Source organism: Miscanthus floridulus, chromosome 8, assembly GCF_019320115.1.
Source record: "Miscanthus floridulus cultivar M001 chromosome 8, ASM1932011v1, whole genome shotgun sequence".
Lineage (NCBI taxonomy): Eukaryota > Viridiplantae > Streptophyta > Magnoliopsida > Poales > Poaceae > Miscanthus > Miscanthus floridulus.
In genome coordinates, this window is record NC_089587.1 from 37,963,344 (window position 1) to 38,024,291 (window position 60,948).

The 60,948-nt window shown below is 49.3% G+C and overlaps 4 protein-coding genes across 5 annotated transcripts; 1 reads left to right on the forward strand and 3 right to left on the reverse strand.

Moving 5' to 3' along the window:
- Positions 1-3,266: 3,266 nt before the first annotated feature.
- LOC136471664 (sodium/calcium exchanger NCL2-like) lies at positions 3,267-7,892 on the reverse strand. Its single transcript, XM_066469408.1, has 7 exons — positions 7,139-7,892; positions 6,254-6,442; positions 5,780-5,961; positions 4,564-4,709; positions 4,209-4,476; positions 3,818-4,120; positions 3,267-3,683 (listed from the first exon to the last, which is right to left on the reverse strand). The coding sequence occupies exons 1-7, from the start codon at positions 7,776-7,778 to the stop codon at positions 3,435-3,437; spliced, it is 1,977 nt and encodes a 658-aa protein (XP_066325505.1). The 5' UTR covers positions 7,779-7,892; the 3' UTR covers positions 3,267-3,434.
- Positions 7,893-13,300: 5,408 nt separating this feature from the next.
- On the forward strand, positions 13,301-13,864 carry LOC136478543 (uncharacterized). Its single transcript, XM_066477003.1, has one exon. The coding sequence runs from the start codon at positions 13,301-13,303 to the stop codon at positions 13,862-13,864; it is 564 nt and encodes a 187-aa protein (XP_066333100.1).
- A 14,135-nt stretch (positions 13,865-27,999) lies between these two features.
- LOC136471665 (basic leucine zipper 19-like) lies at positions 28,000-30,195 on the reverse strand. Its single transcript, XM_066469409.1, has 4 exons — positions 29,649-30,195; positions 28,884-28,974; positions 28,637-28,763; positions 28,000-28,509 (listed from the first exon to the last, which is right to left on the reverse strand). The coding sequence occupies exons 1-4, from the start codon at positions 30,041-30,043 to the stop codon at positions 28,349-28,351; spliced, it is 774 nt and encodes a 257-aa protein (XP_066325506.1). The 5' UTR covers positions 30,044-30,195; the 3' UTR covers positions 28,000-28,348.
- A 2,860-nt stretch (positions 30,196-33,055) lies between these two features.
- On the reverse strand, positions 33,056-59,942 carry LOC136476189 (putative callose synthase 8). Of its 2 annotated transcripts, XM_066473936.1 has the most exons (42): positions 59,482-59,942; positions 53,137-53,237; positions 52,541-52,611; positions 52,349-52,430; positions 52,176-52,274; positions 51,503-51,619; positions 51,313-51,405; positions 51,151-51,242; positions 50,924-51,050; positions 49,242-49,379; positions 49,075-49,151; positions 48,902-48,986; positions 47,018-47,197; positions 46,477-46,602; positions 46,260-46,377; positions 45,795-46,123; positions 45,521-45,573; positions 45,381-45,441; positions 45,175-45,256; positions 45,012-45,061; positions 44,839-44,925; positions 44,622-44,756; positions 44,430-44,527; positions 44,275-44,359; positions 43,606-43,766; positions 43,372-43,495; positions 42,184-42,278; positions 41,972-42,113; positions 41,739-41,890; positions 40,668-40,774; positions 40,200-40,298; positions 40,042-40,110; positions 39,667-39,853; positions 39,458-39,569; positions 39,087-39,206; positions 37,831-37,946; positions 37,675-37,758; positions 35,839-35,951; positions 35,488-35,717; positions 34,467-35,315; positions 34,172-34,357; positions 33,056-34,085 (listed from the first exon to the last, which is right to left on the reverse strand). In XM_066473936.1, exons 1-42 carry the CDS (start codon positions 59,759-59,761, stop codon positions 33,855-33,857), a joined length of 5,943 nt encoding a protein of 1,980 aa, XP_066330033.1. In that variant the 5' UTR covers positions 59,762-59,942; the 3' UTR covers positions 33,056-33,854. The 2 variants fall into 2 exon arrangements, with proteins under 2 accessions (XP_066330033.1, XP_066330034.1); XM_066473937.1 differs by lacking the exons at positions 50,924-51,050; positions 51,151-51,242; positions 51,313-51,405; ... (4 more) ...; positions 53,137-53,237; positions 59,482-59,942 and adding exons at positions 49,584-49,641; positions 49,745-50,849 and having other exon boundaries at positions 33,060-34,085.
- Between the last annotated feature and the right edge of the window lie 1,006 nt (positions 59,943-60,948).

The window sequence follows — 60,948 nt, forward strand, 5'->3', positions numbered from 1 at the left end:
GCATGTGAACCTCGAGAGAAAAATTGATTGTCTCTTTGCATTGGACTTCTCCTGGTGACTGTCTTGGTATTCATTTATTGGTTCATCTCACTTGCCACGACGGTATAATCACCCTACATACTCTCTTGTATTTACATTGTTTACATTCTTGCCTAGTCAAGCTCTTTAGTGTAGTTAGTTTTTGAGAGCTTGTTAGTTTGGTTAGTGAGGCTCTTTAGTTAGTCTTTGAGAGCTTACTAACTTAGAGAGTAGTGACTTAGGCTTGTGTATACTTAGAGATCATAACAACTGGAATTGTTGGTATAGGTGGCTTGCAACACTTGTAGAGTTAGAACAAAATTGCATTACACCATTTAGTGTACTAATCAATTGCTCTAGTGATTTTGTAGAGATTTATTATAGGCTATTCACCCCCTTTTAGCCATTTAGGACCTTTTAGCTTCCTGCGGGGCCACCACGCGAACATCAGACCCGCCGTCAGCCCACCCCGGCCCACCACTTCCTCGCGCTCGTCGGGCTCACCATATCCGCGGGCATCGCGCTTGTCGGGCATCCACGTCATCGTGCTCGCTAAGCTCGAACTGCCGCGTCGAGATGGAGGGAAGGAAGGGAAGGGAGGGAAGGGAATGGAGGGCAAGGAGAGGAGAGGGCGAGGTGCGCCGCACGAGAAAGGAGCCAAAGCCTTGCGGTAGGCCGCTGTCCGCCAGCCACCAGCGCCATTACAACATGTGCAATACTCGATCTACTTTTGAAACATACAGAAGGAACATTTGCAACATACGTCTGAGACAGATGAAACACTTAAAACATGCATCTGAAATATTTGCAAAAAACCTAAAGACACTTGAAAAGCTATTACAAAAACATATGCAACATCTAGATAAAACACTTGCAGCATATGTTTGAAGATATGCAACACCTAGATAAACATATTTGCAACATACTTCTAAAAAAACAGATAAAACATTTGGAACAGACACTTGCAACATACGTGTATAGCCATTGCAATATATGCAATATCCTGATCTACTTTTGCAACATCCATATGAAACACTTGCAACATACCTCTGAAACATCTGAAACACTTAAAACATACACTTGCAACATGCGCTTTTCAGTAAACCCTTGCAGGCGAGTGGGCTGGCGGAGCATTGCACAATGGGATCTGGCGCTAGGTTGCGGTGGAGAAGGAGGATGGAGCCATGACGCTACGGAGAAAGTGGGGCTCGAGACAGAGATACCGACGAAGAGCGCTCAGGGCCCGCCGCATGGGCGTGGGAGGGAGGCATGGTGGGAGAAGGGCGTGGGGGAGGCGGAGAATGCGGCACCGAGGAGTGGCATGGAGAGGATCGGGGACGGGACGTAGAGGAAGGCCGCCGGGAGCGCTAGCTCCGCGATCGGTGAGGGCATCGCGGCTGTGGTAACGAGAACCGCGCAACGAGCAATTGGGTGAGGAGGAAGAGAAATGCGTCTGTTCCATTTTTTAGATGGACCGTGAGGGGGAGCAAGCCGGGGTGGTTCGTAGGCCAAGGGAGGTGTGTCCGGATGGACGGACGCCCTCAACAGATCATTATTGTTATATTTATCAAGAACTTCTAATTTTCTTAATTATATCACATAAGATTTTAGTCGTTCCCAAAGTTTACCCACCAATGAATTTCGGACACTTAGGGCGTGTTTGATTGCTTGGACGGTCTTTTGGGATAGGCTCATGAGCTACAACCGGATGTGTTTGTTTCCTGAACAAGCTATGGGCCTGGCTCGCACGCGTCTTAAAGCAGGTTTGGGCTAGGCTGGCGAGAAACGGAAATGGACTTCGTTTCCTCCGGACCTGGCTCTTTCCTGGCTCTCTCATTCGCAACGGCTAGGTTTTATCACCACCTAAGCCTCGTTCGGCACCTCAGGCTTGAATCTGACCCACTTTTCATTCATGGACCCAGATTCCAGAGGGATTTGTTTCTATGGGTCATAGGTGGGGATTGGTTCTAGGCTGTAGATGGGGTCGAATTGTCGAAACGGGCTGAATTATAATCTAGCCTAGCCTTAACCGAACCTCTGTTCTATGCTGGACTGGTATTCATTCCGTGCTGGCCCCGATCCGGGTGGAATGGACCTCTTTGATCTTTCCGGGCCGATCCGATAGAAACGAACGAGGCCTTAGCGTTTCTCTCACCCGCCTCCTCTTCTCCACGGTACGGACGCAAAGCTCGGAGGCCGCCGCGGAGCCGCTCCTCCCGTCCTCCTCCACGCCGTGGCTCCCGAGCGATGCCGTCCGCCTGGTGCGACTCCGGCGGTGCTGCCTCCGCCACCGCGTCACCTCCTCCTGCAGCTGTCTCGGCGCCACCGCACCCGCCGCGTACAGGGATGAGGGCTCCTCCGCCGGTGCCGCCGGAGAAGGTGCTGCAGCCGTCAAACGAGCCACCACGTCAGCCATCACCGCGGCGTGATCGCTATCGTCGATCTCGCGCGCCAACGGCTCCAGCGATGCCAACGAGGATGGCGCCGGCGTGGGCCGCTTGAAGCTCCAGCGCTTCTTCTCCTGGGGGCTGCTCGCGGCTAGCGGCGGTGTGGCGCCGCCTCCCTGCTAATGCCATAGCACCTTCTATGCACCGCTGGTGCCACAGCGCCTTGGGTCCACGCTCGAGCTCCGCGGCACGGCCGGCATGGGCACCGCGTCCATGGCGGAGATGGCGGACAGGGTGCTGGGGATCCACGGCGAGATGGAGGTGGTGGTCCCTACGGGTAGAGTGGGTCATTCCGGCGCTCCGACCTCCGCTAGTATAGCTGTAGAGCAGGTGCTCGATGGAATGCCCAAATGGTGAGAGCAGGGGTAACTCTACCCCCATGTTGCTGCAAGGTGACTATATCTCATCGTGCAACTAAACAAACACTGTAACTAGCCTGGCTGTGTAGGGAAAAACAACCGAACACAGAAAGTTGCACCTGCTGGACTAGCCTCTACCTATGAACCAGGTAAAAACGTCCAGCCAATCAAACACACCCTTACGTAGGTCGAGAGCAGCGATCGGATCGCTGGTTGGTTTCTGGGCTGGTCGAGAGCAGCGATCGGGTCGCTGGTTGGTTTCTAGGCTAGTTTGGGCTGGCTGGTGCTGGTTTGTTGTGAGAGGAAAACACTGTTGGCTGGCTGGTTTGAGCTGGCTAAAACCAACCAGCAAACATGTTGAATATTGAGCCCCAAGTCTATCCACGGACACCTACGTTTTTAAGCTTTTGAATACTTATTACGTTTTCTATTTAAATAAAGTTCTAAAAAAGCACATACACGAGCGGAGTATAGTACTACGTAACAAAGACGTAATTCGCATGGAGAATCTGATGTTTTGCCCATCGTATAACGTTAAACAATGTACGTGTAGGTTATATCAACATATGTGTAATGTGTTACAAGCTAAGCTCCAGACGGTCATGCAGGTCTATGACCAGCCGAACTTAAAGTCAAGGACGTAGACGATGACGAGGGACAGCGGATACAGCAGATAGGCCACGAAACACGTCCAGAGTGGGAAGTTTGTCCGGAAGCTGGTGAAGAGGCCCATTATGGTGCAGACGAGGAAGATGATGAGGACCTCTGACGAGAAATCCCACGTCAAACCCCGCACGTAGATGAGGCCCAAGAACACGGCCAGGCAGAGCGTGTTGTTCATGGTCACCCCACCGTAGACCTGCGGTTGTTAAAAGGATGGCATCACAATCCACAATCACATGGGAATATCTGAAACTTATGACAGAGATGCAAAAGGTATTCACAAAGATGCAATTCCACTCCAACGGGAAGGTATTCAGCAGACATACACACCTCAGAGAATGTAAGTGACAGAGTCCGCTGCTTCTTCCGGCTAGCAAATATGATTGCTGAGACAGCCTCACTGGAATTGGTAGCCAGGGGCATTGCAATGAAAGAGATGAAAAACGAAGGGATACTCGTAGCGTTTGAAAAATTGTGCACGGCGTCAACAAGTGGGTCTGCAAATGCCGCTGCCATTGCAGTTCCCAGGAGCAAAAGTAGAATGGCCTTAAAGCTGGTCCAGGTTGGGTTTTCAATAGCTTCGCCATCGTTATCGTCCTTTCCAAGCAGCAGATTATGCTCATCCCTAGTTCTCTGCAAAAATACAGGACGTTGATTGATGCAGATTAATTATTGCCCATGAAGAACAAACTTGATAACACATGCGCACCGAAAAACGTACTGTGTGAAAATCTTGCAGAAACTTTTTCGAGTAGGAACCGGAGGTAACAACCGAGCGTTTCGCTTCTTCTAGCCACCTCAAGATTCCGTCGATAAACTCCCCCTTTTCAATGACAAAATTATGTGATCTATCGAAGTCTGCCATGACTTGATCTACAGCCAGGTTACTATCCAAGTCAACATCTTCGAACTTAACACCAATGATGAAAGCTTGTAGTTCGCCGCGTTCAAGTTTTCCATCATTGTCCAGATCAATCTTATGAAACAACCTGCAAATTTTTTTTATTGGATCTCGGTTCTGAAAGATTTACAATTGCAAAAACAGCTAAAAAGATGAGGTGGGTGCCAAGGCATACTTCTCGATCACAGGTATATTTGGTGTTCCATCTTCATGAAGAAGACGACCAAAAACGTGCATCTGAGCATGTCTTAGAAGTCCAGACATTACGTGCTTTAGTCCTGCATATTCTAACCTCCTTCTCTGGATCCATGGCTGAAAGATCTGTTTGAGAAAGATTCAGACAGTGATGAAAAATTGCATGCAGATAAAAAAAGGACACTTCAGCAAAGGAATATCGACATCTATTGAGAAGGGCGTAACCAGTGCAGAGAGCTCCCGCTCTGTGCGGGGTCTAGGGAAGGGTGTCAGTGGCAAGCCTTACCCTCGCCTGTGCAATGCGAGGAGACCGCAACTCGAACCCGGGACCTTCCGGTCACAGGCAGTAAGACTCTACCGTTTGCACCATGCCCGCCCTTCTATTGAGAAGACAAAAAACAAAATAGATTCTAATACAGAAAGCACATTTCTCCATAATGCAGTAACAGGGACAGAAGTTCAGAATAGCGCAGAAATTTAGCAGTAAAAGAATTCCTGACAAAAAGTCAGCGACAGAACTCCAGAAGTGCAGAAATTTAGCAGTAAATGAATTCCTAATAAAAAGTTGCATGAAGGATCTAGAGAAAAACTAGCCGGATTTGGATGGTACGGAGTCACATTTTTCTTGGTTCAAATTGAAGATTTCTAGATTTTATCAAGTGTCTTGTTCAATAAACCCTTTTTTCTCGAATACGCAAAAGATTTGCGTATCATTGTATTAAGAAGAAGAGTTTAAATAAACATACAACGCGCTTCTATCGAGCGCCGAAGGAGGTCGACCTAACACAGTCAAAGCTGGACCATCCTAACAAAAGACCTCATGTTTCGATATTACATAAAAGGAAACAACCAATATCAACGCAGTTTTGTGGCCTAGGTGGCCTTGCGTTTTCGCGGCTGTTCAATAAACCTTTTCAATGTTTTCCGAATAAAACTCCATACAACAATTATATCAATTGATGGGGACAATTTCTCAGCTTATTCAAAAAAACTTAATTTTCAGCCAAATCCTAGTCAAAAGCCAAACTTCATATGGTTTGAGGCAGTTGATGCAGTTCCAAGGGCATAGGACAGTGTGAAAATGAGCTGTTTTTTCAGCCACTTGAAAAATAGTCACCCTAATTCTATATGAAAATGTTGAATTAAATAAGTTTCCAAGATGTAGAGTTCAAAGTTTCCTGAGGTCAGCACAATACCTGATATAGGCAATAGGCGAGCACAAGTAGAGCTGCAACAATAAGTCCAAGCAGGACAGTCAAACGATGACCAGAATGGAGCTTAAGAATTTGGGGTATCTGAACAATAATAAAGGGAAGCACAGATAACGCCATGATTCTTGCAACATAGCTGGTCTGCGCATCAGTAGAAACACCAGATCCTGCAAAAATGCACAAGTTATTTAGCAAATGTTATAAGGACAAATGCAAAAAAAAATTCTTAAATGTTGACAGACAGGCAGTTGTAGTATAGTTGTAGAAACTGAACTAAATTTCTTGTTTCCTGGTTAGATTTAGACCATGAGTAGCCTTGCCTTCTGCGGTTGCCTGATTAATACACGGTTTCTGTCTTGCGCTAAAACAACGATGTTCCTTAAATATGGATCTATAATGGGTGATGCCCGAATTGAATAGAACGGAAATGAGGAAGAACACAGCAAATATTCAGCATACCAAAAAGACTGAAGCCTTTTGTATCTCGAGAATCAGTTGCAGTTGAGTTCGACGACAAATCACATTTGCCAACAACAACACAAGATCCCCAGAGAAGGGTCAAAAGCATGACTGTTGAACCTGCAAGCAGGCCCATTCCAATCAAAACCTGGCTTTCCGCAACCTCTTTAGTGCCGGAGAGCCCAGAGACTGAAACATAAAAACAACAGGTCATGGATCTGCATCATGTAGAATGCAATCAAGTGGATGTACAATTGTGATGGATAAACAGATGAACTGTGTGTTTATAAGAACTCAAATCAGATGAAGAACATGGTAATGAATCGATAGCTTGCTAGTTGAGTAATTTTGCATGTTATAGCACCTCAAAAGAAGCATACTATGTTGGTGAGTACACACAAACCTTGATCATACTGAACCTTCAAAGAAGTGTACTACTGGTAAACAGGCCATGACCATACTGAACTTTGAAACAAGTGTACTAAACAGTGAACAGTGTTGCATGCTCCCGTTGTTATCATAAATAAATATATATGACTACGTATTTTTTTTCATGAAGAACAGAGCACGCATTTGTCGGACGCTAACGGAGCTTGTGCTCACTGGCAATGCATGCATACTCCAATAACGTCCATGGTTTCACTTTACCCCTATTTGACGACCTTTCGGGTTTTCGAAACCGACAAACATGAACTTTTTGTTTATGAGCAGAAGAGTAAGTTACATGCAAGGCAACTACGAAGCGCCAAATAGTAACTAGCTAGTGAAGCGTTGATGACGGCGGTGCCGGCGTGGATCTCATTCACATGGAGCGGACGCGACGGAATCACGGCCGCTAGTAGAATGACCACAAGAAGGTGAAACGAAAGCAGAGACGGTACGCACCGAGGATGAGCATTGCGTCGGGTAGCGCGCCGAGGATGGGGAGGAAGAGGCCACCGACGATGCCCGGGCCGAGGATCTGGAGCAGCAGCTCGCTGCCGGCGGAGAGGTAGGTGGCGGCCTTGAACATGAGGAAGCCGTAGGCGAGGACGAGGAAGAGGTTGCCGGGCACGGTGTCGGTGCAGGGCAGGAAGCCGTACGTCATCTCGCAGGCGGCGGCTTCCGGCGGATCCTTCTCCTCCCCCGCCGACGGGAGCCGGAGGACCGTCGTCGTCGCGCCGGCACCATCATCACTGCTGCCGGCGGGGAGGAGGAGCAGGCCGCCGCCGCCGGGGGAGGAGGAGGAAGAGATACCGCGGCGGCCATACGCGGCGCCGGCGACAGCAAGGAGGAGGAGGAGTGGGAGAGGGAGAGGGAGACGCGTGGGCATTGTCACGCACGGCCACGGGCTGCGAGTGGAAGAGCAAGCGGGCAGGACGCCAACAGCCAAGAGTGGGATATGATCGGGTATACTAGTGCTGTAGTTTAGTGCAGGGATGGGCGCTGATGCCATGAATGGAGGGGGAGACCGGAGACCGGAGACCTGGCTCGGGGGAGACGCTGCAGGCAGGCCGAAATTTTTTTTTCCAGCATTGCCCCACATCTCGGGCTCTCGGCCGGCCGCCAGCGCAACACGGCTACACGAGGAAAGGAGGAGGCGCCAAAAGCGGCAAGGAACCCGCCGGTGACGGTGGTACAGCTTTGCAAATCCGGCCGATTTGGGAACTGGCACATGTCAAGGCGCACAGATTATACATAGTGAAAAAAAAGGAAAAGAAAAGGTAAGGAACTGGTGTGTGTGTGTGATTTCTCTGGACAGGTGTATCACACGTAACACGTGTAACGCCCGGATAACGACGCGTATCCGCATGTGCACGTCGCTGCCAGCCAGCGAACCAGTCGTCTCTCGTTGACTCTTCTGCCCACTTGCTAACGGTGGGTAAGGGCTTCTCGATCGTCGGCTCGGAATGGCCGCCGCCGCGCGACATGCAGAGTCCGATCCTCTGGGTGCCAACACAACATGGGCCGTTTATTTATTTATTTACATAGAGAGAGCCCACCGCGTGGCCCGTGATGCGACTTTCGTCAACGCGACCATCCCTCTAAATCAAAGCCCACGCGGCGGTCGGAATTAGGATTGCAATCCAAATGTTTCATAGCGCTCCCTCCGCTCCGCTAAGAATCGGTCGAGCGCTACCGAACACTGCCGCTCCGAGCAGCTATAACCAAGAAGTATTTTGTTGGCAGCGGGGAAAAAAGATGAGAGATTTAAAGATAGATCGGAAAAATGCGTGTCAACAAGAAAAGAACAAAAAGATTCAAATTTGGAGTAACTAGAGGAACGGCAGTGCTATCGCCCCACGCGGGGCCCGCGCCGCTCGAACGTCACCGGCATCGAGAAGAGGGAGAGGGGACGGCGCCCGCCCGCGCCTCTGGTTCGGAAGGACCAACGGTGTGCCCCGTCCGCGGCGTCATATCGAATGCCCATCCGGCGCCTGAAGGAGGAGGAGACACCAAGGCGAGTCAACAGAAGGCGATGAGGTAGATGCAGCGCATGATCTACTTCTGAAACATCTTGTCGGATACCGCGAGAAGGGGTACCCTAAGCAAGAACCAAAAAACGATTGCTTAGACTTCGTAAAAGATCGAAACCAGTTAAACACTGCTGGCCTCAGCCAATTCTCCGACTCGCCCGAGGCCCCCTCACCGCTGACCTCGGGCGATCCCCCACCGAAGACCTCGGCCGCCCCCTCGTCACAGGCCTTGGCCGGGCCGCCGACCCTCCGTCTCGCGCGAGGCAGGCTCGGCGGCACTATGCTGCCGTCCCTCTGACAAAACGTCGTGTCACATTACCTCAGCCAACTGCAGCCTCTGGCGTCGGCCGCATGCTCAACACAGAACAGAGGAATGGCCGACGGGACAGGAGACAGGACTGGGCAGGGGTTACCCGCCACTATGCCAACCACTATGCACATGGTTGACGCCCATGCCTCACTGTGCTGCCAACTCCTGCTCCGAGAACAACGCAGCATGGGGAGCCATGTCTGGGATACTGTGGCCTCGGAATCAGTCACAAGGACCAATAAGACAAACGAGGTCTCAGCCAGAAATCTCCGATTCGCCCGAGGCCCCCTCGCCGAGGCCCCTTCGCCCGAGGCCCCCTCGCCGAGGCCTCAGAAGAAGTATCGATTGTCCGATTCGCCCGAGGCCTCCTCGCCAAGGTCCGCGATCCTCCTATTTCGCGCGAGGCCGACTCGCCACCAGCCCCGCGACCACCGCTTTGACCAGACTACCCCAGCTGGACATCACATCTAATCAAGGCGCTCAACCACTCCGACAATCACACGACGGCACCGTACGGCGAAGTAACAGACCAGCACGTCAGCGCCCTGCCATCCACGACGGGACTGTGCAGGGGTTACCGGCCACTGTGCTGCCAACTCCTGCACCAAGGACGAACACGACGTGGGGAGTCAGAACTGGGTTCCTGTGACCTCGGGACCAGCGAACTGACCGAGTTCCGCCTCGCCCGAGACTCCCGATAGGGCCTCAGGCGAGCTAGCCACGCTCCGCCTCGTCCGAGGCTGGGCTCGCCCCGCAACCTCGTCGCCTCCGCCTCAAAAGCCGCTTTGGCAAGCTGTCGCATCCAATCGATGCGTCCAGCTGCACCCACTACGTAAGCCACGATCGGTAATGCACCGCGACAGGAGCGACGGGACAACGGTCAAATCACCTTTTTACCATCCCTTGCTGACAATATAGGGTACCATATCCTGTAGACGCACGTTCCGCGCTGATTCCGCCTAAATCAACTACGACGATGGCCGCCAAGACCCCACATTGCCGTCTGCAAGGGCCTCGGCACAGCAAGCCTCGGCACGGCGGGTCTCGGCCTCGGCACAGCGGGTCTCGGCCTCGGCACAACCGACCACAGGAGTCCCCAGGCCTCGGCACTTCACCAAGTCAACAAATGTACAGGAGCGCAGCAGGTCGCCAGCCTGGAGGCCATACCGACTAGACATCAACGGGAGCTCCCACGACGCCACGCTGCTCCGGGGAGCAGAACACGTCAGCAAATAGTAAACTTGTCATGTACTTCTGGCTTCCTCCTTGTGGCTATAAAAGGAGGTAGCCGGTGCCATTTCTAGGGGGAGGACAACAAGGGAAGAAGACGAACGCCCCGATAGAACCACACGCTTCCACGCTGCTTGGGAACAACGTCTCAAGCAGTCCACACCACCCTCGCCGAGACCTGGGACTAGCTCCCTCTCTCACCTAGCTTGTAACCCCTACTACGAGCACTCAGGTGCAAGGAATACAAGATCGATCTCTCAGACTGGATGTAGGGCCTCGATTGCCCGAACCAGTATAAACCTTGTGTCTCTTTGCATCACCATCCGGGATTAGGGGCACGCAGCACAAATTCACTCGTTGGTTGAGGGACCCCCGGTTCCAAAACACCGACAGTTGGCGCGCCAGGTAGGGGCTTCTGCATGTCAGCTTCGTCATCCTAGCAAGTTCCGGATGGCAGACCACATACGACCATTGCGTCTCGGCACCATAGTTTGGTTCGGGAGCCTAGAGTTCATGTCTCTAGGGCATGAGTACGACATGGTGCTCCTCACTCCTTGAATCCCACCGTCCGACGACGAAGTCGCGCCCCGGCAGCCCAGGCGCAGGCGGCGCCCGGGCGGCCGCCCTCGCCACGCTCGCCAGGCACGGCGCGAGCAAGGCCACCCCGACGCTACGCGAGCCCGGGGCGGCACGCCACTCCCCGCCGATATCCTACGACCAGCTGTTGGTACAGGGTCCCTGGCTAGGGACCTGTCTGACCTGAGCCTGGACAAAGGAAAATCGCCGGTGGCTTACGGCGATGCCCAGTCGTCCAACCCCGCTCCGCCACTCCCTGAAGAGCCGACCCCGGCGGGGCAGAATCTGGAGACGGCCCCGTCCCCATACCCCTTTGGGTTGAGAAATGCCGCCACCTCTTATGCCTACGCTTACGCTGCCGCTCACGAGCACCCCTCGGAACGCCGCCAGCGCTTCGCTCTCGACCTGAGCACCCACTCCGACCCCTCGGACGAGGACGAGGCATGGCCCGGGGTGGATTTCTCCGAACGCCACAACCCTGGGGCTTTGCGCCAATTCTTGGCCGCAAGCGACTACTGCCTCGGCTATTCTGACTCCGACGATGAGGGGACTCACGATCCATCCCGTGAGTGCTTCCACGTTGGGCTCGGGATGCCAAGGGCGGGCGAAGAGGAGGAGAGGACAGGCAACCATTCCCCGCCCCGAGCAGGGGCGGGCGACGCCACACCTCCGCGTCCCGAAGCCCCGACAGCACGGAACAAGAATCCCGTTCGCGGGGAGCATCGTCGCCCAGACCTGGAGCAGCTCCGCGAGCTTCAGGCCAAGGTCGAACAGGACCGACTCCTTCTGCAACAGCTTCGGGACACTCTTGAGCAGGAACAGCGAGGGCGCAGTGAGGGCGGAGGAGCCCGAGGGAGGGCTCGCGACGTCCATCACCGCATCAACGACAACGAGGGGGGAGAGCCACCCCCAACCTTTAATCGCGCTAGCCAGAATGTCGCAGCGGCTGCGATGCTGGTCCGAGCGATGCCCGAGCCCTCCACCACCGAAGGGCGACGGGTCCGCGGAGAGCTCCGCGACCTCCTCGAGACCGCAGCGGTGCAGCAGGCCGAAAGTTCCGCCTCCCGCCGGCGCGGAGGCACTTCGGAGCAACCCACAGCGCAACCTCGCCGGGGCCAGGATGCCTCGGTCCGTCCCGAGGCCGCTCGCGCGCCGACGGTCGACAGGGCCCCCTCGGTGCGCGATCGACTTAGGGACCAACGCGAGGCACAGGGCAACCACGAAGTAGTTGGCAGGCGACGGCGCCACGATGATGGAGCCGCCCGAGGCTACCACCCGCACCGAGGCGGTCGCTACGACAGTGGTGAGGACCGCAGTCCTTCCCCTGAGCCGCCAGGACCTCGGGTCTTTAGTAGGGCCATCCGCGTTGCTCCTTTCCCCGCCCGGTTCCGACAGCCGGCCAACCTCACAAAGTATAGCGGCGAGACGAACCCTGAGCTATGGCTAGCCGATTATCGCCTGGCTTGTCAGCTAGGTGGTGCGGACGACGACCTGCTCATCATCCGCAACCTCCCTTAGTTCTTGTCAGACTCAGCGCGGGCCTGGCTCGAACACCTTCCCCCCGCACAAATCCACGACTGGCACGACTTGGTGAGGGTCTTCGTCGGGAATTTCCAGGGCACCTATGTGCGCCCCGGGAACTCCTGGGACCTCAAAGGTTGCCGCCAGAAGCCGGACGAGTCTCTTCGAGATTTCATCCGGCGCTTCTCCAAGAAATGCACCGAGTTGCCCCGCGTCGGCGACTCGGAGATCGTCCAAGCATTCCTCTCTGGCACCTCCTGCCGAGACCTGGTCCGAGAATTGGGCCGGAACGTACCAACCATAGCGGCCGCACTCCTCGACATCGCCACCAACTTCGCCTCGGGCGAAGAGGCGGTTGGGGCCATCTTCCCCAACAACGACGCCAAGGGGAAGCAGAAGGACGAGGCCCCCCAGGCCTCGCCCACCCGCGTCCCCAAGAGAAAGAAGAAGGGTCGCCCAGGGAAGCAGGAGGTCCTCGAGGCCGTCCATGCCGCCACAACAGATCGCAGGAATCCCCGAGGCCCCCGCGGCCCCGGGTTATTTGACGACATGCTGAAGAAGCCCTGTCCTTACCATCAAGGTCCGGTGAAGCATGCTCTCGAGGAATGCACCATGCTCCGGCGTTACTACGCCAGGCTTGGGATCCCCGACGACGAGGACGCCAGGAAAAGGGGCGCCGGCGAGAGGGACGGCGATAAAGATGATGGGTTCCCCGTGGTACGCAATGCCTTCATGATCTTTGGCGGACCCTCGGCATGCCTCACGGCGCGCCAGCGAAAGAGGGAACGCCGGGAGGTCTTCTCGGTCAAGGTAGCCACCCCCCGGTACCTCGATTGGTCTCGGGAAGCGGTCACCTTTGATCGGGATGACCACCCCGATTATGTTCCGAATCCCGGACAGTACCCACTTGTCGTCGACCCGATCATTGGCAACACCCGGCTCACCAAAGTGCTCATGGACGGAGGCAGCGGCCTCAATATCCTCTACGTCAACACTCTGGAGCTCCTGGAGCTCGACCAGTCACGGCTTCGAGGCGGTTCCGCGCCCTTCCACGGCATCGTGCCAGGAAAGCGCACACGACCCCTCGGGCGCATCGACTTACCCGTCTGCTTTGGCACTCCCTCCAACTACCGCAAGGAGGTCCTCACCTTCGAGGTGGTTGGATTCAAGGGGGCTTACCACGCCATCTTGGGGCGTCCGTGCTACGCCAAGTTCATGGCGGTCCCCAACTACACCTACCTCAAGCTCAAGATGCCAGGCCCCAACGGCATCATCACCGTCGAGTCCACGTACGAACATGCATACGACTGCGACGTCGAGTGCATCGAGTACGCCGAGGCCCTCGCGGAGGCCGAGGCCCTCATCGCCGATCTCGACCAGCTTGCTAACGAGGTTCCCGACGCCAAGCGGCGCGTCGGGACCTTCGAGCCTGTGGAGGACGTCAAGCTCGTCCCCGTCGATCCCACCGTCCCCGACGGCCGAGGACTGAAGGTCAGCGCCACCCTCGACAGCAAATAGGAGGCCGTGCTCGTCGACTTTCTCCGTGCGAACGTCGATATGTTCGCATGGAGCCCCTTGGACATGCCGGGCATACCAAGGGAGGTCGCCGAGCACGCCTTAGATATCCGGGCGGGCTCCAGACCAGCAAGACAGCGCCTGCGCCGGTTCGACGAGGAGAAGCGCAGGGCTATCGGCGAAGAAGTGCAGAAGCTCGTAGCAGCCGGGTTCATCAAGGAAGTATTCCATCCAGAGTGGTTGGCTAACCCCGTATTAGTCAGAAAAAAAAGTGGCAAGTGGAGGATGTGCGTGGACTACACTGGTCTAAATAAAGCGTGCCCGAAGGTCCCGTTCCCACTACCACGAATTGACCAAATCGTCGACTCCACTGCAGGAAACGCAGGGGCTACTTACCAGCGGTGCATGATCCAAGTCTTTGGCGAACACATCGGGCGAACCATCGAGGCCTACGTGGATGACATCGTAGTCAAGTCCAGGAAGGCCGGTGATCTCGTTGGCGACTTGGAAACTGCCTTCACATGTCTCAGAGAGAAGGGCATCAAGCTCAACCCCGAGAAGTGCGTCTTCGGGGTTCCGCGAGGCATGCTCTTGGGATTCATAGTCTCGGAACGTGGAATCGAGGCCAACCCGGAGAAGGTCTCGGCCGTGACCAACATGGGCCCGATCCGAGACCTCAAAGGGGTGCAGAGGGTCATGGGATGCCTCGCGGCCCTAAGCCGCTTCATCTCGCGCCTCGGCGAAAAAGGCCTGCCCCTGTACCGCCTCTTGAGAAAGTCCGAGCGCTTTTCTTGGACCACCGAGGCCGAGGAAGCCCTCGCCAGGCTCAAAGCACTGCTCACCAACCCCCCCGTCCTGGTTCCGCCCACCGAGGGCGAGCACCTCTTACTCTACGTCACCGCGACAACCCAAGTGGTCAGCGCGGCCGTAGTAGTCGAGAGGCAGGAGAAGGGACATGCTCTACCCGTCCAGCGACCTGTCTACTTCATCAGCGAGGTGCTCTCCGAGACTAAGACGCGTTACCCCCACATCCAGAAGCTAGTTTACACCGTAGTCTTGGCTCGACGCAAGTTGCGTCACTACTTCGAGTCCCACCCGGTGACTGTGGTGTCGTCTTTTCCTCTGGGAGAGATAATCCAAAACCGGGAGGCCTCGGGTAGAATAGCCAAGTGGGCTGTTGAACTTATGGGGGAAACCTTGTCTTTCGCGCCTCGGAAAGCGATCAAATCACAGGTCCTGGCCGACTTTGTAGCAGAGTGGACCGACACACAGCTACCACCCGTTCAAATCCAATCAGAATGCTGGACCATGTACTTCGACGGGTCTCTGATGAAGACTGGGGCTGGCGCGGGCCTGCTCCTGGTCTCGCCCCTTGGAGTACACATGCGCTACATGATCCAGCTTCACTTCGCCGCCTCCAACAATGTGGCCGAATACGAGGCCCTCGTCAACGGCCTACAAATCGCCATTGAACTTGGTGTGCGGCGTCTCGAAGTACGGGGTGATTCGCAGCTCGTCGTCGATCAGGTGAAGAAAGAATCAAGCTGCCATGACCCCAAAATGAAGGCGTACTGCACGATAGTACGTCGCCTGGAGGACAAGTTCGACGGCCTCGAACTCAACCACGTCGCGCGAAGGTTCAACGAGGCCGCAGACGAACTAGCAAAGATGGCGTCGGCACGGACCCTGGTTCCCCCGAACGTCTTCGCCAGAGACCTCCACAAGCCATCCGTCGACTACGCCTCGGCGATAGAAGAAGGCCCATCGACCGAGCCCACCACAGGGCTCAAGGCCCCCTCTACCACCGAGACCTCGCCAGCCAAGCCCGAGGCCATGACGATTGACGCAGAGCCTCCCAAGGCCGACCAAGGAACGGACTGGCGAGTCCCTTTCCTTGATCGCCTCGTTCGAGGAGAGCTTCCTGCGGACAGATCCGAGGCCCGACGGCTTGCGCGACGCGCCAAGACTTACGTCCTCTACGACGGCGAGTTGTATAGGCGTAGCCCATCTGGTATTCTCCAACGATGCATCACCACCGAGGCTGGCCAATCCTTACTTTGGGACTTGCACGCGGGAGTCTGCGGGCACCACGCGGCGCCTCGGACGCTCGTGGGTAACGCCTTCCGCCAAGGTTTCTATTGGCCAACCGCGATGGCCGACGCCACGAAGCTAGTACGCTCCTGCGAGGGATGCCAGTACTATGCTCGACAGACGCACCTCCCGGCCCAAGCCCTCCAAACCATCCCCATCACATGGCCATTCGCTGTGTGGGGGCTGGACATGGTTGGGCCTCTGCAGAAGGCACCCGGGGGCTATACCCATCTGCTGATAGCCGTCGACAAATTCTCCAAATGGATCGAGGCTCGTCCGATCACTCAGATCAAATCCGAGCAAGCGGTGCTGTTCTTTACGGATATCATCCACAGGTTCGGGGTTCCTAACACCATCATCACTAACAATGGGACACAATTCACCGGTCGCAAGTTCCTAACGTTCTGCGACGACCACCACATCCGGGTAGCCTGGTCGGCCGTAGGACACCCAAGGACGAATGGCCAAGTAGAGCGTGCCAACAGCATGATCCTACAAGGCCTTAAGCCAAGGATATTCAACCAGTTGAAGAAGTTTGGCAAGAAATGGCTTGCCGAACTCCCGTCAGTCATCTGGAGCCTAAGAAATACCCCGAGCCGAGCCACGGGATTCACACCGTTCTTCCTGGTCTATGGAGCCGAGGCCATCCTCCCCACTGACTTAGAATACGGTTCCCCGAGGCTACAGGCGTACAACGAGCAAAGCAACCGCACTGCTCGCGAAGACGCCCTCGACCAACTGGAGGAAGCCCGAGACGTCGCGCTGCTACACTCGGCCAGGTACCAGCAAGCCCTACGACGCTACCAAGCCCGGCGCGTCCGAAGCCGAGACCTGAAGGTGGGCAACCTGGTGCTGAGACTGAGGCAGAGCAACAAGGGCCGCCACAAGCTGACCCACCCTGGGAAGGGCCGTACATCGTCGCTCAAGTGCTAAAGCCCGGGACCTACAAGTTAGCCAACGAGAAGGGCGAAATCTTCACCAACGCTTGGAACATAGAACAGCTACGTTGTTTCTACCCTTAAAAATTCCAAACGTTGTTTACATTGTTTCTCGAAATACAATAAAAAAGCGTTCTTAGTTGTTATAATTTTTCGAGAAACCCCCCTTATAGACAAGCCGATTGTATAGAACCCAAGGACCGTACGATCGTCTCAAAGGTGAAAAGACCGGCTGAGCCATGAGAACGGCCTACGCCTCCGGGCTACGGCAACTCCCTCACCACCTTTTCACCCAAAGGACAGCGTAGGCTCTGAGGAAGTTCTGTACAGAGGGCTTGCCTATCAATAGGGGCTCGACGTCACAATAGCGCTATAAGGGAGACTCGGCTCTGCCTCTGCAAAGCCGGGCCTCCCTCGGGGGCTAGAAAGGGGGAACCCCCTAAGTCCCGAACACCATTTGTTAATGGTCTTTCAAAAAAAATTCTACGCCAAACTCTCTCGCACTCCGACGGGACCTTCACAAGAAACCCAAAGACCAAAAGCTTGTCTCGAGGCCAAAGGGCCGGTCGAGTCGTGAGAACGGCCTACGCCTCTGGGCTACGGCAGCTCCCTCACCACCCTTCGCCAAAGGACGGCATAAGGTTCCGAGGAATTTCTTTACGGGTTCCCAAGATCGAGACAGAGAGCACAGGCTCGAAGTAGAACAGAAACGGTTAAAAGACCCACATACGCAAATACTTTAAGGGCCTCGACGGCCACAAAAACGTCACGATACGGCAACTAACTCGATCCGGTTACATGACCCCCTTTTGGGCCAGGTCAAAGCTCAAGGATCGGCGGCTGGCGCGGGAGGGACCACCTCTTCTTCAAAGAGACCAGCCAACGCTGTGCCAGGTGCCTCGGCCGCCTCCAACAGCCTCACGACCTCTGCATCAGCCTCCTTGTCATCTTCTGGCAACACATAGCCGTCGCTGACAGCCTCGAGGTTGATGGCGTAGTGCGAGGAGACGACGGCCAGGGCACGCTTGACACCCGTATGCAACGCCCCCCGGAGTCTCTCGCGGACGTGGCCGCTCAACGCAATCAGGCGGCTCCCAAGGGAGCTAGCCGATTGGACCTCCTCGACGTCCAAAGCCTCGCAGGCGGTCCGGACAGCGCTGCGCAGCGCCTCGTGCTCCCGGACCTCAACATCCAGCGCTGCTTGCGCTGCGACGCAGGCCTCAGCCGCCTGGGAGGCCTCTTTCCCCAGATCTACGTCGCGACGAGGGGTCAGGAGTCAAACACGAACCAGAGCAAATGGAGCGAGGAACATGGTCCAGCGGAACTTACCCTCGGCCTTGCTCTTCCAGGCTGAGACCTCGACCCGAGAGGCCTCGGCCGCCTTGGTAGCCTCTGCCAAGGCGACTTTCGTCGCCTGATGCTCGCTCTGCTCTGCACCCAGCTGCCCGGCTGTTTCCTTAGCAGAGGCCGTCGCTTCTTGGGCCCGAAGCCTGAAGGAGTCTCGCTCCTCCTCCAGTTCCTTGATCTTGGCCACCAGAGGGGCGGACTGCTCCTTAGCCGCGGCCAACTCGGCCTGAATGTCAGCACAACGAAGGCGGAGGTCCTCCACTTCCGCACTCCGCGCCGACAATAGCCCCTGGGCATCGGCAAGCAGGCCCTTTTGGCGCCGGAGCTGGTCCCAGATATCCCTCTCATTTCGCAGGAACACCGATTTCCCAAGGGATCGGGTCTCGAGCTCCTAAGAAGGCAAAACAAAAAACGCACGTCAAACACTGCGAGGGGGCTCGGAGAGAAAACAACGTGGCACGAGAGAGGAAAGTACTTACCCGCGTGACACCGGGCAAGTCCTGACCCATAATAGTCATCGCTGTCTGCAGCGACCCGCACTGCCAGTTGGCGGTACTTGCTCGAGGGTGCCCCAATGCCCCCCCCTCTGCGGTATCTTCAAGGGCGAACACGGGCTCCCCCTCGGGGTCAGCCCGGTTCCGCCAGAAAACACGCGGGAAGTTCCACCCACGAGGCTCGGGCCGTAGCCGGACAAGAGCCGAACTCCCCTCGGCGGGATCTGGGACTGGCTGCTCCACGGTACTAGCCGCCTCGACATCCGCCGCCTCCTTCCCATGGGAGGAATCATCAGACGAGATTGCCTGAACCAGGGGCGGCGCCAAAACTTGCTCCATCTCCATCTCCATCGCCTCGGTCTCGACGGACCCGGGGGCTCTGGCCTCTGCCATCTCTACCTCAATGGCCCCGGCGTCCACCGCCCGGGCGTCGGAGGTCTTGGGGGCTCCGGCCTCACCCTCAATGGCCTCGGCAATAGCAGACGCCCCAGCCTCCTTCGCCCCAAGACCCACAACATCGCGAGGCATGGGCTCCTCCTCCTCCACTCGCTCCGCGGCCCGCCTCGGCCCCCTTTTCCTGGGCAGCCGCCTCCTCCGAAACAGCTTCGCCCGACGCCGCGCCGCGTCGCACGCCAGCCTGCGCCTCCGCTGCCTGATGGGTGGAGGAGCTAACGTTCACCTTGAGCGCCTTACGGGGCGCCAAGGGAGGCTCTCCCACCAGAAGCGTCTGACTGGAAGAAAAGACACTCCCAAGGTCAGCATGCAACCAAGGGGCAAACAAGAAGTACTACGGACTCTTACCGCGAACGGGGATGCAGCCGCTTCGACACCGCCAGCCTCCTCTGCAACGGCGGCGGTGGTGGCAGTAGCGCGGCCTCGGTGTCCACCAGTGCCAGCTGGTCTCCGTTAGACCCCGGCACCTCCTTGACCCTTCGCGGAGATAATGGGGTCGCCCCCACGATCACCCGCTCCGCCTCCACCGTCGAACCCATCGGGCTGACGGCACGCTCCTCCGACACCCGCGCCTCGGGTGTGTCGGCCTCGGCCCCGGGACGGGCCGCCACTGGCCCCAGGACACCTCCTCCTCCTCCTGGGGGCGTCAGGCTCCTTGCCGGTGCCCCGGGAACCATCTCCCTGATGTCGGGGAGGTGCTCCAGGCAGGCCGTCCCCACCTCGCGCCCGCCGCTGTCGCTCGAAGAATCCGACACCGACGACGAGGGAGACGGTTCCAACGGGAGACCGTCGAGCTTCTGACGCCGGCGACGGGCGTCCAGCTTTTCGCGCGCGAGGATCTTCTTCGTGCGCTTCGCCTCCTTGGCATCTTTCTTCTTCTTCTCCTCCTCGGCACGCGCCCTGTTCACGGATCGCCGCCGGGCGTCCTCGGGAACGGGCGGCGGGGAGCCTCGCACGTCTCTTATCCCCTGCGGGAATGACGAAGTAAGACAACAGACAAGAAGGCCGCGAAAGCCTCGGCAACATCCGACTTACCAGTGAAATGTACCCCCGCGACGGGCGCATCGGGAACGGCATCAAGTCACCGAGCCTCGGCTTCCCGTCCACCGCTTCTCTCACCCGACGCAGGGTCTCGTCGTCGGTAAGGGCGAAGGCGGACATCTTGACACCGACGATCGAATCGCCCAGGGTCATCTCGAATAGCCGCCGCCGCCGGGCCATCAGCGGCAACACCCTCCGGCGGTGAAAAGCCGCCACGACCACGGCCGCCGAAAGGCCGTGGTCACGCAGCTTCCCCAAGGCCCTCAAGAGCGGTTCCAGCCTAGGCTGATCGGCCTTGACGACGCCGTACCCCCATTTCTCTGGTTGACTCTCTACAACCCGCCCGGTATAAGGGGGAAGTCCTCCGCCATCGTTGCGGAGGTAAAACCAGCCGTCATACTAACGACGATTGGACGTTGACAGCTGGGCCAGGATGTAGAGGGACTGCCGGTCTTGGCGCACGTGAAGGGTGCAGCCGCCGGCCCTCTGCGCCTTCCGAGCCCCCCTCGTTCCCCCCGACTTGGTGGTGAACGTCGCTCGGAACAAATGGAGCCACAACTCCCAGTGGGGAGCGATCCCTAGGTACCCCTCACAGACGGCGACGAAGATGGCCGCCTGCGCGATGGAGTTGGGGCTGAAATTCTGGAGCTCCACGCCATAGTAGTGTGGGAGCCCCCGCATGAAGCTATCCACCGGCGACCCGAGGCCTCGCTCGTGGAAGACGACGAAGCTCACCACGTAGCCGTCGCGCGGCCTCGGCTCCGACTCGTTCCCCGGAGCAATCCACTCCGGCTCGTCAGGGTCGGTGATCGGGCGAAGAAGACCAGCCTCCATGAGCGACTGCAGCTTCTCCTCGGTGACATCAGACCGCTCCCAGGGATCCGCCGGGAGGATGACGGGACCACCTGCCATTGCGCGGTGGGGAACGCTGCTACGGCGGTAATCTCTCTCTCTCTTTCGTTCGGTCTCTCTCTCTCTCTCGCCCTTCTCCTCCCCGCTCTATGCTCTCAACGACGGCACGGAGGCAGCAAAAGCGAACGCGGAAAAGGTAAGGAGGGGGAGGGCGAGGCTGTTTGCGTATTTATGCAGGGACAAGTCGAAACCACCGGGCGACGAAATCGGGGAAGTTTCCCCCAGAAAATCCGCTGCGGTTACCCAGATCCGATCTTACCGCCCACGCGCCCACTCCCTCATTAATTGCGGGTGCAGTTACGTCCCGTCGGCTGAAGCCACGTCGCGTCCAACCGTAGCGACAACAGGCGCCGTTTCACCTCCCCAAAAAAGCCGCCTCAAAAGGCGCGCCTGCCGTTGTTGGCCGTAGGGAGAGGGATAGCCCCCACCCGATTCCTTTCAGGCAAAGGAACTGGGCACCGAGCCCGCTACGGTCCAGGGGTTTGAAGGCTGGGCCCCTAGGGGTTTCAACAGCCGCCCCAGGGCAACAGAGTCAGGGGCGACTACGGGCGAGCCTACGCGAGGCCGAGCCCCAAGCAAGCGAAACGCTTGGGACGCCCTGTGTTGCGTCCGAGACCGGCAGGAAGGTCTCCGAATGGGATCCCACCGTAGGGAGGCACCGAGCCACCGAGGCCCAGCGAACGGCCTCGGTACCCACTAGAGAAACCCTCCGGTACTCTTGGAGCGCGTCTCCGGACCGCTAGCCGACCCCCAGCGAACGGGGTACGGGCCTCCACTCGGACTTACCCGATAATAGCTCACCGGAAATGCCGTTGCTCGCGCCCACCGAGGGTAGCATGGCATCTTCCACCCCTCCTTCCGAGCGAAAAGGAAGCGCGAGGGTCGAATAAAAAGTCAGGAGAATCCCTGACGGCCCTCCTGCTCCGCGCAGAGGCTAAGGGACTCTTTCTGCAGAACATTGCCGAGGCCCAGCGACTTAGGTTCGCACACGAGGGGGCTCGGCAAAACAAACCCTCCTTCCGAGCGAAAAGGAAGCGCGAGGGTCGTTCAAAAAGCCGGAAGAACTCCTGACGGCCCTCTTGCTCCGTGCAGAGGCTAGGGAGCTCCTTCTGCAAAAGACGCCGAGACCCCGCGACCTAGGCTCGCACCCGAGGGGGGCTCGGCGGACAAACCCTCACGCGCGAGGGGCGAACCAAAAGCCAGGGGACCTCTGACCGCTCTCTCGCTCCGTGCGAGAGACTCGGGGGCTCCTCCTGCAACTTTGCCGAGGCCCAGCGGCTCAGGCTCGCACACGAGTGGGCTCGGCAAATAGCCCCCCGTCCGAGCGAAAAGGACGTGCGGGAGACGGACAAAAAAGTCGGGAGGGCCCCTGACCACCCTCTCGCTCCGTGCGGAGGCTCGGGGGCTCTTCCTGCACCCAAGATAAAAACAAGCGACCGAGCCGTTCGAAGGCTGGGCCCCCAGGGGTTTTCGACAGCTGCCCCAGGGCAAAAGAGTCAGGGACGACTACGGGCAAGCCTGTACGAGCGCGCCCCGTGTCGTGTCCGAGACCGGCAGGGAGGTCTCCGAATGGGATCCCACCGTAGGGAGGCACCGAGCCACCGAGGCCCAGCGAACGGCCTCGGCACCCACTAGAGAAACCCTCCGGTATTCTTGGAGCGCGTCTCTGGACCGCTAGCCGACCCCCAGCGAACGGGGTACGGGCCTCCACTCGGACTTACCCGATAACAGCTCACCGGAAATGCCGTCGCACGCACCCACCGAGGGTAGCACGGCATCTTCCACCCCTCCTTCCGAGCGAAAAGGAAACACGAGGGTCGTACAAAAAGCCGGGGGAACCCCTGACGGACCTCTTGCCCTAGGCAGAGGCTAAGGGGCACTTCCCGCAGCATCGTCGAGACCCTGCGATCCGAACTCGCACTCACAGGCCCGGCAAACACAATAAAAACCCCTCACTCGAAAGGGAAAAAAGCCCCTGGAGAAGTAAAATCACTCCCCCAGGGCCTCGGGGGCTACACCCGGCGGGTGCGCTCGCGCGCACCCACCGAAACCTCGAGTACAAAACGCCATCCCGGCAGGAACTATCAAGAGCCAACTCTCGTCAGAACCTCAGGGGGAGTGCCTCCACTCCCCCCAAGGCCCGGGGGCTACTGTCGGATACCGCGAGAAGGGGTACCCTAAGCAAGAACCAAAAAACGATTGCTTAGACTTCGTAAAAGATCGAAACCAGTTAAACACTGCTGGCCTCAGCCAATTCTCCGACTCGCCCGAGGCCCCCTCACCGCTGACCTCGGGCGATCCCCCACCGAAGACCTCGGCCGCCCCCTCGTCACAGGCCTTGGCCGGGCCGCCGACCCTCCGTCTCGCGCGAGGCAGGCTCGGCGGCACTATGCTGCCGTCCCTCTGACAAAACATCGTGTCACATTACCTCAGCCAACTGCAGCCTCTGGCGTCGGCCGCATGCTCAACACAGAACAGAGGAATGGCCGACGGGACAGGAGACAGGACTGGGCAGGGGTTACCCGCCACTATGCCAACCACTATGCACATGGTTGACGCCCATGCCTCACTGTGCTGCCAACTCCTGCTCCGAGAACAACGCAGCATGGGGAGCCATGTCTGGGATACTGTGGCCTCAGAATCAGTCACAAGGACCAATAAGACAAACGAGGTCTCAGCCAGAAATCTCCGATTCGCCCGAGGCCCCCTCGCCGAGGCCCCTTCGCCCGAGGCCCCCTCGCCGAGGCCTCAGAAGAAGTATCGATTGTCCGATTCGCCCGAGGCCTCCTCGCCAAGGTCTGCGATCCTCCTATTTCGCGCGAGGCCGACTCGCCACCAGCCCCGCGACCACCGCTTTGACCAGACTACCCCAGCTGGACATCACATCTAATCAAGGCGCTCAACCACTCCGACAATCACACGACGGCACCGTACGGCGAAGTAACAGACCAGCACGTCAGCGCCCTGCCATCCACGACGGGACTGTGCAGGGGTTACCGGCCACTGTGCTGCCAACTCCTGCACCAAGGACGAACACGACGTGGGGAGTCAGAACTGGGTTCCTGTGACCTCGGGACCAGCGAACTGACCGAGTTCCGCCTCGCCCGAGACTCCCGATAGGGCCTCAGGCGAGCTAGCCACGCTCCGCCTCGTCAGAGGCTGGGCTCGCCCCGCAACCTCGTCGCCTCCGCCTCAAAAGTCGCTCTGGCAAGCTGTCGCATCCAATCAATGCGTCCAGCTGCACCCACTACGTAAGCCACGATCGGCAATGCACCGCGACAGGAGCGACGGGACAACGGTCAAATCACCTTTTTACCATCCCTTGCTGACAATATAGGGTACCATATCCTGTAGACGCACGTTCCGCGCTGATTCCGCCTAAATCAACTACGACGATGGCCGCCAAGACCCCACATTGCCGTCTGCAAGGGCCTCGGCACAGCAAGCCTCGGCACGGCGGGTCTCGGCCTCGGCACAGCGGGTCTCGGCCTCGGCACAACCGACCACAGGAGTCCCCAGGCCTCGGCACTTCACCAAGTCAACAAATGTACAGGAGCGCAGCAGGTCGCCAGCCTGGAGGCCATACCGACTAGACATCGACGGGAGCTCCCACGACGCCGCGCTGCTCCGGGGAGCAGAACACGTCAGCAAATAGTAAACTTGTCATGTACTTCTGGCTTCCTCCTTGTGGCTATAAAAGGAGGTAGCCGGTGCCATTTCTAGGGGGGAGGACAACAAGGGAAGAAGACGAACGCCCCGATAGAACCACACGCTTCCACGCTGCTTGGGAACAACGTCTCAAGCAGTCCACACCACCCTCGCCGAGACCTGGGACTAGCTCCCTCTCTCACCTAGCTTGTAACCCCTACTACGAGCACTCAGGTGCAAGGAATACAAGATCGATCTCTCAGACTGGATGTAGGGCCTCGATTGCCCGAACCAGTATAAACCTTATGTCTCTTTGCATCACCATCCGGGATTAGGGGCACGCAGCACAAATTCACTCGTTGGTTGAGGGACCCCCGGTTCCAAAACACCGACACATCTAGATGAAACACTTGAAACATTTATCTGAAATACTTGCAAAAACACATGAAAAATACTTCAAACCATCGTAAACATACGCAACATTCAGATAAAACACTTGCAACATATACGTAAAACATAAGCAACATCCCGATAAACACACTTGCAACATACGTCTGAAAAAACAGATGAAACATTAGAAACGGAAGCTTGCAATATACGTGTACAACCATTACAACATATGCAATATCCCGATCTACTTTTACAACATCCATATGAAACACTTGCAACATTAACATCTGAAACACTTAAAACATGAGTTTTGCAACATAGGGGAGGCCGGGGCCGGTCGATTCTAGTTGTCGGGGTCGGAGCTGGCAGCGAGCGGCGGCACGCAACCACCACCACCACCAGCACCAGGCTTGGCTCAGCCAGGCAGGCAACGCAGCGACTGGAGGGAGCGGGCAACCACCACCACCACAAGCCCCTCCAGCACTAGCCTTGGCTCAGTCGGACAGGTGTGAGTGAGCGGCGAGCGAGCGAGCGGTGCGAGATGGGGCACGGCGCGTGACGTCCTGACAGGATGGACGCCCGCATCCTCTCATAATACAAAAATCCTAAAAAACAACGCAAGACAAATTTGGCTGATTCCTCGCATTCGCCCCGTACAAAATGGTCCACGCCAGTTTTGACAATCCGAGCCCAAAAAAGTGTTTTTCCTTATGAAAACTTAGCCGATGAAAATCTTGTATATTTCGTGCGAAATAAGTTTTTTTTACTAAGACAAGACTACTCCGCTATTTATACGAGAGGATCACGGGCTATAGAGAGATGAATCAGTCCAATCATCAAAATCAGTGTACATTTACTTTTTATCTTCTATACCTCAAACTTTTCAACCCCTTGCTATCCAACACTTTTCTTGACAAGATTTGCTGGCGTTAATCCTAGAGGCCCCCCCCCCCCCCCCCCCCCCCCCCCCCCCCCCCGCCGCGCGCTGCACATCTCTCCGACGAGTCTTCCTAAAAGGTGTCTTTTTTTTTGCGAAGAACAAGCGTCATATCGACCTCGTCAACCTCCCTCTGCTACGTATCTAGGCCATGTGTGGCCTCAGACGATCTAGCCACTACTACTGCGTGTGACCCGAATTAGCCACTATGATCTAGCCACTACTAGATAATTTTTTTTGATGAAATACTAGATAATTTATTTGAAGTTGAATTTGTGAATACAATTTTTTTCTAATGCAGATATAGGAGGTGGAAAGAAACATTTCTATGTTTGTGCAAGGCTCCAAATCTCGTTCCATCTATGGCATCGAGTTTTGACTTTAGCAACAAAATATGGATGGTCTTTTTTCAGAAGCGCATATATTCTTCTTAAACGTCATGTACTTTTGAAATTTCTTTGGAGTGAAATTTTTTCTTCATGATCAGTGATTTGAATGCAGTTGTATGCTTGAACAACAATAGTTACTTATAATTGGTTAAAGAAGCTTTTTATTTGACTCTCCCACCCAATTATTTTGCTTGTTTCTCCGCCGTTGTCCCGAATGATTTGCGGTCAAAATAGAAAATGACGGAGCGTGGCAAAGAGAAATGATACAGTGCGACAAAAGAGAAATAAGAAACCACACCGATGGCATGGACAAGTGTTACATTAATTAAAATCAGCTCATGTGAACTACGTGGCCGAAAAAAGAAAATAGAAGGCGTCTTTGTCGAAAAAGAAAAAAATGTTGAGCGTTGTTTGAGTGTTCACTGATTGATTGTGAGGGAACTTTCGCTGATTAGATGGGCCAGAGATTTCGTCAGACACATGAGAGATACTTCCTTCGTACCGGTAATTCAAGTCGTTCGCGACATGATCTTCAAAGTATAACTTTGACTTCTTATTTTTTATAAGAATATTTATTGAAAAATGATATATGTATATTTTTATGAAAATGATTTTCAAGACAAATCTATTAATATGGTTTTCATATTTCTAAACTCAATAACTTAAAAGTTTTATTCATGATTTATATTCCCAATATTTGACCTAAACCTTGTCCAAAACGACTTGAATTACTAGTACGGAGGGAGTATATAAAAAGAACATCTATAAAATGGCTCTCCACATTGAAGTATAGAGATTTTTTTTGAGAAACTATAGATTAAATTTTATGAGAGGCTCTTGTAATTGCCAAGCTGCCGCCGATGTCCTAAATAGGTCTACAAAAGGCCAGTACAGATTTCTCCCACTTGTATTGTATCGGCCATTTTAGGTTCTGGCCCATTACAAAAATTCACGGGGGACACTAAAGCCCATACTGCCCGTCCCCGTGCTGCCATGAAGCCCAAAGAAATGGCAAAACTCCTAGGAGTACGTTTTTTAAGCATGTCATTGCTAATTGCCATTGTCACCAAAACCCATAGTTTGTTAGTTTAAAAAAAACCATAGTTTGTTTTCCTCCATTCCTAACCGGTTATCTGCTTTACACTCCCAAATCGACATGATAACCTACGAGGTTTGAGTACGTACAAGAATAAAAACAATAGGAAGGGCGACACACAACTGAACTATGGATCGATCGATACAGAGGCTGGAATATTAATACATATTCTCTTTTCTAAAAAAAGTTAAACCACACAGCTAATTAGAATTGTTTGACTTACATTTTACTAGGAAGGAGCGAGCACTCACCAATTTTCCAAGGCAATTGTGCACCAATTCTCCATAGGCAATTGTCATCCTCATCGTATTGTGAGTTGTGACGCCAAAAATTGGTTCAAAATACCAGTGAGTTCAAGGAATATTTCTAGCAGACATTGGGGAAAATGTTATGGCCCAAGATCTCTTTATAATGCACGACATTTGCAGTTGTACAAAAATGACTTGAACACCTGAAGCAACCAATCACCTTTGGAAAAAATCTTTACCAACACAAATTGTAAGCCCGTCCAAAAAATAACCAAATACATTCATTCACAACAACTCTTCATCCCTGCACAACTTTTTTTGCTAGGGTGAGGAGAATACATCACATAATACGAATTAATTAAGAAGCAGCAAACAAAGCCAACATATATTGATCAGAGACTGCACAAAAATTAAGCTACTACCAGGCGCGTGTATTTCCACGCACGATGAATTGCCCCCAGAAACCCAGCAAAAGTTGGCGCAATGAACGCCTCCGTCCTCCGCTATCGAATGGCGGCGCCCTCATACGCGAGCAGCTCTTGCCTGGCCTGCATGGAGGCGGCCGTGGCGATGTCGGCGCCGCCGGTGGTGGCCACCTTGATCTGCTGCTGCTGGTACACTTGGCGTAGCCGTTCGATCTCCTTCTTCAGTGCCTCTTGATGAGCTGCGTTGTTGTTATATTTTGCATGCATAGCTTGCGATCAGTTTAAATCGACACCTAACCATTCATTACTGTACGTGCCTGTCTAGTGAAACTGAACAGAATGATCTGATTCTGATAGCATACATACCGTCTTTGAAGATCTTGTCTTGGGCGAGCGCCGCGATTCTTTGCTTGAGATGGCTGTTGCCAACGGTGAGCAGTGACCGCTGGTGATCCAGGAAGGCCACGCGAGGGGACAGTGCTGACACCTCCATCTGCAGTTAGCAACAGCAGAGAGAAGATGAAACAGATGGATCGGATCTCAGAATGAATGGCTCAAGTGCTGCCTGTGAATCCATTAGCTAGCTAGTCTGAGAAAGAAGAGAAGCGGTCACCTGGAGACTGGTGACACTCCGTTCAAGCTCCGAGATGTACTGCAGCTTCCTAACTCGTGACCTCTGAGCTGACTGCCTGTTTGCCAATATCCTGAAAAAAACCCCCAAGGAACGGAGAAAAAATATTGCACTCGTCAATTTTTCTTTTGGAACGATTGCTAGGCATCTATGATCTATGGTTGTTAAGAAATTACGATTAATACATGCATGTGGATCAATATATACTTGTGTATGTTACTTTGTTTGAGTGAAACAGATTGACAACGAACCAAGCAAATGCATTTGTTTCTGCTTAAAAGGCTCAGTTTAAACAAATTGTGTACAAGTTATATGAACAATAATGTTGTGGAATTCATGAATAAATGTGCACTATGTAGGTAAATAAATTCAAGCTTTAAGAGCTAAAATTTTGAAGTTCTTCTCATTTCCTCCCTTTCAATTCTCAACGTCTGGTGAAAATTAGCCCCCTTTCTTTTATCTCCCCCTCTCTGGGGACCTTGCAAGTTGACTTAACTATTAGTGGTCCACAGTAACTATGCAGCGGTAATTTCAATTTGGAAATCCTAATCTAAGAGATGAACAGAAAATTTTGACAAATTAAAGGCACTCCTGAGTCGTGACTCCACAATAAAAAAAATAATCTTGAATAAAAGAACTACTGTTTTACCATGGTAGATTGGTAGATGAAAAAGATGACTACTTAAAAAGTTAAAATGTACTAGCAGATCACTTTATACACTAGAGAAATTGCAAGTTGCAACTAACCTCTTGACCCTTTTGGGGTCAGCGACGCCGTCCGCAGCCGCCCGCGCGGCGGCCGGCGACGATGCCGCCATTCCGTCGTCCGCGTCCCCGACGTCCATGAGCTGCGCCGCGTCCCCGGCCCTCTCCCCGGCGCCACCGTCGGAGACGGCCGGCGCGTCGACGTCGGAGAACATGGACATGAGCTGCTCATCGTCTAGGCGGTCGAAGTCGTCGCCGGCGCTCCCGCCGCCGCCGATGACGTCGTCCATGGGCACGGCCTCGAGGAACGCGACCGAGTCGCTCGCGGAGCGGCGGTGCGCGCCCCGCCTCGTCGCGGCGAACCCCAGGAACTCCGCCCCCGCCGACCAGTGGTCCTGCGGCAAGGCGCTCGGCGCCCTCGGCGGCAGCTGCGCCATCACTTTTGTTCTGGAGATCTTCTTGGCACCGCCGGTACCTCTGCTGCTGCTCCTGCTCTGGGTGAAATGCGAAGGCAAAGCTAGACTCTAGAGGCTAGAGTGCTGGACTAGTGTGCTGTGCTTGAGATGTACTATATAAAGTGTGTATGTATATGGTTATTGGTTGCAAAGCAGGCACAGTGTAGGTGGAGAGATATATGGTGTGTATATATTGAGGTGGACTCAGTGCACATGCATGGGGATGGGGATGGCCTGGTGGGGCACATCACACACTGCATTTGCATTGCATCAGTGTGTGAGAGAGACTGCGGGCATGTTTAGTTCCCATTTTTTCCAAAACTTTTGTTTTTATTTTATCTTTTGATAAAATAAATCTAAACATCATAGGTAAAAACCGTAAAACTTGGGCTACAAAACTTTTGGCATTTGGGACCCAAGAGGCTCAAAACTAAGCCAAAAAAAACATCTTAGGAGCGCGTGTCTGCATGGCTAAAGTTTTACTATGCATCTAAACACCAAATGCCAAAAGTTTAAATAGCAAAAGTTTTACACCAAAAAATTAGGGGCAAAAATTTTGTCATTCCAAAAGCATCTAAACACCCCCTTGCATCTGCATGCATGCGAGCTATAACTAAGATGGTGACCTTTAGAGTCCATTTCTTGCAGCATCGCGCATGTGTTTTGGGCTATGCATATCAAGATCCAAGAGATATGGTAGGTTAGGTGGTTAGGAGTACTCTACTACTATGCCTAGCTAGGGCAATGATTTCATCTTGTTGCCTAGTCAAAATGGATTACTGCTCCTAGTTAACCTTTAGTTTCTAGCATTTGTTCTTGATACTGAAGCAAGATCAAATTGTTGCCAAGATGTGTAATGTTGATGCTACTATGTTAATTAGCTATTGGTGCCTTGGTGGTACAGCAGGGAGCTTGTGCTCTGCTATGGATGAGATGATGCATGTAATGACCTTTGTGATTAGTTATCCAAAGGTACAGTAATTAGCTAGCTGGGCAAAGTTAGTTAGGGTCCATTTATTTGTTTTCTTTATTACGGGAAGAAAAAAGGGTGGCAAGTAGGAGCAAGGGTGGAGGGAGGTCACATGATGCGGGGAAGCAGACAGCTAGCAACAGCTAAGTGAGAGGCTGTGGAGGAACATGCATGGCATTAGGCCCAGTACATATATAACTGCACATGCTGATGAGTAGAAGATAGTAGAAATGTAGGATAGATAGATAGACATAGACCGGTACTAGTAGTACTAGTGGTACTTGTAAATGTTTTTCGCCCACTAATTAATCGTGGAGCTGAAGGGACTGGCTTCTGGTTCTGGGTTTCAGACTTGAGCAGCTCGTCACTCAGCTGGGCAGCTGCAGACTGCAGAGCAGCTCAACCACGTGGTGGACGCCTGGACCAGACAAGGTGTGGTCACTTGCTCTCGTCTGCCATGTTACGAGCAGTTCAAATTCGGCATCGATGTACATGCCAGATCCAGATTCTAGCTATCGTGAATGGAGATAACTCAGATAAGGATGAAACGTTGCTGTCCAGGGAAAATGCCAAACGACCTGGATGCATGCATGGCGTAGTTATGCTAACAGTTACATACTGGGGAATGAATCATTAGATAGATAGAGTAAGATTAATATATGTAACTGAAATGAAACGGCGGGCATGATGGATGGATGCTTTATATTCTTCTCTTCTGTCATGCGCTGTCTGTTACCAGGATTTGTGTAGCCGGGGCGGGGCGGGGCGGGGCGGCAGCGGCACATGAGGCCGAGGGAAGGAACGTGGCTCAAAAGATGCATCTAGTTTGGTTGCCTGCTCTTCTTGTGAAAATAAACTAGTAGGAGTATTAGATTAATGCATGGTCTCCAATTGGAGCGCATAAATTTTACGCAATTCAACTGTTTGATTTACCATGAATTCTTTCTTGCACTCATATGTAGCAATTCTTTATTAGTTCATACAATCATACTACTAGTTCATGAGAAATCGCTGCTACTAGGTGTAGTAGTGATGGTTAGAGAGAGAAGACACGGCCGGGGAACGACCGTAAGCAAGAGCGAGGCGTCGTAAGCAACAAGTGGCGCAGAGGCAGGACAGGCTCAAATAATGCGTTGCGGTTGCGCCCCCATGGCCATGTGCCCGCTGGGCGTAGGACATTCCCACGAACAGGGCCGATCGCCTCACATGCACCGCCCGCCCGCCTTCCGCTTTGCATTCCATTCCATTGCATTGCTCCAACCTCCAAGCAGCCTCCACCAACGCAACGTGTGTGTATGTATGTTCTCCACCTAGCTAGCTATATACATCAGGCTGCCCTTTGCTTTGCACATGTGCATACGCGGCAGATGGTGCCTTCCTTGCATCGCACTGTACTGTGTGTAACCATATAAAAAAAGTTTCCTTCTACCAGTTCCTACACGTAGTATCCGGCCCGCCGTGTGCTCGCCTTTGCCGTGTGCGCCAATGCGCGTCGATCTATTGATGCGCTGTCGCTAGCTGCAGGGTCCCCTTTGCTGCGTTTTTTTTTCCCCAACTAAAACCCAAGTAGAGGTAGAGATGCACACCAGCCAGCAGGGGTGGGTACTCGTGAGCGATGTTCCTTTTTGACAGCCAGTCAGCCGTAGCAGCACATGCACGGCGGCCCCCAGCCTTGATCTCGTGACGTTAAATCACTCATCAGTGCCTTGCGGATTATATATGCTGTGGGTTAGGATGAACCAAGGCATGGACCACTTCTCTTCTTTATGCACTCACTGGTAGCTCCTGTCTCCTTTATTTTATTTACTTGGGCCACAGGTTTTTTTTTTCATCTGCTTTTGTGTCCCTTACATGACACAAATACTAATAACATTTAAAATTACCAGATAAATGCTCAATATTCTGATTTTTTTTTGACAAAGACACTCAAAAGAGTGTCTCATCTGAGATATATCAAGGAAAATAAAGACTAGTGTAGAAGATGGACAATAAGACATAAAACGATCTGTGTAGATATTGGTGCGTTTTATCAATGCTAATAAATTAAACATTGACTTAGAAAAAAAAAACTAATCCTATATAAAACAGTGTAGGGTAGGTTACAAAATGGCCAAAGTAATATCATGTTAACAACCTGGGGTCCATCACTACCGAATTATCGACAGACTGCAAAATCAGCTAGCTGCTCAATCTGTGGCAACCTAAATCCAATCCGACTGGAACCGGCTCCGGCCAGCCATTCTGTAATCAACCGTGAGTCTGTGACATGGCAATATATGCTTGGGCCATTTAAAAGCAACCACACATGAAGAAACACGATGCAGTTGCGTTGGGAATCCATGAGCTCAACAATTTTCCTATTGGTTCTGGAGGCGTTTGAATGCCAAAATGGCACACCTGCGCGCAACCTCTGTATCTCGACAGTCAGGCAGCAGTTCAACCACATGAATTCTTTGTCAAGCTTGCTGTACGTGAAGTTGATCGCAATATATTCCCTAATATTACCATAAAATATATTGGAAATAAGATAGTACCTTTGTAACTGTATAGGTATCATGAGATTCATGAGTCATGACTCATCTAAGAGCAATGCTAGAGCTGTTTCTTTTTACAGAGACGGTATGTAAAAGTTACACCGCGACAAAAGCCGAAACTGAGGTATTACTATGTTAGATCTGGCACAGGCTTGGACCAAAGAATCATGGGTCACACTGCACACGACATTTACGCTACCAGAGTACAGAAACTTATTGCCCTGCTGACCAACCAATAGATCATATTCACAAATCCCCAATACGCATCCATGTAAAACCATCAGTTATGCTATCCCCGTTTAGTTTTGCCTACAATGAAAGGCTGGATCTGTAGTTGCCGGGAAAATGCTCTGTTGAAAAGAACCCGAGTTTGAATGGCCGAGATAACAGGCATCCATGCGAGTACAACGATCGGGAAGAAAAGCAGAGATCCCATTCCATAGTCGTAAGCGTGAGCTATGACCTGAATAGGCTCCCATATTGCATAGTACTCTATTTTGGGTCTCAAAACTTGAACAATCTGTAAGACAATGGGAAGAAATTAGGGTGTAATGCAGCAAAAGGAACTAAATTGGCAAAAATGGTGAGCTGCCAGTTGAAACTTACAAGGAGGAGACCCCAGCCAGTTGGTATGAATGCCAGACAACAGATGATCAGATCCATGATAGATAATTGGCAGAGACAATAGAGAAGGATCAAGGAAGTAACCACTGAGAGGAATGTCAAAAGTTTTATGAGCCTGAAGACGAGTTGGTGCTTTGTGCTCAAACGACGGCTAGCACAATTGACAAGCTGCAGCAATTTTAACAAATGAATATTCGGATTGGAAAGAAAAATCAGCATAAGAAAAAGAATCTCAATTGTATGAAACAATATAGAATTCTGGAGATGAAGTAGATACCTTAACAAAACCAATAATGGCAATAATTACGACCCATGAAAGAAGGTAGACAAGGAAATTCTTGTTGTCTTGAGAGATATTCAGGTGATAGACAAGGCCATATTGATATATGAAGAAGCGTAGGGAGAACAGCACTTCAAGAATTCTAGAACTCAATACTGAGTGACGTAGATGTGCATTCTCACCATTCCACCATGACTCCCAGCTCTTTTCTGGTTGCACTCCTATGCCCCCTTGATTCTTCATCCACCTATTCCAGTCAGCCCAGTCATCAACAATTTTTTGCCAAGCAAAACCAGCCGGGTTAAAAAGAAAAGGAGTAAACAGCCAAGCCACTGCCATAAACCATGTTGAGTATGTGATCATCACATGCACCACATTGCTCACATGAGATCTCCTAAAGATGTGGTAGACTATCAAAAGGAAGATCAACTCAAATCCTTTGACGAAATGACTTCTGGAATACAACTGATAGTTCTCAGTAAAGCTTGCATGGAAAACTACAAATTTACGCCCTGTAGGCCGGTATTTAGCACCCCCATGGAGAATAGTACGGCCATAGTAGTGTGCTTTTGTTCCAAGAGAGAACGTGAAGAAAACTGATGCCAACTGCAATTGCATGAGGATAAAATCACTCAGAGCTGAACGGAAACCCTTTTCCAAACCTAGTTCCATCACCATCGGCAATCCTGTAAGCAGTCCTAGCTGGAGAAAAGACTGAGATGCAAGGGCTGTTTCTAAGGACTTTATATTCTGAGTCTGAGCTTCAAGTAACAGAGCCCTCTGCAGGCCACTGAGAACCAAGTACAACTGGCCATAGAGGAAAACATAAACACCAACAACTGATATCTGCACAACATAAGGATCAACTGAACAATTAGACTAATACTCAGTGCTATGGTCCATTATTATTAAGCCCAAACAAAGGAAATATAAGAAGAGCTGATTGCTATGGTCCATTTTGATGAATAAGATAACTCCGAAACTTTTGATGAGAGAGAGAGAGAGAGAGAGAGCATACTAGGCTATTAAAGTAAAATCCCACTGTTGTAAAATAGCATGAAAGCATCCTGAAGAAATCAAATCGCCGACCTAGCCGGTGAATATCACGACTGATTGTTTGCTCACTATTGCCATTTGCTACTTTAGCTTCAAATTTTGATATCTGGTTAAGACCAACATCACGCCCTTTGCCAACTTGAATGTATTCGTTGTAAATTATACTCCCACGACGCAATATGGAATTATACCCTGTAAACAGAATTCCAAAGCAGCACTTGTTTTAGAAAATGACATGATTAGTTTCAATTTCAGTTTCAACAGAAGGAAGATTTTGTTTTCTCGAAAAAACAGAAGGAAGATTTTAACTTACCAGCAAAGACATCCTCACTTAAGTTTATAGTTTTAGATGCTTTACTTATGCCGCCTCTTGTTAAATGAAATATCCGATCAAAAATATCTGGATGACCATAGTGAAACCGTACCCTACAGTCAAGGAAAATAGTCATTTGAATAACAAAATTGACTTCAGAATGGGCTTCTTCATATTATATGGTAGAAATTTATAAAAAAACAGTGTGCTGTCCTCAATATCCTCACACCCGTTATTTATATGTATTGGATTATAGCTGGAGTTTAATAAAGGTGGGACTCCTGACATTGATACTAAGTTTCCATCACTATCAATCTGTGAGAAATCAAAATGTATAGATATTATCTAAAGGTAAAAAGGTTTCATATGTCATTGTGCACTCTAAACTGCTGAAAACTCCACTTACAACTATGAAAGGGAATGTATCACACCCATTTCAAAGCTTTCTCTGAATGGGATTATATATCTTAGTAATTTCTTTTCTGCATCCGCAATATTGCTCCTACTGCCTTATCCTCCCTCTTTATGTATTGCAGCCACCATAGCCAGTATTATTCATCAATATTTGTGTCATCCCATACCTGTGTTACTGCTGCTACCTCACCTGGGCCACTACTGACTGAACTATGTATACGGGACTCTGTAGAACCAAATAATATCTCGCTACTTTGACAACAAATAGTGTCAGTGACCCAAGCAATCAAATGAAAAGGGGTCTGTGAAGTTTAAACAACCAGTAGAACTATATAATATTTAGGCAACTTAACTAAAGAAGGGGACATGTGAGCAACTGGGCATAGCCATGATTAGCCTTAACTAAGCTCTGCTAGTAGCATTCAGAAAAGAAAAGCTCCGCTAGTTAATGCAACAAGATTCCCCATTGCTTCGTCCAATTGATTTGTCACAGTCTATGAATGACTATAAAATCACCTAATAAAGTTCAAACAATGGAAGAGAAAATTACCACTTTGCAAAAAAAAAAAGGCTCAACCAATCTTTAAGGAACTAGGTGCCATTGTAAATAAGAAAATAGACACCCAAATTCAAGTAGAAGAGGACTTGAAGCTTGGTGGTGAGGGTGTACACCCACACCTCTGACGAACTGACCTTGGCTCACCTCCAAAAATTAACATTCTAAACATGCCACTCCTATTCAACTTTGACGAAGTGACATTTTGATAAGAAACTCAGCCATCATTCAATGTCATTATATGGCTGCTGACACTGAAGCTAAGGAGCTCCATGTCTATTTATGGGGATAGGCTAGGTGTTTGTTTTCCTTAGCCTTTTTCCCAGTCGGGTTGTTTCTTAAGTCCATGGTGCGTTGGTTGTAAATTGTAATGTTGTGCAAGGGTCTCGTGCTGTACAGTTTTCCACTCATCTACCTTAAAATGATATCCTGCGGTTCTGCAATAACATAGTCAGATTTCTGTCTAAAACAGAACATAATTCTACCAAATAAAAAAAAAACTCAACCTGCGGGGGGTAAGACAGTCCCTGGGCATTGCATTAAGAAGAAGACCTTCTTACACAGGTCGAGAAAGCCCCCGAACCCCTACCCCACCCATACACAACGGCACCGTAGCCCATGTGAGAACGACCACGACCGAGGCCGGGACTTAGACCTGTGCTTTGGCGAGGGATAGACGAGGGGATTTTTGAACACCAGCCTGAAAATTCGCTCCCACAGGGAGTCGAACCCAGGACCTAAGGAGTGCTACTCAAGGCACCAAACCAACTCAGCTAGAGGCTCTTTAGCTAATTCTACCAGAAATAAGAACTTAAAATAAAAGAATGTGCCTACATTATAAGATAGAATAAGAAGCATGTTTTCACCTAAGGGGTTCAGCAAGAAATCTTTGTCCAATTGTAACAAAGCTTGTCTCTTGATATGACATGAAGCCAGCAAGAGATGAAACACTGCACAAATAATAGTATCATAATTATCCCACGAGACAAAACATCAAAGACGTGTGTTGTAAGATTACAGACCTTCCAGTGAAGATATGCTCTCTTAGCCCAAGGATAGTTGGAGATTGGTCCCTAGGACGCCTTACAAACTCTTGAAGGACATTCCTCATTTTGTAAGCTTCTTCCAGATAATTGTCCTGATATCAACTTACATACATGAACATAGAATCTTTAAGGCAGAATAGCCGTATTGATCCCTGAACTATTACTCAAGGCTCACTTTCATCCCCAAACTTTCAAAAAGGCCGTATTAGTCCTCAAACTCTACTTTTAGGCTCAATTTCATACCAGAACTATGAAGATGATCGTTTCAGTCCTCAAACTTTGCATTTTGGGCTCAACTTGATCCGTAAATTATCAAAATGTATTTTAGACTTTAAACTTTTATTTTTCAACTGAACTTTGTCTATCGTCCTACGTGGAACGTTGCACTGTTGCACCTATTCATCTCCAACACCACCAACGATTGGAGATAGAACATATAATATTCATAAAAAACTCTTTAGTGGCCATTAATAATCCCAAGCTATTATGTTACCTTATAATGGTACCGTTTATATATATATATATCTGATTAAATGATTTTTGTGGGAGCAATTACAGTTGCTTGGAACGCTATTTATTCCCTAAGAATACATGGATATATACTGAAATAATAGCAAATCTATAATTTTTTCCTTAGCTACTCCTAGAGTTAGGCTCAACTAAAAAATAATTAGTGTATAAAATAATATTTTTTATCCATAGGCTAAAAATAGTTCATATTTAAGAATATTTATATCTATATGCATCTTAGAATATGAAAATAAATGTTGAAAGTCTGCTATCCGATTCGCTAGCTGGGACGACACTAGGGACAATAGTACCTAACAATAACTGTCCATCTCAAAACGTGGGTGGTGCTGGACCTATAACCCTATATTATTATAGTTGAGCCAAAATGCATTTTGTAATTCATGGATGAAATTGTGCCTAAAATATAAAGTTTTATTTATAGACAAAGTTGAGTTGAAGATAAAGTTTAAAGACCGAAATGCACTTTGATAGTTTATGGATGAAATTGAGTCCAAAATGCAAAGTTTGAGGACTGAAATGATCATCTTCATAGTTCTAGGATGAAAGTGAACCCAAAAGTAGAGTTTGAGGACTAAAATAGCCATTTTGAAACTTCAGGGATGAAAGTGAGCCTCGAGTAATAGTTCAGGGACCAAAACGGCTATTCTGCCAATCTTTAAACAAAAGGTAACACGACTATAGAAGCATGTACAATTCATTACTTGATTCATATCAATTGTTTGTAGAGCTTCTCCACGAGTGAAGATAATGGCATGGTTCTGATTTTCAGGCTTCCCTTCTCCAATGATAGGTGGACCAGGCAGCTTTATACGGTAAATCTCCTATGGACATAACCAACACGTCAGTAAAGGCCAAGTGATTAGAGGGATTCGAAAAAGAGAATCATATGTTTTACAAGCAAGATTTTTTAATAGGGGTGATAATTATGCTGAATAACTAATGAGAGAGAGTCGTGATGATAAAATAAAAGAAGAGAGGTGCTTTCAAGAGATCTTAGATGTTACAAGATTTTGTTTCAAAAAAAAAGATGTTACAAGATTTTCTACTTTTAGTCTTAATCTGATATCATTACCTGGTCCAAATTATTCTCTGCTTTTATTAACACAGAGGAATAAACCTTATGAGGACAGTTATTTACTATGACTTCCTTCTCTTCGATATAAGCAACCTTCAGAGCAGGGTACCTTCATATGGCACAAATGAAAAAGATCAGGATGGCTCTAGTGATCATCATTTTTCTAAAATTATTTATGTTCCAAAGCTATATATGTCATTTCATACCTCATCATCAGATCTATGATGTCTTGAGCATGGGGATCACCTTTGATTTTTTGTTCCCCAAACTTCTGACACGAAATGACATACGAAAATTTCATATCTGCAAGCGCTTCTAGTTCAGCCGATAATGTTTGGTGGATATTTCTTTTATTTTTTCCTTGTTCAGTTGCCATAGGTGCTTCAAATAAATCTGCATAAGTTTTACAAAACTGAATTAGTGGAAACTGTTTCCAAAGAAATAGAGATGAAGCTTATGAAATAAAAAAAATGTTACTAGAACATTACATGTCTTAACTTTCTAGTTGGCTATAAATTTCCACCATTGAAGAAATGAGAAGTTGTTACTGAATCTCGTTAGGACAAGATTTGCATACGCACCTTGATCATTTGTCCTGTCTAAGAAAGCCTGTAGTTTCAATGCTTTTCTGTAGTACATCATTCCCCGAACTAGATAGTTTGTAATAAAAACAGGTGTGAGATGAGGTGGCCATAGGCTTAAATGGTAATACAACAGATGAGAATGTGCTCTGGATTACCAGTTCGGCTCAGTGTTTGGCCACGGAAGGAAGCCCAGTATCTAATTTCATCATTTGTTACCTTTGAACCAAGGCGTTCCAGAAAGTTTTTCCATTGATCTAAAATCACGAGTACGAGATCTCAGTAAGGTTAAGATGGATGCCTCGTCTTGATACTCCCTCCGTCCCAAAATAACCGCACATCATGCTTTTTTAGGAGTTAAACTTTTTTAGAAGTTTGACTAGATTTATAGAAAATATTATCACTATTAATCTAATGATACTTATTACACATCACAAATATTAGTATACTTTTGTATAAATTTGGTCAAACTAAAAAAAGTTTAACTCCTCAAAAAACGAGATGTGCAGTTATTTTGGGAGGGAAGGAGTATATCTTAGTAACATATGGAAATCCAGTACGCCTTCATATAAACCATGCAAGCAGTTGTCGTAGCAGTCAAAAGAAAGTTTCATTATATAGGTGACCTGGATATATATTTTGCATGTAGGAAAGGATGGATGCTTCATCTTGATTTGAATGAAGTTCTTCATCCGAAAACTTCACTTCTTCCATGAAATATGGAGTTATTACACTGCATAAAGTATGTCATGTCAGGATTTAATGACATGTAAATCAAAACTATTTTCAGTAACATGTAAATTGCAACTGTTTTCCATTGAGATGGATGCAGGTATCAAAATTATCAAACATAGAACTATTAACAGTGAAGGGCGGACCTGGTGCAAGCGGTAGAGTCTTACCGCCTGTGACCGGAAGGTCCCGGGTTCGAGTCGCGGTCTCCTCGCATTGCACAGGCGAGGGTAAAGCTTGCCACTGACACCCTTCCCCAGACCCCGCACAGAGCGGGAGCTCTCTGCACTGGGTACGCCCCTTTTTTTTATAGAACTATTAACAGTCCAGCTTGCTTTATATGTATAGTGATTCTTATTGGTTATTATTTCAGTGCGGTGATTAACCAGAAGTGATGAAAGACAAAATCATAAAAACTGGTTGATTGTGGTTGCATTTGAGGTTTATCGTGGTCCATGATACTGATGGGACTCCTAAAACTGAACTATGTGATTGACTTAAAAGGAGACAGTATGTTACGAACAGGTAGCAACTCTAACTGATAAAAAAGAGAGAGAGAAAGGAGTGTAAGCAAAGTCAATTGCATGTGATTAGATTGATTGATTGCCAAGTACAAGATACATGTGTATATATACAGGCAACCATAGGGTGTGCCTGAGCTACATCTAGGAGATACTGAATGGAGATCGTTCAGGGATACAGTGTGAACTATTTAGACTTCTAGCATTATCAGATAGTTTGGATCTGGTTCATCTCTGAGTAGATCCCATGTTGAAGTTATGCTACTTTTATTTGGCAGTGTATGCCACCAATATTCAGATAATATGAGTTGATTATACAAGCAAATCGATGAAGGCCACATTTGTCAGACATGAAAAAAAGAAAGCCCTCATTGGTTCAATATTTGGGAATATTCAAGGTAACTGGGAGTAAGTTCAAGTGTCCTTTGAAAGAAAAAGTATTACCTAAACGACAACATACTGCGAACTTTGGGAGCAGCAGGCATATCCATAAACAGAGATGTGGCGAAAAATGAAATGCGTCGCCGAGCCTCTAAATTTGATGGTATTTCCGCAGCCTTTTCTTTTGTACTAAGCAAAAGATAGAGGCGTTTAACCTGAATATGCAAGGACATTTCATCATTGAAAGAATTATAATATGTTCCTTTGTCCTCAGGTAATCAAAGGTTTGCTCAGACCTGTTCTTTTTGCTTATCAGAATATGGATATCGGATGCTTGTTATTGAGCTGACTGATGCAAAGAGCTCTGGTTCATAGTAGTTGAATGCTCCATAATCATCAGAGTTCAGTCTCTCTGAAGAATTAACCACATCCAGTATACTGTACAAAAAGGAAGTTATTGTACTGGTATATACATTAACATATCAAACTATTATTAAAAAATTCTTACCTTTGAGGATCCACAATCATATCCTGGATTAGAATATCAACAATATCTTGGAGCAGAATTGTCACCTCATATCGATGTTCTTGTTTATTTATAAACTAGGTAACACATGCAAGAAAATTCAATTATATTGGTTGGCACATAAAGAGGATTGAAAAGACATGGAAAGGGCTGCCTGTACCATGTTAACAGAGTTCAAGATAAAGAAAAAACTGTATTGGCTATCCATTAATATAAAGAGCTGAAGTAGAAATAATTTATCCTAAGTTCTCCAAATGTGATGCTGCGTTTCTAAAAACTCAGCTGGTGGGGAAAGACCACCCCATAGTATTGCACTAAGAAGAAGCTCTCAGTCAAACCTACAGAGAAAATCCCCGAACCCCGGCTTTACCCTATAGTGCCGCACTGTAACCTGGACTGATCACAACCTCTGGGCTGGCGACCACTACAACTGTCCCCCTGGTAGGAGGGCCTAAACCAACCATAGGTGCCACAGGCTGGCACCCTACCACTATTTTTTGGTGAGGGGATTTTTTTTTGTGTGCCATCAGGATTTGAACCCTGGCTAGTGTCTCCCTAAACTGGGGAGGTTACCACTACACTACAAGAGTGTTGGCTAATGTTAGGTTTCTAGTTACATATACACCCTCTGATTGACATTTTTGCCTCAATCCTGGATTGTGACTGGTGTGACATGTGAGCATGCTGAGTAAGCAACAACCCAACTATTATGGTTTGGGTTTCAGTTGGAAGGTGGGTTCCTCGGCGACAAAGTGATGGCACGGCCAATGGCAGGGTTCGCCTGTAGTACATGGAGAAGGTGGGTGCGGGTGCTATCAAGTCCCTCAACAATTCAGCTTCTTAGGACTGGCTGACGCGAGCAGTTCCCATGGCTGTCTTGGCTGCTGTGCCCTCTAACTTCTTATTATATATTGGAAATTCACCTTAACACATATCAATTGCAAAACCCGGAATCATTGCCAAGGTTGCAGTAAAAAAAGGGATAAATAGCTGGGCAGGTAGATTGTGAAAGTAATCTTTTGTTCAAAAGATCGTCAAAGCAGAGTCTAGCATTGCTCTAACAAAGTAAGGTCCAGATTTCTAGAATCACAATGCATATGAAATACAGTAACAACAGAGAAGTATAAACCACGATAAATAAAAGAGGGATAGTTCTAGTTCAGTTATTACCAGAAGTTCAGCTAACCGGTCAAATTTGCGGAACAGTGAAGGCAATTGATCCATCCGAAAATCGGTCATCAGGCTTGAATTTTGAATACTCTTATTTATTTCATCAAATATGGCAGCTACCACCCTGAATACAATTTGTAAACATCATAATAATATTCACAGGAACATATACTACCAAATTGCAAGCTTGGGCAAAAGAACTAGTGGAGATAATCTAGGATCAAATTGAATTACCTCTTCTCTGTCTCCCCAATAATGAGAAATCCAAAAATATTTTTTGTCAGTTCATAGAAATCATTTATAGAGCAAAACATGTAGTGATCCTTCTTAATTTTCCAGAAGAGTTGAGCACTTTTTCCAGTAAAATTTGCTGCCATATCCACTGCTTCTGAAAACTACAATGTAATCAAAACAGATATAAGAGTGTAGATAAATACAGAGATAGAAGTACTCAATATATGCCAGACTGCACAAGCGACCAAACACTGCAAGTTGTTCCTAAATGCAGAACATCTAGTGGCGTGCAAGCTTTGAAATCATATTTGTTTAAAATCAACTAAAACAACCTACATTTTGGAACAGAGGGAGTATACAGCTAGCCTAGCTGAAAACTTCTCATAAAGTAATGTTTTCTAAATTTAAGAACTTAAGTGACACAAATTCTATGGTAGCCAAGCTTTATTCTGAATAATCCCACAATATTATATTTGAGAAATTTGCCTTTGCATGATAATGTGCTTACTGTGAGATGCACCATATACTCTGTCAAAGGATTGTCGAAACAAGAAAATTAACGTATCAAAATAAATAGGTTATGTGAACTTTAACACTATGGTGTAGCAAAAGACGGTGAACACATGTCACCCAAACTGATGTCATGTATCGGAGAATAGATCAGCATACCTTTTTAGTAAGTAAAAACAATGGCCAACGGATAGAACCAGAACTATGCACTAGTGACATGGGCATTGTCATCAAATCCATCTCTCTGGAAAAACAACATTTTTTCTTTACAAATCTGGTGAGACATGAGTTGCAGCAGAGTAATCAAAGTGTACCTATTACTTATTAAGTCCTCTGAACGGAAGCTACTTATTATCTGGTTCCAAACCAGTGCAAACTTTGTTGGGTCATGTCTTTCAGCTTTACCTAATTTCTGAAAAGAGGAATCATTTGGGAAAAAAAAAAGAATGCACATAAGGGAAAAGGCACCTTCAGGTAGTTCAAAAAATGACATGAACAATTTTCACCTTGAATATTTTCTTCTCTAAGAAACTAAAAGGCATTCGCTTTCTCTCTATTGGCATTGCTGGAGGAACAAGAGACATGTTGAAGGCTTCTGGTAAGGAACAAAACCGACTTCTCACCATTCCCATTGTGCGAATCTAGACGAGTATCGAAGTTAACAATTTGGTACACTTTAGGCATCTAAAATGAGTACCCATGTTAAGTGATGCCTCATCTCACCTCACCAAGATGATGGATAATACCACACATACCACCGAAAATAGTACAGAATACAGAATACCATATTTGTGTGTCCATGAAATAGACCTGTTGGGAGAAAAAAAAAGATAATCCCAGTTACAGAGGCATATGCACAATTAAAACTATAAGTACTGCAAGAATAGAGTCCTCACAAGAATTATAGGGGCCCACACAGCAAGAATAGCGCCAGCATTACTCTTCACTGGTGCAAGAGACGTATGGTATCATTATTTTTGTTTGACTGTAATTTGACAGTGCGAAAATATAATAGTATTACAGAAAGTAAGGAAAAAACACAAAAATCAAATGGAGGACCTTGTGGAAAGAATTCATGCCACTCATATTTGTTCACATTGATCTTCATAATTTCTTTCGTTGGTCCCACAAGTGGCTTAATCTGTATATATTTTGTTTAAGAAACAATGCATCAGGAAGCAGAGGAAGAAACTAACAACAACAAACATAACTTTTCTAGTTGTAACTAGGATCATGTTCAGTGCATGTGTGAGAGAGAATATTACCTCAAAGTAGTAGCTGAATAAAAATTTACATGACAATAGAATCATCCAAAAAGTTGTGTACCTGTGAGGTATAAATAGAATGATTAAGCTCATACTAAGTGGCTGACATAAAGTCATACAAATGTAAACAAATACTGTACTTCAGTATAGATACTAGTCCTTCTTGCATTCCTCGTCCAACGTATAATTGTGGCTGCACAGGTAATGATAATTAGGGCTTAATAACAAGATATGAAAGCTATCAGGTGAAGTACAAAGAGGTATAACCTACGTGAAAACAGTATAATCTTTTAGAACTTTAAATGTACTGAAGTTATCTGATAAAATATCACTACGACACATCTGAATAGTTTTACGAAAAATATATAATTTGTTATACTAAATTACAAACAAATGGAGAGAGAAAGAACATACTTGACACCACCATGACAACACATTACAAATTTTCCATGTAGATGTCTCTATGTAGTTGGTGACAGCTGGGACAAAAAATAATGCCATCCCAACCACATTGCTTGCAAGGTACAATGCGACAACCACCATATATTTTGACAAGCAGAACATCCCCAAAAAGGCTTTAGACCGTTTAGTTGAACAAGCCTTATAATTTTGAGAATTGGCATAACATATAGGAAGAATAATCGCCCATGCCACCGCAAGAGAAAGTTTTATAGTAAATCTTAGTATCTGATCAACTCTCAATGTTCCCTTGGTTCTCCATGAGAAAGCAATGTCAAGGATGACTGCAAGAAAAAGTAGGTACATCAACCATTATTGAAGATGGTGAAAAAAGGAATTAGGTATTTCAGTTTATTAAGCACTAGTTTTCATAACATAATAACTGATAATATATACACACAATACAAGACTCATGACAACCTTGAATAACTCGAAGTACTGCATTGGTGATGAAAATACTCAGAATATCCTCAAAAATTACTGGATCAAGTAACTGAGTAGGGCTTCCCAATCCATGCCATGCCATTATTATCAGAACCTGAAAATAAAACGAATAAGGAAATGTGCCAAAAGGTCTGACAGAATTATGAAAGCAATCCTAAATGCATCGACCCATTCATAAAGATATAAAGTAAACCTGAAGCCCAAGCACAAGGAGTGTCCACATCCTATCAAAGCTTCTGAAGAGATGACAAAAAGAACGGACCTCAACAAAATTCGTCTTTCCCAACCATCTCTGTTGAGAACTGAAACTTGTAGCTTGCTGTGCAGTATCACAAAAAAATGCAGAGCAACAAGTAAACAATCAAAAAAAAATCAAACAAATGTACCCAAACATGAGCATCCTTTGAGTCGTGCATGTACATGAAAAAACATGCATCACAGAGATTACAGCATGGCAAGTTATATCAAAGCACATAGAAAGTGGTTGTTCAGACTTTTTATACCTTGAGAATTCTAGTAAGTGCTGTATACAGTGTGATAATATTCAAGCAATACAGTGGACTTGTGAAGCAATCACAGCATCAGAGTATGGTGCATACATAACTATTAAGCATGTTGGGTCAATTCAAATCAATAAAATAGATTTGTGCATAAATAAGTACATAAGACTGGCTATACAATTCTAATATTACATATTTTTTTAGGGGTGCTCATTTTTTAAAAATAAAAGTTACCTGTTGTCTTTGTTCAGCTGCTTCTGCATTAAGATAGTTTTCTGTTGATGATGACTCGTGAGGCAGTCGGGGATTTAGCTGCTCATTGTGCTGAGATGTGTGTAGTGACACTAGCGGAACACAGCTAGCACAGTTTTCAAGGCCATGTGGCACACTTGATAACCTTGATCCACAAAGAACCTAAACAGTATGAGACGTTAACGATAGTAAGGATAAGAAAAAGAACTCCATCACAAAAGGAAATGTTGATTGCGATATCTCTAAAATCCATGCATGATTATAGCTATATGAGTAGTAAGTAAGCGAACGAGCCTCTAGCTGAGTTGGTTAGGTGGCTCTAGTAGCACTCCTCAGGTCCTGGGTTCGACTCCCCGTGGGAGCGAATTTTAGGCTAGGGTTAAAAAAATTCCCTCGCCTGTCCCACTCCAAAGCACAGGTCTAAGGCTCGGCCCCGGTCGTGGTCGTTCTCACATGGGCTACGGTGACGCTGTGTATGGGTGGGTGGGGCACGGGTTCGAAGTTTTTTCGACCTGCATGAGAAGGTCAACAAGACCCACGGTTTGGCGCTTGCGTCGCGATGTTGGCGGGTTGCGCTCATGTGAGGCGTCATGGATGATGTCCTCTTGGAGTACCACAACTTGACATGGCGAACGTGGAGGAATGGCTCAAGGCTTAAGGCTTGGCTAGTGTGACCAGAACCAATGATGGTGATGCCCATGGGCGTCGCTCTAAATGTTGGGGTGTCATTGAGGTGACATTCCTGTTCAACGGACGCTTTTGCTAATTTCAACAACGCTCTACCTTGGATGCTTGACTTGCTTGGAAGAGCGTGCTATGGTAGTTGGAGCTGTTGTGTTGTGGGGTTCGGCATAGCTCGGCAACAATGACATTCAACAACATCTTTAGGGTGGTGTTAGTTTTCCTTGCAGGTGTGTGTTCGGACTTTGAGGCTTGGGCTTTGATCCATTGCAAGAAGTCGGAGCTCCTCGGCTGCGTTTTCGAGCTCGGCAGTGATGACTTGTGGTGGACGGTATCGTTTTGGGTTGGTCATTTCGGGCCTTTCGGCCATGCTGCTGATGCTAGGGTCTTTGCTGATTTTGCTTGTAACCATCGGGCCCGGTTTTCCTTATATAAACTGGGCTAACTCTTTTCTATCTTAATTGAAAGGCTGCCAGTTGCTTTAAAAAAAACAGAAGTTGCTATTTGGCTCCAGTAGATTTATATAATACTCAGTCTCAATCTCAACTTATATCACAATTTGTCCCACCAGCACAAATGGGCCATTTTAGCGTCCACGACATGGGCAAAGTTTCAACAAGCCCTTAAGGGATATAACCTATGTGCATTGACTTAGTTGAGTAGCCAGCTAAGCTAAGCATCAGATATTTGAAAATTACTTTAGAATTTCAGTTTTCATTTGCCTATACATTGTATTCTTTCATATGAGCTGGTCAGCTGTAGATTATCTTCACTCTAACACACAGGAGATCTGCATGTCATTGCATCAATAGACGTTCGCTGTAGATTTTTTATTCAGCCTTGATTGAAGCTGAAAAAGGTGTTTACATTTCTGCAGATGGGATCAAAGAAAGGGAGTCAAAGAGCCTTCGGCAGAGAGAAACAGAGTGAGGCGTGAGCGTAAAGAGCATAGAGAGAGAGGGTGAGATCTCTTGGGTGTTTGGGTTTAATCTTTGCTTAATTCCAAAAGAGTTTATCGGATAGCTATATAGCCACCACTAACAAACTTCATTTGCTAGCCAAAAAATATCTTAAATATAAATGAAGTAACACTTCAAGAAAGAAGTAGAAAGTATAAGCTAGCAATAAAAAGATAAAATAGGAAACAAGAGCATGCATGAGCGCATATGGGTTGTCAAAGGAAACCTGAGAGTCCTTAGTTGCACTTGATGTGAAAAAGAAATCATTGTTAAGGCGCATGGGCCAACCAAGCTTAAAGCAATCAGCAGACCTGCATTATAAAACATTTAGTATATCTTTTAATTGTTCGAAAAAAAAATCTTTTAATCAGAAGCTATACAACAAGCATAGTATGTAACCAGAAGAATTCATTGAGGTCATCATAGTTTCTCCATGTTGAGTGATCAGATGCTCCGTTCTTGTTCTTTTGTGCTTCCTTCATTAAATAAATAGAGAAAGGCAGTCATTTGTAAATACAAACTTTAAAGCTATATGGATTAAAGATTGAAAAGAAGGTAATGTGGACCTGAAATATGACATTGTATATTGGCTTCACTACATTGTTAAGAAAGGATTCATCATCTCCTCCATACGCAGGTTGGACTTTTTCCCCAGTAATTAAGCTTACAGCCCCAGAGAGCACTCCATATAGCTCATACGACATCTGAAACAAAAATTATCATTATTGTTTTCACAAAGTGAGTTCCACTTAAAGTAAGTTATTATAAAAAGGAGTAACCAGATATGCTATTTTGAGAAACATATAAACAAGTTAATCAACTTCCTGTTTCGATTATACCATTAGAAATGCAAGACCTTAGCAAACATTCAGATTTCAGTAGGACCTTCACTTAAATTTGATTCTTACATCAAAAATTCATCCCAGTACCATTCACATTAATGGCTTGTATGAACATCTGCCAGTTCTGTAAGGAAATTGCAGGCACTGAGTTACGATCTTTATTCCAATATTTCAATATAATGGGGTGCTATATATTTTACTCAAAAAAAAAAGAATTCCGAACTTACTATGGATCAGCAAGAACTAGCAGTGATGTAGTTTAACCTGTGGACTGACAGTGTGGCTGACTCCAGCGGTGTTCTCATCTGTGACTATATGCATGTATTCACTAATGATTTTTTATATCTCCCATTGACCCATTATTTTGTCTTGGTTTAGACTTTATGTCAAATCACTTCAGAATTTTTTTATTCACTGCTAACTAAAGCCTTCCGCAGTGTGAGCCGAGAGTGATGCCCAGACAGGTGAGAGAAATTTGGAGCATCACTCCTACCACTGTGGCTGGCGATGCCCAAAACCGAGTGATGCCAGAAAAACCCGGAGCGGAGCATGTAGTTGCACCGATGCCCAAACATTAAAGAAAGATTTCTTGTGTCAATGCTTCTGTGCCGGTGCTGCTCACCTCGGTTCCTGCGTGTGAGGAAGGGAGACCCGGAGAGGACAGAGGTAGAGGAAGGTGTGTGAATCTGTTTTTTATTATTTCTTTTTTACTCTGTGGGTCTCACAAAATATTCCTGTGTATACACAACACTGCAGCTATCTAGGATTCGATTCCCTCTTCCTGACGTGGCGGTCAAATTTTTTTTGAGCATCACTCACATTGTGGAGGGCTTAAAGCAGCTAACTATGGAGAATTATCATGAAACGATTGGGAATAACTTGCTAACTAAAGAATGTCCCATCTCACTTATTTCAAAAGGGGGCAAACATACAAAAGAGGAAGTGTGCATGAAACGTTGATCGTATTGTAGTATCAAAAACAGAGCAAGCAGAAATTACAACTTGTTGTAACTATGCATTACTATGTTGGTATCATTGCTTTATAACAGTTTAAATAGTATAAGTATAGTAAGGATTTGAGCAAAAGAATCTACAGTTTATGCAGACCTACCAGCAAACTGCTTGTAGTGAAACACAGTTTTATTCCTAAAAAGGCAATCAAACAAATTAATGTAAAAGGATACTGGTAAAAAAGAAGTAATTTCATATCAATAGATTATTCTGGTAGGAGCATTTACAGGACATCTTTTAATTACCAGCAATGTAAGTTATGCGACCAGAAAAACTACAGTAAAATACAAATTCCAGAAATGATACCAAGAGAAATAGAGCAACATAAATGGTTTATATCATTAGCACCACAGAAGCACGATAAAAGTATCAGAGGCATAACTTTTTTTGCTTACATGATGAAAAATATAGCATAAGCATTCTGGCATTAGTCGTAAGTTTGATGCTTCTCCCCATATAAGAAGATAAAGAGCTATGTATAGAAGTTTATGTTGCTGAATTTCTTGCTTCACAGAGGGCAACCTGAAGGTGCAACACAAGCAGTTGCAGTGCAAGCAAGACAGTACATATATCCAATTATTTGAAGCCAAGTCCAAGAAATTGAAAAACTGCATCATTTTACCATATGTTGCTTCTTCGCCCCAAAAATTTGCACCAGGTCAGATAGTTCTCAAATGTTTTTGCCAACAATTCATCTACTGCTCTGTCATCAAGCTGAAGGGAGATATATGAAAATGGCATTCTCATTAAAGATAGATAAAGAAAACTAGTCATGTGTGGGTACCATTTGAGCAGAGGATGACTTGGGATTCAATCTAGCATGCGCATTTGCAAGCAATAGAATTAGATGCTCTCTTTGGTTGGCGACATTTCCTTTCTAATCAAAGAAAATGAAAGGCATTACCTAGCTGTAGTACAAAAAAAACATCCATATTAATCTAAGCATTTTGCATGAAACCAAGTAGCTTGTTTACCTGGAATCCAAACCAACTTTGCAGCCATCGAAGAATATCTGTATGATTTTTTTCATCCTTCATGTTGGCTGATGGAAGACTGCGAACACTAAACACCGCAGAGACTGCAACTTTGATCTGTATAGGAGAATATCATACCAACTTTATACAAGTCGACTTATATAACACTCCCTCCATTACAAATTATAAGACGTTTTGGCTTTTCTAGATACCTAGCTTTTGCTATGCACTTACATATACACTCTCTAGATACATAACAAAAGCAATGTATCTAGAAAAGCAAAGACGTCTTATAATTTGGAACGGAGGGAGTATAATTAAAATGGAACTACTGCTAATAACACATAATGCAATCTCACTAACTCACTATCAATGTAAAGGGAACTTATTTCAAAGTATTAGTGGTGTATATTACTCTTTGTTAGAAACACATGAGCTGTTATAATTAAGGAAAAACCTAGTTGTCACTATTATTGTACAGCAAGCATATCCTGCGATATGTATTGGTCTTTTTCTTGGTAAATACCAACCAGATCTACCCAGTACAAGTCCTCCCCATTGTGTAACAGAATCAGGGCCATTAGTCCATTATGTCATACTGAAAAGTGAAAATATAGTAGAGTGCAGGACAAAAGGGTACTTTTGATAGTTTTGAGTAGAAAAACAGGCAAACCTCCGGGAGAAGCATGATTGGTTTTTGACTTAACCTAGGATGGAGTGGAAGAATATTATATCGAAATAAGTCTGCAAAATCTTCACTAGCAATTAGGCCCTGCAGTTTGTTAAAAATGTTAAATATAGAGAACAATATCACCGATAAGATCATTTTGTCAAAAATCTCACAACCTCCAAGCCAGTTCCGCTGAGAAGAGCCTTCAGCACTTCTGCCAGGACAGGCAAAAGTTCATGTGCATTGGCTTGTTTTTTCCTACCAAAAAAATGAATAAGAGTGACATTTTTTTAGTGGGATCAGGGGTATGACAATGCTGCATAAGAAGTGGTCTACGGAACCAATATGTATATGAGAAATAATCTTACTTCTCAAAGAATAACTTCATCTCTCGGGCATCACCTCTTTGTGTCATCTTTGATTTGGTGCTGCTCTCATCCTGTTTTACAACCACATCCAATATGAGGCGCATTAATCATCAACGGGACTTTTTTGAGTCTTTTGACTAAGGACATATTCCCTCCATTCCAATTATAGTTCACTTTGGCTTTGTCCTAAGTCAAACTTCTCTACCTCTGAGCAAGTTTTATAGAAAATATACCAACATCTACAACGTCAAATTAGGCTCATTAAATTCTATATGAAATATGTTTTGATAATGCATTTATTTGAACTTGTACATGTTAGTATATTCTTAAAAAATGGTCAAAGTTAAAGAGGCTTGACTTAAGACAATGCCAAAGTGAACTATAATTTGGAACGGAGGGAGTATACCTGAAATTATGAGTGCAAAAAAGATGATCCACGACAAGTTTTCAAAGTTCTTATATATGTATGTGATTGTGTGATGCTTTTAGTTTTCATCATCAAACAACAACAACAACAAAGCCTTTAAGTCCCAAAAACCTAGTAAAATGTAAATATACTATATGCTCATGTTAACTTATCCCCATAGTGAGTGCACCTGTTCAAGTCTCTGAAGAAGTGCTGTTTTAAATTGCCGAACACCCCTCCCTGCTGAAAGTTTGTCCATTGTATGAGCCTTTTCAAATGCATGGAACCGACCTGGCAAAAGAAAAGCTGATTTAAAAATCCAAACTATTGTGGAAGCAGTTCTTCTCTGCAATGCTCATGCTGCCTCAGCTATAGCATCCACTGAATCATTGTAGTGACGTGTTCCAACAGAGAGAAGCAAGTGGTAACTGTGGTGCTTCATGAGCTAAGAGTTCTCAGTAATCTCTCAAGGTGATATAACAGCATGAGGTGTACCACCTGATTGGAAGTAACTGATCCACTGCAGCAGAAAAATTGAGGCATTCTGGCTTGCATGCGGATCTAACAAACTCTACTTCAAGGCTTCCAACAAACCGCTCGGTCAAGCACGAGAAATTACTGTCAGTAGTTAGCCTAGTGTTGATGTTTTCCAATTACCTACTATAGCTATTTTCAGGTTCCTTGGCAACCAAGTTGATCATGGTGCCTTGGCAACCAAGTAGGGATCATAGCATCTGCTTTATGCAGTTAGAATATGCTAATGAGTAGGTACACCACTTGCTTATATATGCAGTGGTTAACATCTTCTTGTATCTAAGTCATTTTTGCAATACAATCCAAGCGGCCTGTTGGCCAAGCTGCCCTCTGGCAGCCAACAATTGGTATCTAGAGCCGGTTGAGAGATAGGGAAAAACATGGCCACCTCCGCAGAGAGAGCAGCAGCAGCCGCCGCCGCCGCCAAGCAGCGGGCGCAGCGTCTGGCTGCGGCAGAGGCCGCAGCCGCGCAGGCACAGCAGGCCGCGGAGGCCGCAGCAGCAGCAGCTCGGAACGCGGCCGCCACGGCCGCGGCTCTGCGTCGAGAGTTGGTGGAGGAGGATCCGCCGCGCGATCGCCGCCCGTTTCCGAGGAGGAGTCCGGAGCGCAAGCGCAGGCAGACGCGGTCGCCCGATCGGGATCAGGATCGCCGCCGCAGACGGGCCAGGGGCCGCTCGCCGGTGATCCAGACCGTGTACAAGGATTCTGGCGCAAGTTCCACCTGGCCGATGCTCACCAAGACAAATTACCATGAGTGGGCCTCGATCATGAAGCTGAAGCCCCAGGCGCGGCAACTCTGGGATGCGATCGAGTACCAGGATCTGCCATACCATGAGGACAGGCGCACGGTGGAAGCGATCATCGCCGCCGTGCCGCAGGAGATGCAGATGCCGCTGTCCGAGAAGGGATCGGCCAAGGAGGCCTGGGACTCCATCGCCGCCGCGCGGATCGGCGTCGATCGGGTGCGCCGCGCCACGCTCCAGCGACTCCGCAGCGACTGGGAGAAGCTCGCCTTCCGTCCGGGTGAGCAGATCGAGGACTTCACCCTTCGCTTGATGGCCCTGAAGCAGCAGCTTCTTCTCCACGGCGACAACGACATCGATGAAGAGCGCGCGGTGGAGAGGCTCCTGCGCGCCGTGCCGCCGAAGTACGCCCGGCTCCGGATCGCCATCGAGACGCTTCTCGACTTCCAGGACCTCACCATCGAGGAGGTGTCTGGGCGCTTGAAGACGGTGGATGACATGGAGGCGCTGGACGCGGAACTGGCCGCCATCGGTGGACTGCTGCTGACGAGGGAGCAGTGGCATGCCAAGGAGAAGGAGGAGGCTGCCGCTTCCGCGTCGGGCAAGGAACCGCGACGTCGTCCACGCGGCGGCAAGAAGCAGCGCGGGAAGGGAAATCGCGGCAGAGGAGATAGAGGCGGTGGCGACGATCGCGGGGTGAACGACGACACCTGCCTCAACTATGGTGATCGCGGCCACTGGGCGCGCGACTGCCACCAGCCGCGCCGTGGTGGTGGTGACCGCGGCGGCGGCGGTGGCAACCAACGCGGAGGAGGCAACCGCGTTGGAGGAGATCGAGGTGGACGGCGTGGCGGTGCTGCGCACGTCGCAGAAGCAGAGGATGATGATGGTGCTCTGTTTTTCGCCCACGGCTTCCTCGAGCTCGACGAGAAGGACGAAGCCGTCTGCTCCAAGGCCACGGCCTCCCTTGACATCAACGAGCCGCGCGCGCGTGTCTTCCTCAACACCAGCGCCAACGAGGAGGCGCTCAACGGATGGTACCTCGACAGCGGGGCCACGCATCACATGACCGGCCGCCGGGAGCTCTTCGCCGAGCTCGACACCACGGCGCGCGGCACGGTGCGTTTCGGCGACTCGTCTCGAGTGGAAATCAAGGGGACCGGCTCCATCGTCTTCCAGGCCAAGAACGGAGAGCAGCGCGTCCTCCATGGCGTCTTCTACATCCCAGCGCTCCGGAACTCGATTATGAGTTTGGGGCAGCTCGACGAAGGAGGCTCCAGGGTGGAGATTGATCATGGAGTACTCCGCATCTGGGACCGGCGTGGTCGTCTTCTCGCCAAGGTACATCGCGGGCCCAGTCGGCTGTACATCCTGCACTTGGAGGCCGTGCGGCCGGTATGTCTTGCCGCCAGGAAGGAGGACGAGTCATGGAGGTGGCATGAGCGCTACGGGCATCTCAGCTTCGAGGCGTTGCACCAGCTCGACAAGAAGGAGATGGTGAGGGGGATGCCGGTGATCAAGCATGCGGAGCAAGTCTGCGACACCTGCGTCACCACCAAGCTCCGCCGCAAGCCGTTTCCGCAGCAGGCGCAGTACCGCACGCAGGCGCCCCTGGACCTCGTCCACGGCGACTTGTGCGGGCCGGTGACGCCGGCGACGCCAGGAGGGCGCCGCTACTTCTTGCTGATGGTGGACGACGCCACCCGCTTCATGTGGGCGGTGCTTCTGCCGACCAAGGATGCTGCTGCGGATGCCGTGAAGCGGGTGAAGGCCGAAGCAGAGAAGGAGACCGGCCGTGAGCTCAAGGTACTGCGGACCGACAATGGAGGAGAGTTCACCGTCGGCGAGCTGGCGCAGTACTTCGCCGCCAAAGGAGTCAAGCGGCACTACTCTACACCACACTCACCGCAGCAAAACGGTGTTGTGGAGCGGCGCAATCAGACGGTCGTGGCGACCGCGCGCGCGCTCCTAAAGCAGAGGTCCATGCCGGCCAAATTCTGGGAGGAGGCGGTGCATCTGCTCAACCGCGCGCCGACAAGAAGCTTGCAAGGCAAGACCCCCTATGAAGCCTAGCACGGACGAGCACCGGCGGTGAGCTACCTGCGTACATTCGGCTGCGTCGCCTACACAAGGGAGCTAGGGCAGCTGCGCAAGCTCGACGACCGCGGCAAGGCTGGGATCTTCATCGGCTACGCCGAGGGCGCCAAGGCCTACCGGGTCCTCGATCCGGCGACGGGACGCGTTAAAGTGAGCCGCGACGTGGTGTTTGATGAAGGGCGCGGCTGGGATTGGTCCAATTCGGCCGCCGGGACGTCTGCTTCCACCTCCAGCGACTTCGACATCGAGTTCTGGGGAGTCGACACAGACAGAGCTCCGCCGCGCGCGCCGTCACCAGCTCCAGGGGAGCACGATCCACAAGCCTCCTCTGCTTCACCAGCCTCCTCTGCTTCACCAACAGCAGAGACCGAGCAGGCGGACCCAGTTGAGTTCGCGTCACCGCTCGAGGACGACGACGATCACCTTGATGCTTCCTACGACAGCGAGCAGCTGCGGTACCGTACCATGCCCAACATCATCGGGGACGCACCCACACCGCTGCCGGCTTCACGTCTCTTCGCCGAGCTTCACCTCACGCACGCTGGCGAGCCGGCCAACTTCGCGGAGGCTGAAGGCGATCCTGCCTGGCAGGCCGCCATGGAGCAGGAGATCAAGGCAGTTGAGCAGAACCGCACTTAGGAGCTTGTGGAGCTTCCTCCCGGTCACCGGCCCATCACTCTGAAGTGGGTCTACAAGCTCAAGAAGGACGAGCGGGGCGCGGTGACCAAGTACAAGGCGCGCTTGGTGGCGCGGGGCTTCGTCCAGCAGGAAGGGATCGACTTTGACGACGCGTTTGCTCCCGTGGCGCGCATGGAATCCGTCCGAGTCCTCCTCGCGCTGGCGGCCCAAGAAGGATGGCGCGTCCACCATATGGACGTCAAATCTGCCTTCCTCAACGGCGACCTCAAGGAGGAGGTGTACGTAAAGCAGCCGCCTGGCTTCACCGTCGCCGAGAAGGAGAAGATGGTGTACCGTCTGCGCAAGGCTTTGTATGGCCTACGGCAGGCTCCGCGAGCTTGGAACGCCAAGCTGGACACCACCCTCAAGGAGATGGGTTTCCAGCAAAGCGACCATGAAGCCGCAATGTACAGGCGAGGAACAGGGGAGGAGCTGCTGCTGATCGGCGTCTATGTTGACGACTTGATCATCACCGGTGCCAGCGCTCAAACCATAGAAGGTTTCAAGGCTCAGATGAAGAAGGTTTTCGACATGAGCGACCTCGGCCTCCTGTCCTTCTACCTGGGGGTCGAAGTACACCAAGATTCAGCTGGGATCACTCTGAGGCAAACCCATTATGCCAAGAGGATCCTTGAGCTGGGAGGTATGGATGCCTGCAACCCCGCCCATACACCAATGGAGGAGCGGCTGAGGTTGAGCAGGCAGAGCGCAGCTGCAGAGGTTGATCCTACCCAATACAGAAGATTGGTGGGCAGCTTGCGCTACTTGGTCCACACAAGACCTGACTTAGCCTTCTCAGTAGGCTTTGTCAGTCGATTCATGGAGAGGCCGACTGCAAAACACCAAGCAGCCATCAAGCGCATCTTGAGATATGTGGCTGGTACTCTGGAGCTTGGCCTGCACTACACTAAGGCTCCAGGGAGAGCAAGGTTTGTTGGGTACTGCGACAGTGACTTGGCTAGGGACATTGACACCAGCAAGAGCACTAGTGGCACCTTGTTCTTTCTGGGAAGCAATCTTGTGTGCTGGCAGTCAGTGAAGCAGAAGGTGGTGGCTCTATCTAGTTGTGAAGCTGAGTACATTGCCACTACCACAGCTGCAAAACAAGCAATTTGGCTATCTAGGCTGCTGGCAGACCTCCTTGGAAGGAATGTGGAAGTGGTTGAACTGAAAGTTGATAGCAGGTCTGCACTTGCTCTAGCCAAGAATCCAGTCTTTCATGAGCGCAGTAAGCACATCAGGATCAAGTATCACTTCATCAGAAACTGCTTGGAAGATGGAAGTATCAGGGCTGATCACATATCCACCACTGATCAGCTGGCTGACATTCTAACCAAGTCTCTTGGAAGATCAAAATTTGAAGAGATGAGGGGAAGAATTGGGCTCAAGCAGATCACTTCCAAGGACCACAAGACTAAAGGGGAGAATTGTCAGTAGTTAGCCTAGTGTTGATGTTTTCCAATTACCTACTATAGCTATTTACTATTCACTGTCATGTAAGTTTTCAGGTTCCTTGGCAACCAAGTTGATCATGGTGCCTTGGCAACCAAGTAGGGATCATAGCATCTGCTTTATGCAGTTAGAATATGCTAAGGAGTAGGTACACCACTTGCTTATATATGCAGTGATTAGCATCTTCTTGTATCTAAGTCATTTTTGTAATACAATCCAAGCGGCCTGTTGGCCAAGCTGCCCTCTGGCAGCCAACAATTACATGGAGTAGAGGTGGCAGAAGAATGTTCTGTGCAGAAGAAACTTGAAGTTGACCCACTGACAGTAAAAAACTTGGCATGTGATTCTCCTCAGAAAACAACCCTTTAGAATATAGCAGTTAAAACACAATTCGGCACCACAAAAGGGGGAATCACAGAATATTCCAGGTGATGATGTGCTCTCAATCAGCCAAGCACCCACTTTACCCTTGCAGAATCTCCAAGGTACGGCACATAACTGAAACAGCTAGCGTCTCTGTCACCGAAGCCAAGAGCGAGCACGAAGCATCTGTGGTTGTTGAAATAAGCAAAGGCAAACTCATCGTGACCAACTACCACCTTGCAGAGGGTCAGAGGGAGAGGATCAAGGAGGAGGCAGAATATTCTGAGACGGAGACCGATGGTAACAAAACCAACCACCAAATATTCTGTTTGGTCCAGTAGCTGAAAGATCACTAGTTCCGATCGATGGAATCAGAATCAGAGCCAGACGAACGTGCATGCATTCGGACGTGTTACCAACCCCAAACATCCAAAATCATGATTCCATGAAGTAGACGTATGCAGGGCAGACGTTGGAAGGCCATAGCCACCGCGGCGCGCGCCAGGATGACGCCCGCAGCTTCCTTGCCGGGCATTTCCACGAACAGGTGTGGCGCGCGCTGGGCGCCGGCACAGCAGCTGAGAGCTGGCCTCCTCCAGGCTCCAGGGTGAGAAGGGAAGAAGAAATGGAAGGCAGAGGAAGCAGGGCTTGAGCGCACGTGAACTTACACAGGTACGCAACGCGCGGGTTCTCGGCCTCGATGGCGTTGGCCGCGCGGAGGAAGGGTCGGATCTCGGAGACGATCGTCTGCGGGAGCTTCTCGCTGTCGAACTGCTGCACCAGGGGCGCCGCCGCATGGGCGTCCCCTGCTTCCCCTTGCTGCTGCGGTGGTGGCGGTGGGGGTGGAGGTGGAGGTGGCGGCGGTGGAGGTAGAGGGAGCGGGAGCGGGCGAGAGACGTAGCGCAGCGGGCGGCTGGACGGGCCCACCTCGACGATCTCCAGCTCCATCGTTCCGCGCGGAACGGAGGAGGGGAGGACGAGGACGAGGAGGCCACTGCGGCGGCAGAGCCAGCATTCAGCATCGCCATCGCGATCGCTCGGCTTTTATCTCGCCTCGCTTTGGCTTTGGCTTTGGCTTTGGCTTTGGCGATCGCCTTCGCCGCTAAGCTTTTACCGCTTTTCTGCGGCGGGCGGCTTTTGCCTTTTGGCGATCGATCGCCTGTGTTTTTGGCGTCTGGGGGGTGCTGGGGATTGGTGGGGAGGAAGACGGGAAGCGCAGGAGGCGAAGCAAGGCGAGTGCGGGAAAAGGCGGTGGGGTGGAGGAGGGAAGGGGACGGCTTTTTTGAACGTTCGGAGGTGGGGTTGGCAACGGCCCCTTTGCTTGGTTTACTGCTGGTGCTTACTGTAGACCAGTGGTGACTGGCAAGTGCGTGAGATTTGATCCTTTCTCTTTACACACGGCATGGCCATCTTTTTCTTCATGCTTTCTTTATCTCTGCTTGCTAGCTTTGCTTGGTCTGGGTGTGGGTGTCTTTAGGTAGGTAGAGTGCTTTTTTTTTTAACACAAAGTAGAGTGCTTTTTTATAGACCACTAAGCAATGCTGCATTTGGCCGGCTTAATTACCCATCTACTTTGTCACTGCAGGGGTGTAGAAAAGTGAGTGATCATCACTTTGGAGGAATAGTCCAGAGTCATGGTTAAGTTTAAGCTTTCATCAGTATATACTTCCTTCGTTCTCAATTGTAAGTCATTTTAATTTTTCATATATATAGATTTTACTAAGCATTAGACATTACATAGCAAAAGATATGCACCTAAAAAAACAAAAACAACTTGCAATTTGAAATGGATGAAGTACATATTAGATGCAACGTTTATTAAAATAATGCAAAAATATGTGATAGAAAAGACTAAACAGCGGCCCACAATTCTCATTGTCTATGTCTTATTATCACTGGCTCTTTTTTTCTTTGAGCGTGGCTAGCGCCTGGACGTCCGCGCCTGCCCTGCATGCGGCTCGCGTGCGCCTGCTACTCCCTCCCTCTCTCTCCTTGCGTCCAGATGCCTACCCACATATGGAGTACTTCGCATGCTGCGCGCCTACGCCTGCGCCTGCTGCTGCTAAGCTCCTACACCTGCTGCTGTGCGCCCGCGCCTACTGATGCACATGGATGTGGGGACCGCGCCCGCACGC

What these genes read in the sequence shown, in the direction of transcription:
- LOC136471664 (XM_066469408.1), bottom strand. Translation starts at nt 7,778, where the DNA reads ATGTGGGGCAATGCTGGAAAAAAAAATTTCGGCCTGCCTGCAGCGTCT. An exon ending in TTCTGCAAGATTTTCACACA is followed by an intron (nt 4,121 to 4,208) that starts GTACGTTTTTCG and finishes GTATTTTTGCAG; the next exon opens with AGAACTAGGGATGAGCATAA. An exon ending in TGTCACTTACATTCTCTGAG is followed by an intron (nt 3,684 to 3,817) that starts GTGTGTATGTCT and finishes TAACAACCGCAG; the next exon opens with GTCTACGGTGGGGTGACCAT.
- LOC136478543 (XM_066477003.1), top strand. Translation starts at nt 13,301, where the DNA reads ATGGACGGAGGCAGCGGCCTCAATATCCTCTACGTCAACACTCTGGAG.
- LOC136471665 (XM_066469409.1), bottom strand. Translation starts at nt 30,043, where the DNA reads ATGGCGCAGCTGCCGCCGAGGGCGCCGAGCGCCTTGCCGCAGGACCAC. An exon ending in GGAGTGTCACCAGTCTCCAG is followed by an intron (nt 28,764 to 28,883) that starts GTGACCGCTTCT and finishes TGCTAACTGCAG; the next exon opens with ATGGAGGTGTCAGCACTGTC. An exon ending in AGACAAGATCTTCAAAGACG is followed by an intron (nt 28,510 to 28,636) that starts GTATGTATGCTA and finishes ACAACAACGCAG; the next exon opens with CTCATCAAGAGGCACTGAAG.
- LOC136476189 (XM_066473936.1), bottom strand. Translation starts at nt 59,761, where the DNA reads ATGGAGCTGGAGATCGTCGAGGTGGGCCCGTCCAGCCGCCCGCTGCGC. An exon ending in CCCGCGCGTTGCGTACCTGT is followed by an intron (nt 53,238 to 59,481) that starts GTAAGTTCACGT and finishes TTCTTTTGCCAG; the next exon opens with GTCGGTTCCATGCATTTGAA. An exon ending in AAGTGAGGATGTCTTTGCTG is followed by an intron (nt 35,718 to 35,838) that starts GTAAGTTAAAAT and finishes TTCTGTTTACAG; the next exon opens with GGTATAATTCCATATTGCGT.